This window comes from Heteronotia binoei, chromosome 11 (assembly GCF_032191835.1).
Source record: "Heteronotia binoei isolate CCM8104 ecotype False Entrance Well chromosome 11, APGP_CSIRO_Hbin_v1, whole genome shotgun sequence".
NCBI classification, from domain to species: domain Eukaryota; kingdom Metazoa; phylum Chordata; class Lepidosauria; order Squamata; family Gekkonidae; genus Heteronotia; species Heteronotia binoei.
Window position 1 is genome coordinate 78377205 of NC_083233.1, and position 60948 is coordinate 78438152.

Below are 60948 nucleotides of genomic sequence, written 5' to 3' on the forward strand. Positions count from 1 at the left end.
ATGAAGCTTATCTCTCCACTGCCCGGCATTACATTTTATGACACACTTGGCCAGGTCAAACAAGGTGTCATTTATGTCCGATCCGGCCCTGCCGTACGTAATCATACAATCACGTATGCCTTTTCAAAAACACTGCTGAGCTGGAGCGACGAGTTCCACAAATCAACAGAAAAAGGAATTCTTTTTTGCCTCCCTTTCTTATCAGTTATTCCTCAACAAGCCACATTACAGAATTCCGCTGTGCAGAGACTTGGCTCTGTTTCCAGCAGCAGTGCAAATAACTACATAGATTTGGAACAGAGGGAGGAAAAGAATATGATCGCTCTTTTAATGACTGCACAACTCACTTACTGGATTGACACAGCCCTTTTCAGAACATTCAAAGGATTTAATTCCTGCAACTGCTCTGCAGGATAAGGCGGTCTTGGCCTTATCTTGAAAATAAGAGGCTGACAGAGAAGTCTGCCCAAGATCACTTAACAAAGTTTGTGGCAGAGGGGAGATTTGAACCTGTGACCGACAGAATCAAAGCTCAGCGCCAAAGCCCCTAACCTGCACTAGCTCTTAAGACGGCGCAGTTTTTTCTTCCAGGTGCTGCTGCAGCAGCAGAAAAGCACATCTGTCAGAACTGCACACAAAGGACAATTCTTAAAGGTACAAGCCAGAGTCCAGATTAAAAATCACTGGTCTACCTTCTAGAACAACGCTGGAGTCCAATGGTCGTAAAGGTGCTACAGGACTCTAACTCTGCTCTACTGCTTCAGACCAACACGGCAACCCACTTTGCTGTACCTACTGAAGAGCATTCTATCCTGACACTTGGAGGTAAACTAATTTCCACTGCCTGTGCTAAAGAGAGCTCTCAATGATGATGGGCCCTCAGTTCCGGAGATTCACCAAAGCCAGAACTTGTGCATCTTCCAGACACAGCACAAGACGTTATTCAAGCCAGCTTTTGGCAGCTGGGGAGGGGACAGAGTGTCTTCCTGATCCCTTGAGACAAGGCAAGCTACTCCAATTTTTTTTTAAAAAAAATAGATAGAATGAGACGTTAAGAGCACTGCCTTACTTAATTCCCAGTCCATCCTTACTTCGGAAGACGAGGGGGACTCGGAGGGCTTCTCGCTGCACGTACTCAAAAGTGAAGTCTGGTTGAAAATGGAAAGGGAGAAAAAACAACATAGCGTCATTTCAAGCCCGGTTTTTACAAGCAACTCTGCCTGTCTTTCTACTGTCAGGTGCACCGTTGGGCCATGATCAAAACCCACCTCCTCAGCTACACTTTCACACATCTTTATTTCCAGATTTTTAAAAGTGTGCATCAACCAGACAATTAAAAATTGTGTCATTATAAAGAAAATCAGCTGCAGAATTTTAAAGTTGACTGTTCACCCTGCCTTTCAACCAATAAGTGAAAGAACAAAACTGAAGGGAATTAAATGCAATTTCTGCATTGCCAAAAATGAATTTTAAACAGTAAAGAGAGTATTTTTTTCTCTTTTTTTACTGTAATAAGGAAGAAACGGCAGGGGGAGAGACTAAAATGACATTTCCTTGTAACAAAAAATAGTAGCTTTTAAATTTTTTACACTACAAATGACCTTTATTTCCTTCCATCCTACATATTTTTAATTTCTTTCCGAAATACAATTTAATCTTGATCTTCCTGGTAGACATGATTCCCCTTCCCGTTTTATCTTCACAGCAACCTTGCACAGTAGGCTAGAAAGATGGGAACTGGACTGAGATCATCCAGACAGCTTCATGGCTGAGCAATTATTTCCACCCTGCCTTCTCCCCCACCACGGGAGGAAAAAAAGGCAACTTCATTGAGATGCTGGTATAACATAGACATGCATTTTATCTGAATGGGCTAATTGGTCGAAAGGCAGGCAATCCATTTAACTAAATTCCTTTAACCAGCCTTCATTACATCAAATTTAAAAATTTAATCCAAACTGCTCCAGGGACACTCGATAGGGCAAAAAAGGATCAGGCAGGAGGCAAACCCCCAGAAAGAGAAGAATTAAGCAAAGGGAAATTGCTTCTAGGAGATCAAATCCCTTGAGACTTTGAAAGATAAAGCCAGCCTTTTGGACCAAGCTATACTTTTCTCTCATCTCCACGGGCTGACCCCTTAACCCCATGATTCTATATAGCAGAATCGTCCACAAGCATCTGGGCAAAGGGTTACAAAACCCTCTCAACGGTACAAGGCCGGGAAAGGCCCAGCTAGGGTCACCCGGAGGAAGGGAGAAGGCGAACGGCTGAGAGAGACTCGAGATCCTAAGCCCAGCGCTCCTCCAGCTGCTGCGGCCTGGCAAACGAGATTTGCAAGAGGAACCGGGGAGAGCCTGCGCCGGGTTTGCAAAGCGCCCTTCCAGGCGCGAGAGGCGGCCGCAGGTCTGCGGAGGTTCCCAGGCCGGCGGAGCGCTCCGGGTGGGAATCCTCCCCCCCTTCCTTCCCGCCCAGCCTCCCTCCCCTCCTCCTGCACGGCCCCGGCGGCTTCGTCATCGGATCCCCTGGAACGGGGGACGCTGGCGGGAAATACAAACCTCGCCCGGCGTGGCGCACGTGGAAAGCCGTCGGGTTCCCACCCAGCGCCAGCGGAGCCCACCAGGCCCTCTGCCCCGCCCGCCCGCCCGTACCTTTCCCTTCCATGGGCCGGACGAAATCCCCGCGGTACATTTTGCTCCTTAGTTTCTCTTCCAGATTGAACCCCCTGATGCTGACAATCTCCTCCACGTCGGAAAGGTCTTCGTCCTCGTCGTACAGCCGTCGCCCAATCGATCGCTACAGGGGGTGGGCCGCAGGCACGCGTGCAAAGAGAAGAAGAGCTTCGTTGGGACGAGGGAGCAGGGCGCGGGCGAGCCACCCCGGGGGGGACCACCTCCCAATTTGCAAATAGTCGGGGCGGGGAGCGCGGGAAATCGCTACCGCAGGGTGCAGGAATTCGCCAACCCGCCCCCAGATCCAAAAAAATGCGGGGCCCGTCGGTTTTCTTTTTTACAAACTGGGGCTGCATCCAAAAGCAGCCGGGTTTCCCAAACTCGTTGGTTCCTGAAGTTCAGGCAACTCCGAGTCACCGCTCCGGCTTCCTTCGGAGGCGGCACGCGCGGAGGGGGTCGCGACTTCGGCGGCGCATCCAGGACTCGCGCGTGAGTCAACGTTGCGCAAAAACAAAAAAGGTCTGCGCTCTCTCTCGGGGAACAGCCGCAACGTGGCTCCCCAGCCGGCCCCGCTTGAACCGAGGCCCCGGCGCCGCTCTCCAGCACTCGGCTTGCAGCTTCCACCCTTCAGGGGGCCCGATCCGAGCCCCTCCGCGCCGCTGCCCGCCAAAAGGGGGACCTGCGGCGGCAACCCGCAGCCAACCCCGGCCGTATTTACATAAGCCAACTGTTTCCCCAGTCACACCGGAAGCCAGCCCTTTTAAAAACACACATCGCGTTATGTAACACGGGCCGGAGAGTTCCCTTCCTCGTCCCCCCCCCCAATGCAACCCGGGGACACCCCCCTCCCCGTCGCCCTCGGGGAAGCCCCGCGTGGTGCGCTGCGGCGCCTTCTCCAAAGTGGGCACCGCCGAGGGAGGGGGCCACAGCAGTGCAAGAGGGGGCAGCGAGCGGGGGATCCCGGGCTGGGGGGAGAGGAGGGGGCAGGGAGGCCTTTAACCCCCACCCACCCACCCACCCCCCATTGCAGAGGGTGTTAGGCGGAAGGGGGGGGGGGGCGCACGTAGCCACGGAAAGGCCGGCTCGCCTGGCGCAACAGAGCCCGCATGTGTGAACGCCAACTTGGGTTGCTCGGCTTTTCCCGCAGGCCGCCAGCTTGCAAGGACTCGGGGGGGAAGGGGGGGAGATTGCAGGACAGCAGCTGCCCCCTCCCCCCTCCCCGGCTGCAGGGGGCTCCCCCGCCACCCCACACTTCCCCCCCCAACAATCCCCAGCCAGGTCGCCAAGGCAGGCTTGCAGCAGCAGCCCCTCCACGCCCCCCCACCCCCGCGGCATCTCCCTGCTCCCCTCCGGCCAGACAAAACCAAGGTTGCAAGTTGCAAACCCCCCCCCCCTCCCACCCCATCCCCGGGCCCGCCGCCGCCGCGTCCTACCCACCAGCCGTCTTCCCGAGTCCTTCGCCGCCTCCATCTTTCGGAGAGTTTCATCTCTTCAGAATTGTCAAGAGTTCGCGGCGGGCCCCGGCCGGGCCGGCCTCCCACCCGGGCCGAGGAGGGGGGAGACCCGCCGTGCCCCCCCGCCCGCCCCCCCCGGGACACATGGAGCGCCCAGATCCCCCTCCAGCCAGGCCAGCCGGGGCTCGGCAAAGTTCTGCCCGGGGCGATGGGGCGAGCGGCACTTTCGGGGGCTTTTTCCCCCCTTGGGGGGGGGCGGAAGGGGGGGGCGGTGCGGTTCTTTTGCAAAGTCTGCAGCGGCAGCAGCAGCCGCGGGCGCCGCTCAGTGCCCAGCCCGGCTGGAGGCGGGGGGGCCGCGCAGGCGTCCTGGGAGTCCCCGGAACGTAAACATTGGGGCGGGCCTGGGGGGGGCGCGCCCGGCTCCTGGCACCCAGCGCCGCTCCTCCGCCTCGCCTCCGGGGGGGGCTCATCTTGCGGGGACGGAGGGGGGGGGGGCGGCTGGGTCACGAGTGGGCGGGCGGCGCTGGAGCACGCAGGCGCCGAGGAGGAGGAGGAGGAGAAGGAGAGTTTTTTGCAGGGGGGGAGGCTGTGCATCGGGCCCGGGGCGGGGGGGCGCCCCTCTTGGCTAATGCACTGCAACGGGACGGCGCGCCCGGCCTCCTGCGCCCTTGCAAAGAGGTGGGGGGGGGGGGCTGGCAGAGAGACCCTGAAACCTCCAGGCGGCTTGCGCCCCCCTCCTCCGAAGCTGGGGGGGGGGGTCTTGCCCCGGGCAGAAGGGGGGTGGTCTTGCCCCGGGCTCCGAAGGAGGGGGAGAGCCAAAATGGATATGGCGTCTGTTCTGTTCTATGGGACCATAAGATAGAATGGCCCGTAAGGGAGGCCTCGTTTTTTTCATTTTGCCCCCCCCCCAAAAAAAAACCATGTCGATCCCGTCCTGGCGCCCAGTGGCCCCCACAAGCCTGGCTTTGGGGCTGGCTGGCTTTTGGCAAGGCAGAGGCCAGTCCTTCCCCCCCCCCCCTTCGAAGCAGGGCCCTGGCCAAGATTTCAAGTTTGGTGGGGCTCCCAGCAGGGTTTTTTGTTTGGGGGGGGGGGGGCAGTGCAGGGCTCTGGGCACTGTAAGCTGCCTTGAGTTCCACAAACTAACCCCCGCCCCTTTCGCCTGGACAGTCACAGCAGGTGTGCTCCCCCCACCCCTTTCTTATGTGTCCCTCTCTTGACTCTTCCCCCCCCACCACCACCACCTTTGCTTTGCAAGGTGTGTTAGGGAAGAGGGGAAACGCCGCCAGACCGGCAGCAACGCTGCTACTTGTTCAGAGTGGCGGTGAGCAAAGGGGAAACGTTGGGGGCTCTCCGATGCAGGGAGCCATATAGTTGGAAGGACGGGCCTGGTCCCTCTCGGGCCCCACTGTAGCTACGGACCTACCTCAAAGGCTGCTTTGGGCTTCTCATACGAATCCCAGACGTCTCCTGGTGGGTTGGGACCCTCTTTCCTTCCTGGCCTGGTTCTCCCCTCTGCCTTTCTAGCCTCACAACGGTCCTGTGAGGTAGGACAGGCTGAGAAAGAAAGATGGGCCTGAGGCAGGCCTGTAGCCACAGGGGGGCCTGTGGGGGCACTGCCCCCTGACTTCCAGTCAGCCCCCCCCCAACTCCCAGGGGGCCCTCCCGGGTGCAGCCTGCTTTTTATTTTTATTTCTACTATGGCTGAGCCAGCAAAGTGCCCTCAGTGGCAGCCAGTACCGGGAGAGCTGAGCAAGGCACAGCGTACTGCAGCAGCAAAAACCAGCCAGGTGAAGAGGACGAAGGTTGAGGAGGCAGAGGAAGCCCTGTGGCATGGGCCAGGGCGGGAAGGGAACAGATGGAGCTGCTGGCTGCAAAGCGCTGGGGTGGGGGTTAGGGAGGTGGAAGGAAAAACCCCTGCTTGCATGCAAGATACACTCCCTTCTGCCGCCCAACGTTTTAGGGTTTTCTGCCAATTTCAGAACCTCCAGCTTTTGCCCCTACCCTAAAAACCATCTGAGAAGTGGCAAACCCTACAGTGGATGGGAAAGGGGCCCCCCTGACATTTTAAAAAGCCCCCCAACCTTTAAAATCCTAGCTATGGTCCTGGCCTGAGGTCATGGGAGTGGAGTTTGCGGGGAAGAGAGATTTGTACTTCGGTCTCCCCAAGGCTAGCGGGACACTCCACCCACCACTCCACATCCAGCTGTGTGTTCACCCGCTGTTAGCTTCTGGGGTCTGATGAGATGGGAGTAGCCTGGCCATCCAGGTGCTCCTGGATTCTGATCTAGCTGATCTCATGAACATTTACCTGCTCTGAGACCCGCCAGTTTGGTGTAGTGGTTAAGTGCGTAGACTCTTATCTGGCAGAACCGGGTTTGATTCCCCACTCCTCCACTTGCACCTGCTGGAATGGCCTTGGGTCAGCAAAAGCTCTCTTATCTGGGAGAACCGGGTTTGATTCCCCACTCCTCCACTTGCAGCTGCTGGAATGGCCTTGGGTCAGCCAGACCTCTTATCTGGGAGAACCGGGATTGATTCCCCACTCCACTTGCACCTGCTGGAATGGCCGTGGGTCAGCCAGAGCTCTCTTATCTGGGAGAACCGGGTTTCATTCCCCACTCCTCCACTTGCACCTGCTGGAATGGCCTTGGGTCAGCCAGAGCTCTCTTATCTGGGAAAACCAGGTTTGATTCCCCACTCCTCCACTTGCACCTGCTGGAATGGCCTTGGGTCAGCCAGAGCTCTCTTATCTGGGAGAACCGGGTTTGATTCCCCACTCCTCCACTTGCACCTGCTGGAATGGCCTTGGATCAGTCATGGCTCCCTTATCTGGGAGAACCGGGTTTGATTCTCCACTCCACTTGAACCTGCTGGAATGGCCTTGGATCAGTCATGGCTCTCTTATCTAGGAGAACCGGGTTTGATTCTCCACTCCACTTGCACCTGCTGGAATGGCCTTGGGTCAGTCATAGCTCTCTTATATGGGAAAACCGGGTTTGATTCTCCACTCCTCCACTTGCACCTGCTGGAATGGCCTTGGGTCAGCCATAGCGCTCCTATGTGGGAGAACCGGGTTTGATTCCCCATTCCTCCACTTGCAGCTGCTGGAATGGCCTTGGGTCAGCCATAGCTCTCTTATCTGGAAGAACCAGGTTTGATTCCCCGCTCCTCCACTTGCAGCTGCTGGAATGGCCTTGGGTCAGACATAGCTCTCTTATCTGGAAGAACCGGGTTTGATTCCCCACTCCTCCACGTGCTGCTGCTGGAATGGCCTTGGGTCAGCCATAGCTCTTTTATCTGGGAGAACCGGGTTGGATTCCCCACTCCTCCACTTGCACCTGCTGGAATGGCCTTGGGTCAGCCATAGCTCTCTTATCTGGAAGAACCGGGTTTGATTCCCCTCTCCTCCTCTTGCACCTGCTGGAATGGCCATGGGTCAGCCAAAGCTCTCTTATCTGGGAGAACCGGGTTTGATTCCCCACTTCTCCACTTGCACCTGCTGGAATGGCCTTGGATCAGCCATAGCTCTCTTATCTGGGAGAACCGGGTTTCATTCCCCACTCCTCCACTTGCACCTGCTGGAATCGTCTTAGGTCAGCCAGAGCTCTCTTATCTGGGAGAACCGGGTTTCATTCCCCTCTCCTCCACTTGCACCTGCTGGAATGGCCATGGGTCAGCCAAAGCTCTCTTATCTGGGAGAACCGGGTTTGATTCCCCACTTCTCCACTTGCACCTGCTGGAATGGCCTTGGATCAGCCATAGCTCTCTTATCTGGGAGAACCGGGTTTCATTCCCCACTCCTCCACTTGCACCTGCTGGAATGGTCTTAGGTCAGCCAGAGCTCTCTTATCTGGGAGAACTGGGTTTCATTCCCCACTCCTCCACTTGCACCTGCTGGAATGGCCTTGGATCAGTCATGGCTCTCTTATCTAGGAGAACTGGGTTTGATTCTCCACTCCACTTGCACCTGCTGGAATGGACTTCGGTCAGTCATAGCTCTCTTATCTGGGAGAACCGGGTTTGATTCTCCACTCCTCCACTTGCACCTGCTGGAATGGCCTTGGGTCAGCCATAGCGCTCTTATCTGGCAGAACCGGGTTTGATTCCCCACTCCTCCATTTGCAGCTGCTGGAATGGTCTTGGGTCAGCCATAGCTCTCTTACCTGGAAGAACCGGGTTTGATTCCCCACTCCTCCACGTGCAGCTGCTGGAATGGCCTTGGGTCAGCCATAGCTCTCTTATCTGGGAGAACCGGGTTGGATTCCCCACTCCTCCACTTGCAGCTGCTCGAATGGCCTTGGGTCAGCCATAGCTCTCTTATCTAGAAGAACCGGGTTTGATTCCCCACTCCTCCACGTGCAGCTGCTCGAATGGCCTTGGGTCAGCCATAGCTCTCTTATCTGGGAGAACCAGGTTTCATTCCCCACTCCTCCACTTGCACCTGCTGGAATGGGCTTGGGTCAGCCATAGCTCTCTTATCTGGGAGAACCGGGTTTGATTTCCCAATCCTCCACGTGCAGCTGCTGGAATGGCCTTGGTCAGCCATAGCTCTCTTATCTGGGAGAACCGGGTTTGATTCCCCACTCCTCCACTTGCACCTGCTGGAATGGCCTTGGGTCAGCCATAGCTCTCTTATCTGGAAGAACCGGGTTTGATTCCCCTCTCCTCCTCTTGCACCTGCTGGAATGGCCATGGGTCAGCCAAAGCTCTCTTATCTGGGAGAACCGGGTTTGATTCCCCACTTCTCCACTTGCACCTGCTGGAATGGCCTTGGATCAGCCATAGCTCTCTTATCTGGGAGAACCGGGTTTCATTCCCCACTCCTCCACTTGCACCTGCTGGAATCGTCTTAGGTCAGCCAGAGCTCTCTTATCTGGGAGAACCGGGTTTCATTCCCCTCTCCTCCACTTGCACCTGCTGGAATGGCCATGGGTCAGCCAAAGCTCTCTTATCTGGGAGAACCGGGTTTGATTCCCCACTTCTCCACTTGCACCTGCTGGAATGGCCTTGGATCAGCCATAGCTCTCTTATCTGGGAGAACCGGGTTTCATTCCCCACTCCTCCACTTGCACCTGCTGGAATGGTCTTAGGTCAGCCAGAGCTCTCTTATCTGGGAGAACTGGGTTTCATTCCCCACTCCTCCACTTGCACCTGCTGGAATGGCCTTGGATCAGTCATGGCTCTCTTATCTAGGAGAACTGGGTTTGATTCTCCACTCCACTTGCACCTGCTGGAATGGACTTGGGTCAGTCATAGCTCTCTTATCTGGGAGAACCGGGTTTGATTCTCCACTCCTCCACTTGCACCTGCTGGAATGGCCTTGGGTCAGCCATAGCGCTCTTATCTGGCAGAACCGGGTTTGATTCCCCACTCCTCCATTTGCAGCTGCTGGAATGGTCTTGGGTCAGCCATAGCTCTCTTACCTGGAAGAACCGGGTTTGATTCCCCACTCCTCCACGTGCAGCTGCTGGAATGGCCTTGGGTCAGCCATAGCTCTCTTATCTGGGAGAACCGGGTTGGATTCCCCACTCCTCCACTTGCAGCTGCTCGAATGGCCTTGGGTCAGCCATAGCTCTCTTATCTAGAAGAACCGGGTTTGATTCCCCACTCCTCCACGTGCAGCTGCTCGAATGGCCTTGGGTCAGCCATAGCTCTCTTATCTGGGAGAACCAGGTTTCATTCCCCACTCCTCCACTTGCACCTGCTGGAATGGGCTTGGGTCAGCCATAGCTCTCTTATCTGGGAGAACCGGGTTTGATTTCCCAATCCTCCACGTGCAGCTGCTGGAATGGCCTTGGGTCAGCCATAGCTCTCGCAGAGGTTGTCCTTGAAAGGGCAGCTGCTGTGAGAGCCCTCTCAGCCCCACCCACCTCACAGGGTATCTGTTGTGGGGGAAGGAGATAAAGGAGATTGTAAGCCACTCAGTCTCTGATTCAGTGAGAAGGGTGGGGTATAAATCTGCAATTCTTCTTCCTGTTCTGCAGACTCTGTGGGTGGCCTTAGCTGAGCCATTCTGCCGATCAGAGCGCCCCCGTTTGCCATGCAGAGATAATAAAACTGGCCTGCCTTAGAAGGATAATAAAACTGGCCTGCCTTGAGATAATGTGTAGAAGGCACAATGAGGGACTGAGGGCTTTAAATTGTAAGGAGCCCCGTGGTGCAGATTGGTAAACTGCAGTACTGCGGTCCGAGCTCTCTGCTCACGACTTGAGTTCGAGCCCAGCGGAAGCTGGGTTCAGGTAGCCGGCTCAAGGTTTACTCCACCTTCCATCCTTCCGAGGTCGGTAAAATGAGTCCCCAGTGTAGATGACTGGGGAAGGCAAGGGCAAACCATCCCGTCAAAAGTCTGCCGTGAAAACGTTGTGATGTGACATCACCCCAGAGTTGGAAATGACTGGTGCTTGCACAGGGGACTACCTTTACCTTTTTTCTTTGCCTCTGCAGAACTAGGCAAATCATACAAACAGTGTCTGGGCCACAAAACTGCCTTATACTGAATTGGACCCCTGGTCCATCCAAGTCAGTATTGTCTCCTCTGACTGGCAACAGCTCTCCAGGGTCTTTGGTTGAGGTCTTTCAGGTAGAGGATTGGATAAACCTATGGAGCAGAGGTCCATCAGTGGCTATTAGCCACAAGGTATCGATGCTTTTGAGCTGTGGTGCTGGAGAAGACTCTTGAGAGTTCCTTGGATTGCAAGAAGATCAAATCAGTCAGTCCTAAGGGAAACCAACCCTAACTGTTCCCTGGAAGGTCAGATGCTGAAGCTGAAGCTCAAATACTTTGGCCACCAAATGAGAAGGGAGCACTCCCTGGAGAAGATCCTGATGCTGGGAAAGACAGAAGGCAAACAAGATGAAGAAGATGATATTGGATTTATATCCCGCCCTCCACTCCGAAGAGTCTCAGAGCAGCACACAATCTCCTTTACCTTCCTCCCCCACAACAGACACCCTGTGAGGTGGGTGGGGCTGGAGAGGGCTCTTACAGCAGCTGCCCTTTCAAGGACAACCTCTGTCAGAGCTATGGCTGACCCAAGGCCATGCTAGCAGGTGCAAGTGGAGGAGTGGGGAATCAAACCCAGTTCTCCCAGATAAGAGTCCGCACACTTAACCACTACACTAAACTGGCTTAACCACTACACCAAACTACACCAAAAGAAGAAGGGGACGTCAAAGGAGGAGATGGCTGGACAGCGTTACTGATGTAACTAACACAAATTTGAGCAGACTTCGGAGGATGGTGGAAGACAGGAGGGCCTGGCATGACTCGGTCCATGGGGTCACAAAGAGTTGGATTCGACTGTGCGACTGAACAACAACAAATAATAATGAATGGCTGTGAGAGCTGGACCATAAGGAAAGCCAAGCGCAGAAGAATAGATGCTTTCGATCTGGTGCTGGAGAAGACTCTTGAGAGCTCATTGGACTGCAAGAAGATCCGGTAGTCAGTCCTAAGGGAAATCAACCCAGACTGTTCACTGGAAGGTCAGATGCTGAAGCTGAAACTCCAATACTTTGGCCACCAAAAATGAGAAGGGAGCACTCCCTGGAGAAGACCCTGATGCTGGGAAAGACAGAAGGCAAAAGAAGAAGGGGACGGCAAAAGATGAGATGGCTGGACAGCGTTACTGATGTAACAAACACGAATTTGAGCAGACTTCGGAGGATGGTGGAAGACAGGAGGGCCTGGCATGACTTGGTCCATGGGGTTGCAAAGCGTCAAACTTGACTGTGACTGAGCAACAAAAACCCTACCCTTACATTCAGCACTGATTTGTAGCATGGAGTGTGATATTAAGAGTGTGAACGGTCAGGGTACCTTTTGCTTTCAGACTGTTTCTTCTAAAGTGTCAATAGCCTCTTATCTCCTTCTATATCATAAGTGACAACGCCCCCCAAGTGAACAGACGGAATGTATTCAAGGGCTGGTTCTTGAGAGGGTTGTAAATGCATACCAATAATGTATGTGGGCTAGCAAATTTTTAAGAATGGCTACTCCATCTGTGTACCTACTCTCAAAGCCTTGTGATTCCTGAGCTGGGATCTTTCTGGATGAAAAAGGCAGTGTAGGAATCAAATAATAAATACACGTGCTGTACAAATGGCCACAGAAATCTGTAAGGGGTTGTTAAAAACATATATTATCTAACTTTCATTGTCATCAGTGTTCCCTCTAAACCAGGGGTAGGGAACAGCGGCTCTCCAGATGTTTTTTGCCTACAACTCCCATCAGCCCCAGCCATTGGCCATGCTGGCTGGGGCTGATGGGAGTTGTAGGCAAAAAACATCTGGAGAGCCACTGTTCCCTTCCCCTGCTCTAAACTGAGTTAGTGTGATCTAGCTCATAAGAACATAAGAGAAGCCATGTTGGATCAGGCCAATGGCCCATCAAGTCCAACACTCTGTGTCACATAAGAACAGAAGAGAAGCCATGTTGGATCAGGCCAGTGGCCCATCCAGTCCAACACTCTGTGTCACACAGTGGCAAAAAAATTTATATACACACATACACTGTGGCTAATAGCCACTGATGGACCTGTGCTCCATATTTTTATCTAAACCCCTCTTGAAGGTGGCTATACTTGTGGCCGCCACCACCTCCTGTAGCAGTGAATTCCACATGTTAATCACCCTTTGGGTGAAGAAGTACTTCCTTTTATCCGTTTTAACCTTTCTGCTCAGCAATTTCATCGAATGCCCACGAGTTCCTGTATTGTGAGAAAGGGAGAAAAGTACTTCTTTCTCTACTTTCTCCATCCCATGCATTTTCTTGTAAACCTCTATCATGTCACCCCGCAGTCGACGTTTCTCCAAGCTAAAGAGTCCCAAGCGTTTCAACCTTTCTTCATAGGGAAAGTGCTCCAGCCCTTTAATCATTCTAGTTGCCCTTCTCTGGACTTTCTCCAATGCTAGAATATCCTTTTTGAGGTGTGGCGACCAGAACTGCACACAGTTTTTTAGTCTCTGGCTTACACATTTTTGTCTTAACTCAGGAAAACCTGCCCCAGAACAAACTAACCTATACTGTAGCCAAGTCACTTGCTCACAACTTTAATGCCAGGAGCTCATGAAGAAGAATTTATGCTCACAAGGCTCCACAGCTTTGAGCAAGGGTGTCAAACATGTGGCCTGGGGGCCAAATCAGGCCCCCATCTTCTGCTTCCTTCTCCCTCTCTCGCTTCCTTCTGCGTAACTTCTATTTTCTCCATTGGCTGAGGCTCCTCCCTTGAGAAGGAAGGAGGGGAGGGATAGCTTGCTTTGCCAGGCTCTATCAATCGCACAGCAGAGCTACTGTGCCAAGCCTCTCTTCCTTCTATTGGCTGAAGCTCCTCCCCCTCCTGATCTCCTGGGGAAGGCAGGAAAGAGCCAGAGCTTCCTTTACCCAGTTCCCTGGATCCCACGGGAGAAATACAATGAAAGCACCTTTAAGACCAATGAGTGCTAATGTTTTAAACATGTTTCATTTTAAGTTTTTTTTTTAAATCTTAAATTGTGTTAACAAATGAGTTCGACCCCCCTGGCTTAGAGGGAGCATTGATTGTTTATCCTACACTTTCCTCCCTACGCAGCTTCCATCGTTCAGCTCTCCTCCAGTTTATCCTCACAACAACCCGGTGAGGTGGGTAAAAGGTCAGAGTCCAAGGTTATCCAGCAAGCCTCTATGGCAGAGCAGGGATTCGAACCAGGCTGCCCTGGATCCCAGTCTGACCTCCTAACCGCCATACCATGTTGGCGGTCATTGTATGTTGCTCCCCATATTTTATCTCCACAACAGCCCTGCGAGGGAATTTAGACTGAGGGGGAGTGGCTAGCCCGCATCTTACAGTGACCTTCGCAGTGGCATGAGGATTTTAATCCAGGTCTCTTCAGCCTGGCACTCTAAACACCGTGCCACGCTGGAATTGTGATTGGGAGGCACATGCTGGCGGCGGATGCAACCTGGCACAAACACCCCTTCTTTTGGGCACAGCGTCATACGAGAAAGACCCCTCCTTACTGTACCGCTGCATAAATTTTAGCAATTTTAATGCAGCTATTCTTCGCTCAGTCACTTCCTGGCCGAGGAAGCCTTTGCCCAGACGGAGGGCTTTCACATTTCTCCCTTTCCTACAGTAGCGGGATTGTATAGCAACCCTGCCTGCGAAAACCATGGCTACGGCACGCAGAAAGATTTTAATGAGCAACTACATTCCCCCCCCACACACACACACACACAAGTAGGAAGCGGGTGGCTGTCAGGTACAAGCTGCCCCTTCATGTTCACAGTTTCACAGACCCCGGAGGGGGTTCAACAGGAACCAGAGGCTTTGGGTTTGGAACACAGTTGATTGACAGATGCACATCTCTGAGCCTGAGCCAGGGTCACGGGTTGTTCTCGCACTGCAAAACGCGGTGGTTTCTATTGGGTTTGTACTGCAAACTCTGCCAACCTGAATTATTTCAGAGAGCTTTTCCGCTCAGCTAATAGTGTTACACTGTGCAAAATGGTTTTAGCAACTCGCTTAGGGACTGCAGTCTACCCTGCTTACTTATCGCTTACTGCAAGAAATTCCTATTCATGTAATTTCTGTAAGCCACTTAATATGCCCTGTGAACATGCCCTTAATATGCCCTGTTCAGCATCAGTTCTCTCTGTTGGTTCCCGACATCTAAAATCCAAATGCGCTGGTTATTGGAATGTCCCATTTTGTCGGAGAGCCAGTTTGGTGTAGTGGTGAAGTGTGCGGACTCTTATCTGGGAGAACCGGGTTTGATTTCCCACTCCTCCACCTGCTCTGCCTTGGGCCAGCCATAGCTCTGGCAGAGGTTATCTTTCTGTGCAAAGAACATATTAAGAGTTTTAATAATAAATGTGTGTGATACTAGTTCATTTCTTGTGGCTCTCAAACATCTTACATTGATTCTGCGTGGCTCTTATAGTAAGCAAGTTTGGCCACCCCAATCTAGAAACTAAGATGTTTCTGGTAATCCTATTCTTTTTCATTAGAAGAAGAAGAAGACTGCAGATTTATACCCTGCCCTTCTCTCTGAATCAGAGACTCAGAGCGGCTTACAATCGCTATATCTTCCCCCCCACAACAGACACCCGGTGAGGTGGGTGGGGCTGAGAGGGCTCTCCCAGCAGCTGCCTTTTTAAGGACAACTCCTACAAGAGCTATGGCTAACCCAAGGCCATTCCAGCAGCTGTAAGTGGAGGAGTGGGGAATCAAACCTAGTTTTCCCAGGTAAGAGTCCGCACACTTAACCACTACACCAAACTGGCTCTCTCTTTGATCTCACCCTAAATTTATCCTTCATTTTACATATCCGTGCAATCATGTTGTTGCAAGAGACACTGTCCTATTATACACATTTGGGAACTCCCTTTCCCTTTGGACAGGGTCCAACTGGAAGGCAGGTCACTTCTTTGGATAGGGTCCAACTGGAAGGCAAGTCATTGGTCAATAGGCCCAGTCTCTAGTTTTCTTAGAAAAGAGAGGGTAGAGCTGGGAAGCCGTTGCAGAGGTCTGAGGATTCTGTATGCTTGGTGCTGGAACTTGATAGTAACTGGTGGACATATGTAGGTTTGAAAATAAAGGAACTATTACAGAGACACGATAGAGCTGTGTTTTTTTCCTTCAAAAGAATATTCATAAGAAGATAACATAGGAAGAGCCCTGGGACTGGATCAGACCAGTGAGGGTCCATCTAGTCCAGCATCTTGTCTCACACAGTGGCCAACTAGTTATCTGGAGGGCCATCAACAGGGCACAGAGGCTGAGGCCTTCCCTTGATGTTGCCTCCTGGCTCTGGGATTCAGAGGATAAGAAGATCCCCACTGAATCAGACCAGTGGTCCATCTAGTCCAGGACCTATCTCACACAGTGGCCAGCCAGTGCCTTTGGAGGGCCAACAACAATAGAGGCTGAGGCCTTCCCGTGATAAGAACATCAGAAGAGCTCTGCTGGATCAGGGAAGTAGTCTATCTAGTCCACCATCCTGTCTCACAGTGGCCTACTAGTTCCTCTGGAGGGCCAACCACAGGGCATGGAAGCCAAGGCCTTCATAAGAACATCAGAAGAGCCCTGCTGGATCAGACTAATGGTCCATCTAGTCCAGCATCCTCTCTCACACAGTGGCCAGCCAGTTCCTTTGGAGGGCCAACAACAATAGAGGCTGAGGCCTTCCCCTGATAAGAACATCAGAAGAGCTCTGCTGGATCAAACCAGTGGTCCATAACCTAGTCCAGCATTCTGTCTCACACAGCAGCCAACCAGTTGCTCCTCTGGAGGGCCAACGACAGGGCATAGAGGCCAAGATCTTCCCCTGATAAAAACATCGAAGAGCCCTGCTGGATCAGAGAAGTAGTCTATCTAGTTCACCATCCTGTTTCACAGTGGCCTACTAGTTCTCTGGAGGGCCAACCACAGGGCATGGAAGCCAAGGCCTTCATAAGAACATCAGAAGAGCCCTGCTGGATCAGACTAATGGTCCATCTAGTCCAGCATCCTCTCTCACACAGTAGCCAACCAGTTCCTCTGGACAGCCTACAGGGCAGAGAGACGAGACCTTCATAAGAATATAAGAGCCCTACTGGATCAGACCAGTGGTCCATCTAATCCAGCATCCTGTCTCACACAGTGGTCAACAGCTCCTCTGGAGGGCCAACAACAGGGCATAGAAGCTGAGGCCTTTCCCTGATGCTGCCTCCTGTCACTGAGATTCAGAGGTTTACTGCCTCTGGACATGGAGGTTCCCTTTAGTCACCATGGCTAGTAGCCACTGATATACCTTCTCTCTGTGACGGATGTTCTGAATGTTATATAGATCCAGGTGGGCAGTCGCGTTGGTCTGAAACAGTAGAACAAAGAAGTCAAGTAGCACCTTTAAGACCTTTTATTCAGAATGGAAACTTTTGTATGCATGCACATTTCTTCAGACGAGGAATGAGGTACAGTAAGCAGAGCTACATATAGCTGGTGGGGTTTGGAATGCAAAGTGGTACAAAGTTAAAATCCAGTTAAAGTTAAAATTAACAAATTCAGAAAACCATTGATCTGGGTCGCATTAGCGTGGGAAACCAATAAAATAGCAACATGTCAGAATGTGAGGATGTCTGTTAATTAATCTATTGCTAATAAGCCTGGGTCAAAATGAAGGCATTTCTTTCCCAGAAGTTTTTCCTATCCAACTAATTTACCTTTTAACATGTAACATAAATATATACATCATACCATTAGGAAAAAAAATACATCAAAATATAGTGGAAGATGGGTTCAGTATATGTAATGAGATAAACAGCCAATATCCCTTATTTGAGTAGGTCAATACAAAAACATTGTTCTGATACTCTATCCTAAAAGAGAAATACGTTGGAATACTGTGGGTATATAGCCATACTTGGCGAAAGTGGGTTTAACATATGTAACGAGATTAAAAAACCAACATCGCTGTTCAGTCCTGGGGAGGTGTTTGTTCCAATTTTCATAATGATTTGTAATTCAGCAATTTACCTCTCCATTCTGTTCTTGAAGTCCCTTTGCAGTAAAACAGCAACCTCATCCTACTGAATGTTATATGTGAAGGAAGAAACAATATGTACCCAGTTACTAGGTAACTGGTCCACCAACAGTTAGCTTCTAAGGAGTCACAGTGTTCTTGTGTGTGTGGGGGGGGGGGGAGCCTTAATCCGGAGACTGATTACAGCAAGCACAGGAAATTCTGTCTTTATTTCTGTGTTAGTTTGGTTTCCCTCAGCAAAAGGCCTCTGTCCCTACAGGTTATCATCACCCCAGTGGGTATGCAACTGTCAGAAGGAAAATGCAGACTCCAAAGCGTTAAATGATACAAATTAAACAGTTTATTGGAAGGCGTTACTGCAGAATACACTACAAAAGCAAATGGCGAACTGAATCAGATGCACGATACGAGAACACATGAAAAAGCCGTGGCTATGAAACCATTAGTAAGACGTGGATGATTACAGAAAATAGTAATATAAACAGGCCCTGCTGAAGAACGAGTAAATAAAGTACCATTTTAAATCAGCTGTAAACCGATAGTGACACAGTAGAAGTTATAAGATGAACCACAAACCACTAAGCCTGGTAAATTCTGCAGACAACAGTACTTGGGAATTGGAAGCTGTGTCTTTTGGCTGACAGTCCACTTAAGGGGACCAAATTAACGCTGCTGCTTAGTAGCACCAAAAGGTCAGAGGATGTACCACAGGTCACATGGTGGGCATCAGGTGACCTGAGGAGCCGGCTGTATATTATATAACTCCTCACTTTAGTCTAGCTCAGGGCTGTCAAACTCATTTGTTACGAGGGCCTGATCAGATATAAATGAGACCTTGTTGGGCCAGGCCGTTCTGCACCGGGCCATATATGTACCTATTTAAGGTTTGGTAGCAGAGATATAAACTTTAAAAAGGACACAAACACTATTAAAGATTTTTTAAAACTTAAAACATGCTTAAACCATTAGCATTGATCTTATAGGTGCTTTCTTTGTATTTCTCCCATGGGATCCAGGGAACTGGGCAAAGGAAGCTCTGGCTCTTCCTTCCCCAGGGGACCAGGAGGGGGAGGAGCCTCAGCCAATAGAAGGAAGAGAGGCTTAGCTCAGTAGGTCTGCTGTGTGATTGAGAGAGCCTAGCAAAGTAAGCTCTGCCTCCCCCCCCCCTTTCCTCTGTAGCTCCTGTGCGATTGAGCAAGCCTGGCAAAACAAGCTGTGATGGAGATGGAAGCAAGAGAAAGAGAGAAGGAAGCAGACTATAGCAAGTTGCTCGGGGACCTGATAGGAGCCCTCTGTGGGCCTGATTCGGACCCTGGGCAGCATGTTAGACGCCCCTCGTCTAACTCATGAATCTCAGTAACAGGCCCAGATAATCAGGAAGAGATGCTGTGGGCCAGGAGAATAGTTTTATTGCTTCAGTCAGTTGCATAGTTAAGTCTTGGGTCAGCATTCTAACTACTATGTTACACTGTCCCACAGACCCCTTGCTGTCTGAACCAGAAAGCAGGGCCTTCCTTTCATTGGCACCCTGATTGCAGCACACCACCACCTTTCTTTGTGGAGGTAATTTTGACTTGGGAAGTCTTGAGTGTGCTCTAGTTTCATGAAAACCTTTCTGACATGGCTGCTACTATTGTTAGTAGCTTAAGTTGTTTGCAAAGTATTGTACTAAAGCAAGATCTTTCCAGCCTCACTGGAGAAATAGAATGCATATTGCACTTTTAAATGTGAACAAATAACGAGAACGCTTACTATATTGATTTGCAGAATTGTATTTTCATTCCTAATGTTTATTGTGTTTACTTTTGTTGACTGTAATCAATCAAGCTTTATTTTGCAACCCTAAGCACACTGAACATAAGAACATAAGAGAAGCCATGCTGGATCAGGCCAATGGCCCATTCAGTCCAACACTCTGTGTCACATAATAACAAAAGAGAAGCCATGTTGGATCAGGCCAGTGGCCCATCCAGTCCAACACTCTGTGTCACATAATAACAAAAGAGAAGCCATGTTGGATCAGGCCAATGGCCCATCCAGTCCAACACTCTGTGTCACATACGAACATAAGAGAAGCCATGTTGGATCAGGCCAACGGCCCATCCAGTCCAACACTCTGTATCACATAAGAACAGAAGAGAAGCCATGTTGGATCAGGCCAATGGCCCATCCAGTCCAACACTCTGTGTCACATACGAACAGAAGAGAAGCCATGTTGGATCAAGCCAATGGCCCATCCAGTCCAACACTCTGTATCACATACGAACAGAAGAGAAGCCATGTTGGATCAGGCCAGTGGCCCATCCAGTCCAACACTGTATCACATAAGAACATAAGAGAAGCCATGTTGGATCAGGCCAATGGCCCATCACACACACACACACACACACACTGTGGCTAATAGCCACTGATGGACCTCTGCTCCATATTTTTATCCAATCCCCTCTTGAAGCTGGCTATGCTTATAGCCGCCACCTCCTGTGAGTGAATTCTACGTTAATCACCCTTTGGGTGAAGAAGTACTTCATGAATGCCCATGAGTTCTTGTATTGTGAGAAAGGAAGAAAAGGACTTCTTTCTCTACTTTCTCCATCCCATGCATAATCATGTCACCCCGCAGTCGAAAGCCAGTTTGGTGTAGTGGTGAAGTGCGCGGACACTTATCTGGGATTTCCCCACTCCTCCACTTGCACCTGCTGGAATGGCCTTGGGTCAGCCATATCTATCGCAGAGCTGTCCTTGTAAGGGCAGTTTCTAGGATTCAGAGGGGAAGGCAGGATATATATCCAATACCTTCTTCTTCACTTACTTGGGAGTAACTCCCGCTGAACAAAGTGAGACTTAGTTCAGAGTAGATGGGCCTAGAATTGTGCTACAACTCATTCACTGCTTTATCAATAGCCGCTTTTTATATAGTTCTAACTGGTATTGCAGTATTTTAAAAATCTCTACCTGAGATAGAACAAAGCTAGAGTGCAGTAGCACCTTTAAGATATCTGAAGAAGAAGAAGAAGATATTGGATTTATATCCCGCCCTCCACTCCGAAGAGTCTCAGAGCGGCTCACAATCTCCTTTACCTTCCTCCCCCACAACAGACACCCTGTGAGGTGGGTGGGGCTGGAGAGGGCTCTCACAGCAGCTGCCCTTTCAAGGACAACCTCTGCCAGAGCTATGGCTGACCCAAGGCCATGCCAGCAGCTGCGAGTGGAGGAGTGGGGAATCAAACCTGGTTCTCCCAGATAAGAGTCCGCACACTTAACCACTACACCAAACTGAAGAAGTGTGTATGCACACCCTTGAATAAAACTTTGTCGGTCTTCAAGGTGCCGCTGCTGGACTTGAACTTTGTTCTACTACTTCAGACCAGTGTTCCCTCTAAGCTGAGTTAGCGTGAGCTAGCTCGCAGATTTTTAGCCTCCAGCACACACATTTTTGTCTTAGCTCAGGAAGGATGACCGCAGAGCACAACAAGTGATGCAGTAGCTCACAGCTTCAATGCCAGTCACTCACAAAGTAGAATTTTTGCTCCCAGGACTCTGCAGCTTAAAGGAAACATTGCTTCAGACCAAAACAGTTACCCACTTGGATCTAGCTACCCGAGATGTTCCTAAATCGATGTGTTTGAGCTGGCTTCTTAGCTTCCTTCGCCCCAGGCAGGTCAGCATGCCTTGCAGCTCCCCGTTACAGGCAGAAATTGAACAGGTGAAGTCCCGCTGCCCCCCAGGACTGGCAACAGAAGTTGCATTTGTCAAATCCTTCTCGTTCAGTGCCACTTTTACAGACACGGGACCCCAGCCAGAAATTCATCACAGATGCACGCTGTTTTCCCTGGCTTCGGCACACCACTATAGGGAAAGATGCATCTGTTGGCTTTCTGCCTTACGCGCACCCAGAAGAGCTTGCAAAGGGGGCAGCCTTACAGCTAAGGCGTTGCCCGTCAATGAAAGACACTCGGAGGCGATCTCCCTGCAGCTCCTGTCACCCGGAGCTTCAGTGGCCAGGGGCAGTCTACCCCCGCCCTGCGCACCTTTCTTGGGGGCCAAACCGTTGAAAACCCCCGGGGTGGGGGGCAGGGCTGGATTAACAGGCCAAGTAGGCCTATGGGCCCCCACGCCTTCAGGGGCCCCGGGGCCGGCTTTCCCCGTTTGCAGCTCTTCCAGCCTGCATAGGCAGCCAGCAACTGAGCTGCTCTTTGCCGGACTTTGTTGCGGCAGCTGCCGGCTTGGTGGCCAAGTTTGCCTCTCTCTGCCTCTCCCCCAGGGCTGTAGCCAGGATTTGAAAAGTCAGGGGGCTTTTTAAAAAGTCAGGGGGCACCCTTTCTCATTCCCTGTGGGGCTTGCCACTTCTCCGAAGCTTTCTAGGGTATAGGCAAAAGCTGGAGGCTCTGAAAGTGGCCAAGTCAAGGCAGCCAACCCCAAAACTTTGGAGTCAAGAAGGGACTGCGCCTCGCATGCAAGCAGAGGGGTTCCTTCCGTTTCCCCCAGCCCATTCCACATGGCTTCCTCTGCCTCCCTCCTCTCTCCCTGCTGCTTCAGTGCACTGTGCCCTGCTCAGCTCGCCCTGCTTCAGCTGCCACTCATGCAAAAAAAAAATAAAAAGTAAGTAAAGGGGCCCAGCCTGGAAGTCAGGGGGCAGTGCCCCCACAGGCCCCGCTATGGCTACAGGCCTGCTCTCCCCCGCAGCTTTGTCAAAGGGGCTTTCGGGAAGGCGCCTGCAAGCTGCAGGGGGCGCTGCTACTGCGAGATTTCGACTGCCACAGGGTTCAATCCGGCACTGGGGCAGAGAGAGTGCCGGGCTCGGGGGCTCCCCGCCAGAGCCAGCAGCGCCACCGCGTAGCGCCTCCCTCAAGGCGCTCCTGTGCGTAAAAGCGCACAAGCGAGGCGCGCCGGGGCCTGCCAGCTCCTCCCTCAAGGCGCTCCTGTGCGTAAAAGCGCACAAGCGAGGCGCGCCGGGGCCTGCCAGCTGACTTCCTCCGGACGGCCTCGGGGGCGGACCCCAGGGGCCGGCGGGAGTGGCCGGGGAGGGGAGCTTCCGAGCGGGCCGCATCCGGTCTTGGCCCGGCCCCGCCGGGGGGAGGTGCTCCGCTGGAGAGGCTGCCGGAGGAGCGCCGCGAGCTGGAGTGTGCCGCGCCGAGCGACCCAGCAGCCGGGCGCCATGGGGGGGTGTTGAGGAGGAGGAAGAGGCGGCGGCGCAGCGGGCAGCCAGCCGGCGGGACCGCGGAGAAGGCAGGAGCTGCAGCAAGCGCCGGCCCGCCGGGTCGCGTCTCTCGCCTCCCCGCGCCGTCGCTGCTGCCCGAGCCCATGAGCCTCAACGAGCACTCCATGCAGGCGCTGTCCTGGCGGAAGCTCTACCTCAGCCGGGCCAAGCTGAAAGCCTCCAGCCGCACCTCGGCGCTGCTCTCCGGCTTCGCCATGGTGAGCGCCCCCCCCGCCCCCTCGCCGGCTGCCTCCCACCCCACGCCAAGCCGCTGGCAACCCCCGGGGGCCGGAGAATGTAGGCCGCCCCCCCCCGAGCTCTCTGCCCCCGCCTGCCTACCTTGCAGGATTGTTGTAAAGAGGCGGCGGTGCAGAGAGACCAGCCTGCAGGCCAGCTGGCAAGTTTGGTTTGCGCGGCAGGAAATGGGGTGGGAAGCCCGTGCAACGCCATTTTCAGCGTTGGGTCGGAGCTGACCCGGAGCAGATGCGGGTGGGCTGGGTTCCTAAGGCTGCCGCTCGGAGCAGATTGAAGCCACGGGCCTAGTAAGGACACCCCACCCCCACCCCCCCTCCTCCATTCACCAGCTTCATTCAGATAAGTAAACTTCTGCCGTTCACGGTGTGGTTACATCCTTCTTCCCTCTTCTGTTTTATTCTTACAGCGACCCTTGGAGGTCGGTTAGATATACGGTTTATAGTTTAATATAATATACTTTAAGGCGAGGCGTGGAGCTCCCCACCAAATCAAAGGAGTTTCCGGCTGCACATTAGGAAGAACTTCCTGACAGAGCGGTTCCTCAGTGGAACAGGCTTCCTCGGGAGGTGGTGGGCTCTCCTTACTTGGAAGTTTTCCAAGAGGCTAGATGGCCATCTGACAGCAATGAAGATCCTGTAAATTTAGGGGGAGGTGTTTGTGAGTTTCCTGCATTGTGCAGGGGGTTGGACTAGATGAATCTGGGGGGTTCCTTCCAACTCAGGAGGTGGCGGGCTCTCCTTCCTTGGAGGTTTTCCAACAGAGACTAGATGGCCATCTGACAGCAATGAGGATCCTGTGAATTTAGGGGGAGGTGTTGGTGAGTTTCCTGGCTTGTGCAGGGGGTTGGACTAGATGACCCTGGAGATCCCTTCCAACTCAGGAGGTGGCGGGCTCTCCTTCCTTGGAGGTTTTTAAACAGAGGCTAGATGGCCATCTGACAGCAATGAAGATCCTGTGAATTTAGGGGGAGGTGTTGGTGAGTTTCCTGGCTTGTGCAGGGGGTTGGACTAGATGACCCTGGAGGTCCCTTCCAACTCAGGAGGTGGTGGGCTCTCCTTCCTTGGAGGTTTTTAAACAGAGGCTAGATGGCCATCTGACAGCAATGAGGATCCTGTGAATTTAAGGGGAGGTATTGGTGAGTTTCCTGCCTTGTGCAGGGGGTTGGACTAGATGACCCTGGAGGTCCCTTCCAACGCAGGAGGTGGTGGGCTCTCCTTCCTTGGAAGTTTTTAAACAGAGGCTAGTTGGCCATCTGACAGCAATGAGGATCCTGTGAATTTAGGGGGAAGTGTTGGTGAGTTTCCTGCCTTGTGCAGGGGGTTGGACTAGATGACCCTGGAGGTCCCTTCCAACTCTGTGATTCTATGAACTGCCTGACCTTTAGAGCAGTTCCTCAGTGGAACAGGCTTCCTCGGGAGGAAGGTGGTGGGCTCTCCTTCCTTGGAGGGTTTTAAACAGAGGCTAGATGGCCATCTGACAGCAATGCTCATCCTGTGAATTTAGGGGAAGGTGTTTGGGAGTTTCCTGCATTGTGCAGAGGATTGGACTAGAAGACTCTGGAGGTCCCTTCCAACTCTATGATTCCTTCAGAATCAGAACTGAGATGATGGAGATCAGTTGCCCCAGAGGAAAGGGACCTTGATGGAGCACCCATCCCTGAATTCCGCTTTGCCCAGGTGTGGCCCCAAAATCTCTAGAAATTTCCCGTGCCTCAGATGCCAAGCCCGGTGAGGTGAGAGGGAGCGCTTGGCTGGAGCTCGTTCATTGGCGGTGCTGCGCTGACTTGTTCTCGGCCTGCCCTCTGCATGCGCCCCACCCATCCTAACAACGGGCATTTAGTTCAAAATAAGAATAAAGCGCTCAGCGGCACTGTGCCTAATTGCTCTCTGTACTTGGCTGGCACAGTGCATTGCTTTGTGTTGTGTGTGTAGTGCAGTACATGGCCAGAGGAACTCTATAAATGTCAAATGGGCTAGTTGGGGATGTGGGATTTATTAACTTTGTACCCCCACCCTTCTCTCCAGAGAAGAATTGCAGATTTATACCCCATCCTTCTCTCTGAATCAGAGACTCCCAGCGGCTTACAATCTCCTATATCTTCTCCCCCCACAACAAACACCCTGTGAGGTGGGTGGGGCCGAGAGGGCTTTCACAGCAGCTACCCTTTCAAGGACAACCTCTGTCAGAGCTATGACTAACCCAAGGCCATTTCAGCAGGTGCAAGTGGAGGAGTGGGGAATCAAACTTGATTCTCCCAGATAAGAGTCTGCACACTTAACCACTACACCAAACTGGCTCTCAGATCCACCTTGTGAGGTGGGTGGGGTTGAGAGAGCTCTCACGGAAGCTGCCCTTTCAAGGACAACTCTTGCAAGAGCGATGGCTGACCCAAGGCCATTCCAGCAGGTGCAAGTGGAGTAGTGGGGAATCAAACCCGGTTCTCCCAGATAAGACTCTGCACACTTCACCACTACACCAAACTAGCTCTCTAAGGGAACCTAAAGCAGCCCGTGTTAGTCTTTTCTCCATTAAATTCTCCATTTAAAGATATAGCATTGGGGAAAGTCTCTCTCTCTCGGCTTGGCTTCGCGCACGAAGATTTAAGAAGGGTGCAATAGTGGTTAAGGAGACGGACATCTTCCCTAAGAAGAAAGGTTAAAGAGGTTAGGGCTTTTTAGCTTGGATAAATGATGAATGATTGAGAGGTAACATGACAGAGGTTTACAAAATTATCCATGGAACAGAGAAGGTAGAGAAAGTAGTACTTTTCTCCCTTTCTCACAATACAAGACTTCGCAGGCACACAATGAAATTAATTAGCAGTAGGCTTATAACAGAGGAAAGGAAATAATAAGCATGTGGAATTCACTGCCACAGGAAGCGGTGGCAGCTGCAAGAACAGACGGCTTCAAGAGGGGATTGGATAAACCTGTGGAGCAGAGGTCCATTTTGGCTTTTAGCCACAAGGCATAGAGGGAATACTCTGTCTGCGGCAGTGATGCTCTGTTGGGGGGCAAAGTGGGAGGGCTTCTGGAGTTCTGACCCTGCTGGTGGACCTCTTCATGGCACCTGGGTTTTGGCATAGTGTGCTGGACAGGAGGGGCCATTGGCCTGATCAAACATAGCTTCTTTTACACTCTTATGTCTGGGGCAGTGATGCTCTGTCTTCTTAGTGCTTGGGGGTAAAACAGTGGGAGGGCTTCTGGAGTTCTGGCTCCACTGATGGACCTCCTGATGCCATCTGGGCTTTGGCCACCGTGTGACATAGAACATTGGACTGGATGGACTATTAGTCTGATCTGACATAGCTTCTCTTATGTTCTAATCCTCACCACAACCTTGTGAGGTTGACTGTGAGCTTCCATAGCAGAGTTGGGATTTGAATCTGGGTCTCCAAATCCCAGTTTGACACCTTTAACTACTACCTCATACTGGTTTTAGATTAAGGCATCCATGCATGATTCATGCCACAATGGCAGCAGGGTTTATTTGGGATCTTGCACTCTCATATTCTGTAATATAGATGATCCTGTAAATACCTGATTCAACCTGGGAATACCTGTTTGAACCTCTCACCTGCCCCCCATTTGCCAGGGGACCCAGCATGGCATGTTCTTATGAGGACTGATCAGACAGATTTATGGTGGCTGCTAGCCATGGGGACTAAAGGAATCCTCCATGTTCGGAGACAGTAAACTTCTGAGGCAGTATCAGAGGAAGTCTTCATCCTCTCTGACATGTTGTTGTCCCTCCAGCGGGGCTCTTCTAATACTCTTCTCAGGGGAAGGCCTCAGCCTCCCTGCCCTGTTGTTGGCCCTCCAGAGGAACTGGTTGGCCACTGTGTGAGACAGGAGGCTGGACTAGCTGGACCCTCACTGGTCTGACCCAGCAGGGCTCTTCTGAGGTTCTTCTTAGACGAAGGCCTCGGCCACTCTGCCCTGTTGCTGGCCCTCCAGAGGAACCGGTTGGCCACTGTGTGAGACAGGAGGCTGGACTAGATGGACCCTCACTGGTCTGATCCAGCAAGGCTCTTTTGATGTTCTTCTCAGGGGAAGGCCTCGGCCTCTCTGCCCTATTGTTGTCCCTCCAGAAGAACCGGTTGGCCACTGGGTGAGACAGGAGGCTGGACTAAGAACATAAGAGAAGCCATGTTGGATCAGGCCAACGGCCCATCAAGTCCAACACTCTGTGTCACACAGTGGCAAAAAATTTTATATACACACATACACTGTGGCTAATAGCCACTGATGGACCTGTGCTCCATATATTTATCTAAACCCTTCTTGAAGGTGGCTATACTTGTGGCCGCCACCACCTCCTGTGACTAGATGGACCCTCACTGGTCTCATCCAGCAAGGCTCTTTTGATGTTCTTCTCAGGGGAAGGCCTCGGCCTCTCTGCCCTGTTGTTGGCCCTCCAGAAGAACCGGTTGGCCACTGGGTGAGACAGGAGGCTGGACTAAATGGACCATTATTGGTCTCATCCAGCAGGGCTCTTCTGAGGTTCTTCTCAGGAGAAGGCCTCGGCCTCTCTGCCCTGTTGTTGGCCCTCCAGAGGAACTGGGTGGCCACTGTGTGAGATAGGAGGCTGGACTAGATGGACCCTCACTGGTCTCATCCAGCAGGGCTCTTCTAATGTTCTTATACAAATCACACAACCTCTTAGCCTTGCCATCTGCTGCATGCTGTTTCCCCGTTTTAGTTGGACTACACTGGCATTTATATCTCGGGCTGCAGTTCGGAACCCAAGACCCGACCTTCAGTTCTGCAGTGTTGCTCCCATTGGTACAGGTGAAAGGTGTAAATGGTCAAAGTGACCACCTAGTTAGACCCCTCTCTTGTCCCTGCAAAACTCACTTCTGTGCCACCCACAGGAGAATGAGGCGGCTGAATGGACTGAATTGCTTGACTCTGCGGCTGGAGGGTCACAGTTTGGAATGCTCCCCCGCGCTCTGAAGCCCCTTCCCCTCCCCTGTCCACTGTGAAAGCCAGAATTAACAAGCGATGAGAGCGAGTAAGTTTTCTCCTCGGTGTGCTAGATTTCTGCTTGCAGGGAGATTTGGGCAAAAGGGACATTCAGAGCAGGAACCTCCCCTTGCAGTTTGCACTGGTGCCATCTGTTCTGCCACTTCATTCACCTGTGTGTGTGCATCAGACTTTACCTAGTTCAGGGGTGGCCAAACTGCAGCTCGGGAGCCGCATGTGGCTCTTTCACACATATTGTGTGGCTCTCGAAGCCCCCACCATCCTGTCAGCCAGCTTGGAGAAGGCATTTGTCTTCCCCAAGCCAGCAAGCCGGTGGCTTGGCGTACACATTTAAAGTTGATTTCTTTCTGCCTCTCCCTCCCCGTCTATTTTCCTGCCTGCCTTCTTTCTTTCCTTCCTTCCGTCTTGCAACTCTCAAACATTTGGCGTTTATGTCTTGCGGCTCTCAGACATCTGGTGTTTATTCTGTGTGGCTCTTATATTAAGTAAATTTGGCCACCCCTGCACTAGTTTGTGCCAAGCTGCTGGTCATGGGTCAACTGAGAATACACGTGCGCATGAAGCTGCCTTTTACAGAATCAGGCCATTGGCCCATCAAGGTCTGCTCAGACTGGCAGCAGTTCTGAGGTCTCGGGCAGAGGTCTTTCAGATCACCAAGCTGTCTGGTCCTTTCAACAGAAGACACCGGGGATTGAACCTCTGGGTACCAAGCAGATGCTCACCCACTAAGCCACAGCCCCTCCCTGCACACGACCAGGCAGAGAAGTGTGTTGTCAGAAGACTAGGCCATTGACATGCTGCAGAATGCGTAGCAGTGGTGTAAGTGGGCCAGCAAGCCAGTTGCAATTGTTCAGAGATAAGTTAATGCCAGAGTGACGTCACAGCCAGGCCTGAATGCGATCACCGCTCAGAATGTGGGGTGGAGCCGTCGGCTTTCTCTGAAGAACATCTGTTCTCTCCCGTCGTGTCATGCCCTCTGGCATCGGTGACCATGGAAGTGCTCCAAGGGTGTGTCTTGCTAGGCTGTTTCTGGATTATCCCAGGCTGATCAAGGTGCCCAGGGCTTTTTTTGTAGCAGGAACTCCTTTGCATATTCGGCCACATACCCCTGATGTAGCTAATCCTCCAAGTCAGCTTCTCCAAGCCAGCAAGCTGGTGGCTTGGAGTGTGCACTTAAAGTTAAAGTTGCTTTCTTTCTACCTCTCCCTCCCCATCTATTTTCCTGCTTGCCTGCTTTCCTTCCTTCCTTCCGTCTTGCACTTACAGGGCTCTTCTTACAGGGCCTACTGTAAGCTCCAGGAGGATTGGCTACATCAGGGGTGTGTGGCCTAATATGCAAAGGAGGTCCTGCTAGAATTCCTTACAGGGCTCTTGGTACAGGGCCTACTGTAAACTCCAGGAGGATTGGCTACATCAGGGGGGTGTGGCCTAATAGGCAAAGGAGGTCCTGCTAGAATTCCTTACAGGGCTCTTCGTACAGGGCCTACTGTAAGCTCCAGGAGGATTGGCTGCATCAGGGGTGTGTGGCCTAATAGGCAAAGGAGGTCCTGTCACAAAAAAAGCCCTGACGGTGCCACAGTTTTCGTGACAATTGTCCCCAGCTTGCCATCTTTTAGGATGTGAAAACTTATTCCCTGAGCCTGCTTCGGCAGGGAGGGCGGGATATAAATAAAATGTTGATTGATTGATTGATTCCCAGAATAAAACTTTGTTGGTTTTCAAGGTGTCCCTGAACTCAAACTCTGTTCTGCCGCTTCAACATGGCTACCCAGTCGGAATCCACCATCTTTTAGGAGTCATAGAGTTGGAAGGGAAGAGTCATTGTTGTTCTGGTCAGTATTTGGGTAGGGTAGGATCAGCTTAGTAGTGCCAGCTTAAACCCAGAATTAAAGCTTAAACCCAGAATTAAACTTTGTTGGTCTTTAAAGGTGCCACTGGCCTCAAAACTTTGTTCTAGCACCTGCTGGGGTCAGTCGTGTTTCAGTGGGAGCTTTGCATTGAAGGGCCTTTAGAGTGTGATGATTTCTTCGTGCAGAATTGCCATGAGAGCCAGTTTGGTGTAGTGGTTAAGTGTGCAGACTCTTATTTGGGAGAACCAGGTTTGATTTCCCACTCCTCCACTTGCAGCTGCAGGAATGGCCTTGGGTCAGCCATAGCTCCCGCAGGAGTTGTCCTTGAAAGGGCAGCTGCTGTCAGAGCTCTCTCAGCCCCACCTACCTCACAGAGTGTCTGTTGTGGGGGTGGGGGGAGGTAAAGGAGATTGTAAGCCACTATGAGACTATGAGATTCAGGGTATAGGGCGGGGTATAAATCCAATATCAACTTCATCATCTTCAGCCAGGGCAGTTGCAATCCACTGGCAGGTTGTGGCGTTGCACAGTCACCCTTTCTGGCTGAGATATATGAAGGAGAGACTGGTAAAAAGGAAGGGAACAAGACATTAGAGATCCAGGCCCTGGAGAGTTTGCTGCAATTCCTCAGGGCCTGTAAAACAGAGCTGTTCCACCAGGTCTTTGGTTGAGATGGCAGACATCATTAAACATCAACATGGACCCCCTGCCATATGCAGGCCCTGTTGTGAGCCTAAGTTGAGTAGGTATTGTCTTTGATCGCTGCTACTTGTCTGTGCCAGCCAAGATTTAGGCCAGGGGTGCCAAACTTGCAGGTCAGGGGCCAAATCAGGCCCCCAGAGGACTCCTATCAGGCCCCTGGGCAACTGGCTGTCATCTGCTTCCTTCTCCCTATATCTTGCTTCCTTCTGCATAACAGAATCAACATAACAGCTGCAATCAAACAGCAGCTACAGAGCAAAACCTCTATTTTCTCCATTGGCTGAGGCTCCTCCCTTGGGGAGGAAGGGGGGGAGGAATAACTTGCTTCGCCAGACTCTCTCAATTGCACAGCAGAGCTACTGAGCCAAGCCTCTCTCCCTTCTATTGGCTGAGGCTCCTCCCTTGGGGAGGAAGGGGGGGGAGGAATAACTTGCTTTGCCAGACTCTCTCAATTGCACAGCAGAGCTACTGAGCCAAGCCTCTCTCCCTTCTATTGGCTGAGGCTCCCTCCCCCACTCCCCTGGGGAAGGAAGGAAAGAGCCGGAGCTTCCTTTGCCCAGTTCCCTGGATCCCATGGGAGAAATACAAAGAAAGCATCTTTAAAACCAATGAGTGCTAACATTTTAAGCATGTTTTAAGTTTTTTAAAATATATATATTTGGGTTTGTGTTCTTTATTAAACTTATGTCTTTGCTACCTAATCTGTAAGAGGTGCACACATGGCCTGGTCCGGCCCAACAAGGTCTCATCTATGTCTTATCTGGCCCTCCTAACAAATGAGTTTGACACCCCTGATTTGGGCTTTTGACCCAGCTGTAGTCAGAATTTTGCTTCTGTAAATTTTAGATTTTGGTTTTGGCTCTTTTCGTCGTTTTATATTTCTGTAAGTTTTATCGAGGTGACCCTCCCTGAGCCCGTTTTGAGGAAGGGCGGGATAGAAATCTAAAATAATAAATAACCTGCAGTTAGCTGTAGCGGGTTTAATGCAGTGAGCTCATTCAAACTGGCCAGGGGCTCATGATTAGATCAGGGCAACGGGGATTTGTATCCTGCTGCTCATTGTTCCTGAGTCCCCGAGCTCGGTCCTTATGGCTCCAATGAACCCGGCAGCTCCCGTATTGCAGACGGCAGGCGGATCTGGAAAGATACTTCTGATAGTACGCAAAGTGCTTCAAATGCATAATCTCTGGAGATCTTTGCAAGGCCGGGGTGGTCAGAGTTATTCGGCTTCCTCTCGCTGTCATGATTTGGAAGGGGGAGCGCTTGGCTGAGGGCCCCCCAGTGAACTCATAGCTGATGCCTTTCACATGCTACGTTTTCTGCAGAGCGCATTCTTGTTCTTGTTGTTTCGCGTTTGGGTCGGTGTCCTTGCTGGAGGTTAACGCTCCCTGGGAAGGATTCCAGAAGGGGTAACCATGTGGCAGCTTTCCCCCGCTTGTCCGAGGAGGCCAGGATTCGAATCCCCCCCACCCCCACATCCGACATGTGGTTAGGAAGCAAAACAGAGAAAACCAGGACGAATTGCTTCTTCAAGGAATTCTGGTTAGATCAGAAACAGTGCCCCGCTGTGCTCCATCCAAATTGGCCATGTGATCAGAGTTCTGGGCAAAGTTAAAATTTGGGGCTATGCTTTTGGGGGGGAGGGCTGGTATTGTGGGAACACTGAAGCACTGGAATTATAGGCTACTGCATTAGAAGTGAAGCCAAAGCATTTGTGAATGATTATTAGTGCAGTGTCTATAATATAGCGAGTTGAATGCAATGAAGGGGCGAGGTGCTAGGCATTGGTGGACTGGCCAGGGTGTCAGCTTGCCCAGTGGCAAGTAGGCCCCTGATGAAGTGAGCCCCCTTAAACATTAGACAATAAGTTAAAAGTTTTAATGACCTTTTAGTAGCTTGAAAATATATTAGAGGCTCCAGTATTATTACTGTAATGCAGCCAGGGCTTTTTTGGGTAGAAAAGGCCCAGCAGGAACTCATTTGCTTATTAGGCCACGCCCCCTGATGGAACCATTGTTTCACATAGGGCTTTTCTGTAGAAAAAGCCCAGAAGATATTAATTTGCATATTAGGCCACACCCTCTGACACCAAGCCAGCTGGAACTGCATTCCTGTACGTTGCTGCTCAAAAAAAGGCCCTGAATGCAACTAAGATTTATGTTGTATTTAGGGTTGCCAAACTCCAGGTGTGGCCTGGGGATCTCTCAATTTAAAACTGATCTCCAGTTGGCAGAGATCAGCTCCCCTGGAGAAAATGCAATCTGTATTTACATTTAATATCTACTGTAATATGTACAATATATGTACACTGTAATCACTAAATATATATATTTATTTCACAAAAGTTTAAATTGTACCCTTTTCCACTTATGTATTGTTTAATTTTTTTTTATTAAAAAAGCCTTATAGTTGTGAAAGAGCCCCGTGGCGCAGAGTGTTAAAGCTGCAGTACTTCACTCCTAAGCTCTACTCACGAACTGAGTTTAATCCCCGGTGGAAGCTGGGTTTTCAGGTAGCCGGCCCGAGGTTGATTCAGCCTTCCATCCTTCCGAGGTGGGTAAAATGAGTACCCAGCTTGCTGGGGGGAAAGTGTAGATGACTGGGGAAGGCAATGGCAAACCACCCATAAAAAGTCTGCCATGAAAAACCATTGTGAAAGCAACATCACCCCATAGTCGGAAACGACTGGTGCTTGCACAGGGGACCTTTCCTTTCCTTTCCTTTCCTTTCCTTTCCTTTCCTTTCCTTTCCTTTCCTTTCCTTTCCTTTCCTTTCCTTTCCTTTCCTTTCCTTTCCTTTCCTTTCCTTTCCTTATAGTTGTGGGTGGGCCCCCTATGTCTCCTGGCAACCAATATTTTTAGACCCAGTCTGCCACGGAATCGCATACAGCCGAATCCAAGTGGGGCCCATTATGCGGGAGCTGAGTATGGCTCCCCGTATACTTCTGTATAGATATTCGGAAGTATACAGAAATCCATGGAAAAGGCAGGAAAGGGGCTTCTGCAGCCTCAGGGGAGCTGCTTGCCTCCTTTCCCGCCTCTGGTAGCCTTTTCCCGCCTCTCCCATAGCCTCCCTGGGATCAGGGAGGGGGAAGAGGAGCCCCAGCAGCCAATCCAAAGCATGCATTTGCAAAATGCATTGCAGATGCATGCTTTGCAGGGCTGTTGTGTAGCTGATCCCCCAGCCATCAGCAACGTTGTTGTTCTTTTGATCTTTTGCTTACTTGGGTATCCCAAGTAAGCACTTTTGTCTGGCCAATCACAGAGCAGTGCTATTTTTTGAAACTGCTCTCTGTAGGGCCAGAGAACCTTTTTAAGGAGTCTGCCTGGCTGGACTCCTCCATTGCTGCTGTGTTGGTGTGAGAGAGAGATTGTGCTGTGCTGGCCCTTGGCCTCAGCTGCTGCTGCTGCTCTCTCTCAGCCTTACCAGACTTGCCTGGAGTAGAGAAGACATCTAAGGTAAGACAGTCTTGGGGTTCTTGTTTTTATTTTAGTTGGTAAAAGGACTTTTTAAAACTCAGAGTCCCTTTACTTATCCAGATTTGGGTGGTGGGTAGCTTATTTGGGGTTAGGGTTAGGGGGTTCTGCTGGGGGAGGGGGCCTGGGGTGGGGGGCGTTTTGACAATTTGCCCATATCTTACTTTAGTGAGAGGACTTTTAAAAGTGCAGTGTCCTTTTACTTTTCCTGATTTGGGTGGCTTGGATTTCTTGGGGTTAGGGTGAAGGGTTTTTTTGGGGGGGGGGAAGAGGTTGGGAAAGTTCCTGTATTGTCAAAAGTTAAGTTTTTTATTGTTTTAAAAGGATTCTGTGTTTGATTTGATGCTGCTGTGTTGTGCTGTTGTTGTTACTTTTCTCTTCTGGTTCTTGGGGGGGGTGCTGTCTGGCCTAATTTTCATTGTTTAAAAGGCCACTTTTTAACAGTTGAGTTTCTTGGCCTTCTCCTGTTGTCCCTTTTCCTGGTTCTGTTTTTTTTTTGTGGGGGGAAGGAGCTGGCACCTGGGTGAGAGACCCAGAACCAGCAGGCTTGCTGCGCTTGGCCAGCTCTCCCTGCGTTCTTTGGGGCAGGGCTGGAGAGCTGGCATCTGGGTTTGCTGCAGCCAGGTCTGCAGAGGAGACCTTGAGCAGATTGTGTTTTGTGTGGCAGGGTTCATAGAGTAGATAGATGTATATAGTGCATTTGGGTCCTATAGAGATTCTCTGGTGTGAAGTTAGGTTTGGCTTTGGGTGCCCCAGGAATTGGACCCCCTGGCCCAATCTTTTTGGGACTTGGGGGGTTTGTAGGGGAGAGTCCCCTGCAGGTCCCCTGCAAATTTGGGGGCTCTCCCTCAAACTCCCTCCCCTCTAGGCGGCTTCAAATATACCCTATTTGCCATTGATTTCAATGGCCCATAGGGTATAATGGGGCCGTATATTCAGAAATAGCCGCGCATCTACCGTTTATGCGGCTATTCCGACTACGGAATTCAGAAATATACGGGATTCCGTATCCCCCCCCCCCCCGTACATTTCCGAATCCGTGTACTACCGAATTTTCTTTTTTCACATCCCTAGTAGTGATCATAACTCTGAGCCCGCCTTGGTAGGGTATAAATCGAATTAAACAAACAAACATATTAGGTACAGCACAGTATAGGGCTGCGCTCAAAAGACTGGAGAACTGGGCCAACGAGGCCAGCTACATACAACTCAGGGTTCCCGCACAAGCACGTTATTGGATCATTCAAACTGGCCAGGGGGCTCATGATTGGGTCAGGGCAACAGGGGTTTGTATCCTGCTGCCCGTTGTTCCTGAGTTCCCGAGCTGGGTCCTTATGGCTCCAATGAGCCCGGCAGAAACGCACACACAAGAGTCTTCACTTAGGCCCGCATACACAACAGTATCCACAATGTGTTGATGCAGCCCGTGTCAATTTCTCTAATCCAGGTCGGTCTCCAACTGGTAGAGCCGGGGTGGCCAAACTTGCTTAACGTTAAAGCCACATAGAATAAACCTTAAGTGTTGGAGAGCCACGAGACGTGGACATCAGATGTTTGAAACACAGAAGGAAGGGAGGAGGGAGGGTGGAAAGAAAGCAACTTTAACTTTAAACGAAGCCACTGGCAGGCTTGGAAAAGCAATTTAAAGAGAGAAATGCCTTCTCCAAGCCAGCTGATTGGGGGGGGGGAACCTTCAAGAGCCACACAATATGTGTGAAAGAGCCACATGAGGCTTCTGTGGTAGACCCTCCTGTAAAAGAGCTTTCCCTTTGGTCCCCCCTAATAGCTTTGGCACAATATGTTAAAGTCCTATAGCTGGGGTCCCCAACATGACGCTCCTGGGTGCCTTAGGTTCTTATGTCTGACATCCACCATGTGTTTTTTAGAAAGTAGGTGGGGCCAAATGGGTCTTTTTTCCATCTAGGCTTCTGATTGGCCAGTGGAGATTTGATTGACTTGATATTAAAAAAATGCTGCTTGGGCAGCAACTGCCCCTGCAGCACAAAGACTTGTGACTGATGATAAGCTTGGGCAGCCATTTTGTGTTTGGCTCCACCTCTTGCGGGTACCATTTTGCATGCATTGTAATGTTTTTATTTGAAGGGTGTACTTAATATGTATGTTGCAAAAGCCTTGCTCCCCTGTGAATGGACTCCACTACCCTTTCATTCAAACTGTTCTTGACTGACCTTTGCTCCTACCCCTGTCTGCTGTTTGGGGGTGATAATCCTCATCTGCTTTGCAGGGCGGTCACAAAGCTGATTGAGATCCTGAGTTTTAATTCAGTCTGCTCAGAAGAGTGTAGCAAACTGATTGCTCTGATGGGTTTAAGATAGGGTTTCCAGTCCCCAGTTGGGGGCAGGGGATCCCCCAGTTTGGAGGCCCTCCCCCCGCTTCAGGGTCATCAGAAAGAGGAGGTGGGGGAGGAAATGTCTGCTGGGCACTCCATTATTCCCTATGGAAAGGTATAATGGAGAATTGATCTATGGGTATCTGGGGCTCTGGCGGGGGTGGGGCTGTATTTTGAGGTAGAGGCACCAAATTTTCAGTATAGCATCTGGTACCTCTCCTCAAAACACCCTCCAAGTTTCAAAAGGACTGGACCAGGGGGTCCAATTCTATGAGCCCCCAAAGAAGGTGCCCCTATCCTTCATTATTTCCAAAGGAGAGAAGGCCTTTAAAAGGAGTGTGGTCCCTTTTAAATGTGATGGCCAGAACTCTCTTTGGAGTTGTGTTTGTCACACCCTTCCTCCTGGCTCCACCCCCAAAGCCCCCGAATATTTATTGAATTGGACTTGGCAACCCTAGTTTAAGGCTGAGATGCTGGAATTCTTACTGATAGCTGCTCATCTGCTTCCTCTTTGTATTCTGTCTCCCAAAAAGAGTCTTGCTGGTTCTCCTTGGCTGTATTCCTCACTCTCGAGCTGCAAGAGATCCAAGAGGGCAGCCGTGTTGGTCTGGAGCAGTTGAACAAAGCAGGAGTCAAGTTGCATCTTTAAGACCAACCGAGTTTTATTGAGAATGTAACCTTTCTCCAGCTACGAGGCTGTTTTGCTGTATTTAAAAAAGGCACCCCTTGGGTACAGATCCTGCCAGTTCTTGGCAATCCTAAAGACAGGCCTTTTGACTTCTAAAAACAGGTTGTGAGTTCGGGGAGGAAGCGGGGTCTGTCTGATTGATGGGGGTGTCTGCTGGAATGGATGGTGGAGCACGTGACGCCCCTGGAGTAAAGAACTCTTTGAGTGGCACAGCTGTGCAGCCCCAGGGGAGCTGAGCAGGAGGACAATTTCCGGGCTGCGAATTTTTTTTTTAAGGCAGGAGAATTCTCAGCAAGAGTTGGTTTTTGCCCGCTGACTTTCTTCTCTCCCGAAGTAGTAGTATTCAAGTGGATCAGATAGGTTTTCTCCAGAAACATTTGTACCCAGACTGAGGGGTGACACGATAGAGGTTTACAAGATTATGCCTGGGATAGAGAAGGTAGAGAAAGAAGGACTTTTCTCCCTTTCTCACAATACGAGAACTCGTGGACATTCGATGAAATTGCTGAGCAGTCGGGTTAGGAAGGATAAAAGGAAGTATTTCTTCACCCAAAGGGTGAAGAGCATATGGAGTTCACTGCCACAGGAAGTGGCGGCGGCTGCAAGCATAGCCAGCTTCAAAAGGGGATTGGATAAACATGGAGCAGAGGTCCATCAGTGGCTATTAGCCACAGCATATCGTTGGAACTCTCTGTCTGGGGCAGTGATACTCTGTACTGTTAGTGCTTGGGGGGGCACAATGGGAGGGCTGCTAGTGTCCTGGCCTCTCTGGTGGACCTCCTGATGGTGCCTGGTTTTTTTGGCCACTGTGTGACACAGAGTGTTGGACTGGATGGGCCATTGGCCTGATCCAACATGGCTTCTCTTATGTTCTTATCGAGAGGCAAGTCATATATCTCTGGAAATACTGCAGACAGGGAAGATTCTTCCAGGGGTCCCTGACATGGTTCAAGTTAGTTTGGTGCAGTGGTTAAGTGCACAGACTCTTATCTGGGAGAACCGGGTTTGATTCCCCACTCCTCCTCTTGCAGCTGCTGGAATGGCCTTGGGTCAGCCAGAGCTCTCGCAGTTGTCCTTGAAAGGGCAGCTGCTGCAAGAGCCCTCTCAGGCCCACCTACCTCACAGGGTGTCTGTTGTGGGGGGAGAAGATATAGGAGATTGTGAGCCGCTCTGAGACTCTGATTCAGAGAGAAGGGCGGGGTATAAATCTGCAGTCTTCTTCAGTCGTCTTCTTCTTTCCTTTCTCTGGCTGCCCCCCCTGGATGGGTGTGGAACTGCAAGAGCTCATCCTTTCTGAAATCCAGAACTAGAAAAGCCTCAGAAGCTGCGTTGTCATAACCGGAGGAGTCCTGCTGGCTCAGACCAGCCTCCTGCTTCCCACACTGACCAGCCAGATGCGGGACATAAAGACCGAGCCCTGCCCCCTGTGGTTGTCCCTCTGGAGCTGCTGTTTGCAAGGTCACTGCCTCTGAACATGGAGGCTCGCTTTAGTCACCCACAGCTCTAATCACCACTGCTGTTTTTCTCCTCCTTGGGTTTTTAAAAATCTGCTTAGAAGTCACCAAAGATACACTCTCGCTGCTTCCTATGGTGGTGAGTTTCACAGGTTTATGTGTGTGTAAAGAAGGGATTTCTTCTGTCTAGTCCAAGGGTGTCAAACATGCAGTTTGGGGGCTGAGTCAGGCCCCCGGAGGGCTCCTATCAGACCCCCAAGCAACTGGCTGCCATCTGCTTCCTTTTCTCTTTCTCTCGCTTCCTTCTGCATAACAGCTTGCTTTGCAAGGCTTGCTTAATTGTACTGGAGCTACAGAGCAAAACCTCTATTTTCTCCATTGGCTGAGGTGCCTTCCTTAGGGAGGAAGAGGGGGGAAGGAATAACTTGCTTTGCCAGACTCTCTCAATTGCACAGCAGAGCTACTGAGCGAAGCCTGTCTTCCTTCTATTGGCTGAGGCTCCTCCCCCTCCTGGGGAAGGAAGGAAAGAGCCAGAGCTTCCTTTGCCCGGTTCCTTGGATCCCATGGGAGAAATACAAGGAAAGCATCTTTAAGACCAATGAGTGTTAACACACACACACACACACACATATATATATATATAATTTTTTTTGGCCACTGTGTGACACAGAGTGTTGGACTGGATGGCCATTGGCCTGATCCAACATGGCTTCTCTTACGTTCTTAACATTTTAAGAACGTTTTAAGTTTTTAAAAATATTGTATTTGTGTTCTTTTATTTATTTACCTATTTATTTATTTTTCGCATTTATATCCCGCCCTCCCCGCCGAAGCAGGCTCAGGGCGGCTAACAACATCATTAAATATCCACAATAAAACCATAAAGCAATAAAACAATTACAGTAAGATCAATTCAAATTAACAATTACACTTTAAATATTGAACAGATTTTAAAAACAGTTTTGGTGCTAAGTTCCATACCATGATGTTAAGCAGCTCTGTGCTTTAGTTGAAGGCCATTCGAAAAAGTGTTGTTTGACAAGCCCTGCGGAATTGGGCAAGGTCCCGCAAGGCTCTAACATCATCAGGGAGATGGTTCCACCAGTGGGGGGCAGCAACAGAGAAGGCTCATTCTCCGGTAGCCTTCAATCTCGCCTCCCTCAGCCCGAGGATTTCTAATAGATTTTGTGATCCAGATCTCAGTACCCTCTGGGGAATATGTGGGGAGAGACGGTCCCTAAGGTAGACAGGACCTTGGCCATATAGGGCTTTAAAGGTAATAACCAGCACCTTGTAGCGAATCCGGAACACTACTGGCAACCAATGCAGTCTCCGCAGCCCTGGCTGCACATGATCCCGAATAGAGAGACCCAATAACAGCCTGGCTGCCGCATTCTGCACCAGCTGCAGCTTCCGGATTTGGGACATGGGCAGCCCCATGCAGAGGGCATTACAGTAGTCTAGTCTGGAGGTGACCGGAGCATGAATCACTGTTGCTAAGTCGCTGTGCTCTAGGAAGGGTGCCAGCTGTCGTGCTTGCCTAAGATGGAAAAAGGCGGATCTCACAGTGGCTGCTATCTGGGCCTCCATAGCCAATGTGGGCTCCAGTAGCACCCCCAAGCTCTTGACTTTAGGCGCCGATATCAGTGGCACCCCATCAAAGGCTGGTAAAGGGATTTCCCTTCCCAGGCCACCACGACTCAGACAAAGGACTTCTGTTTTCGTTGGGTTCAGCTTCAGACGACTCAGCCTGAGCCACCCCGCCACGGCTTGTAACATCGGGGCCAGTTTTTCTGGGGCGGAGGCAGGCCCGCCATCCGTCAGCAGATAAAGCTGAGTGTCATCTGCATACTGATGGCAACCCAGCCCATATCTCCTGACAATCTGGGCAAGGGGGTGCATGTAGATATTAAACAACATCGGGGAAAGCACCGCCCCCTGAGGCACCCCACAATTAAGTGGATGCCTCTGGGATGATCGTCCCTCAATCGCCACCCTTTGTCCCCGATCACAGAGAAAGAAGGAAAGCCATTGTAAGGCTAACCTCTGAATCCCCGCATCGGCGAGGCGGTGAACCAGCAACTGATGGTCAACCATGTCGAACGCAGCCGACAGGTCCAACAACAACAGCACTGCTGACCTGCCTCGATCCAGTTGTCGCTGGAGATCATCCACTAAGGCGACCAGCACCGTCTCCGTCCCATGGCCCGGGCGAAAGCCGGACTGGTGTGGGTCTAGGACGGAAGCATCCTCCAGGAAGCTCTGCAACTGTAACGCTACTGCCCTCTCGATAATTTTACCCAAAAAGGGTAAATTTGAGACCGGCCAATAATGCGCCAATTCGGCCGGGTCTAATGTAGGTTTTTTTGAAGAGGGGATGGACTGTCGCCTCTTTAAGAGGTGTTGGAAAAAGCCCACCCAAGAGGGACCTATTTACGATATCCCGTACAGGATATTGAAGCTCCATCCGGCAAGCTTTAATCAGCCAGAATGGGCAAGGGTCCAAATCGCATGTTGTTGGGCGTACAGTTGCGAGGATTCTGTCAACTTCCTCCAAGCTGAGTGTCGCAAAACTGTCTAAAACTGACCCTGAAAACAGGCACGGAGCCTCGAGTTCACTTACTGTTTCAATTGTGGCAGGGAGGTCACAGCGGAGCAACGAGACTTTATCCGCGAAAAATGTTGCAAAAGTCTCACAGCCTGTTTCCAATTCCCTATAGTTTGGTATGCCTTGTGGCAGAGTTGTAAGAGTCCGAATGATACTAAATAATTGTGCTGGGCGTGAATTCGCGGATGCAATCTTGGCCGCAAAGTAAGTTTTCTTTGTGGCCTTGACTGCCATCTCATAGGCTCTCATATACTCTATAAGATGCTCTGGTTGCTTCGTCATGAGTCCGCCGCCGTTGCCTCTCTAGTCGTCTGAGCCTCCGTTTCATCGATTGCAAATCCGCATTATACCCCGGCGCCATCTTTTCACGGGGGCGCAGAGGACGCCGAGGAGCGATCTCATCAATGGCCATGGTGAGCCGATTTTGCCATAGCTCAACCATGTCATCGAGCGAGTCGCCAGGGGGCCAGGGATCCCTCAGTTCCCTCTGGAACCGTAGTGGGTCCATTAGGTTTGTAAAATTTATATCTCTGCTATCTAATGTTAAGTAGGTACACACATGGCCTGCCCCAGCATGGCTTGGCTCAACCTGATATGGTCCAGCCCAAGGTCTCATTTATGTCAGATCCATCCCTCATAACAAATGGGTTCGACACCCCTGGTCTAGTCGAAATCTATAAGCCCATCAACCTTGTTGAGCTCCCCTAAAATCTAGTCTTGCTGTAGAGTTGCCAACTTCCAGGTGGCTCCTAGATATCTCTAGCTATTACAGTTGCCGTCCAGATAACCAAGGTTAGTTGCCCTGGAGAAAATGGCTGCTTTGGAAAGTGGACTCTGGGGCATTGTGCCCCTGTGTGATCCCTCCCCAAACGCCACCCTCTCTAAGCTTTACCCAGTGTTCCCGCTAAGCTGAGTTAGCGTGAGCCGGCTCACAGATTTTTAGCCTCCAGCTCACACATTTTTGTCTTAGCTCGGGAAGGGTGACCCCAGAGCACAATAATTGATGCAGTAACTCACAACTTTCATGCCAGGAGCTCACAAACTCGAATTTTTGCTCACTAGACTCTGCAGCTTAGAGGGAACATTGGTTTTACCTTCAAAATCTTCAGGTGTTTCCCAACCCAGAGCTGGAAACCCAACCTTGAGGGGAGAGAGAAAACTGTCTTTCTACCCACTTTCTCCATGCCTTGAAGCGTGATAGCTGCAACAATGAAGATGATGCACATGTGTTAGGCCCAGTTGATTGTCACGTTCTCTGGGTGCAGGCAGGCAGGAGTCCAAAGCCAGTCCAAGGTCAAAGTCCAAGAAGTCAAATAGGAGCCAAGTCACCAATGCAGAATCACAAACCGGAATCAGAAGTCAGTGTCCAAAAGCTAAAAGGTCAGGGTGCCAAGGAAATCAAGCAGGTCAGGATCAGGAATCAGGAAGGAGCGTGGATGCAAGCCAGAGAATAGACTTGTTGCTTCCACAGGGTTACCAGGTCCTGGGTGGGAGCTATATGGGAGCCTGCTCCCTGGGTGGCAGTGACTCTGCTAGAACTCAGGGCTGAGAGATCTGAAGCCTCGGCGTGCTTCATGTCTTCGCTCTGAAAGTTCTTTCCAGAGCCTGCTTCGAACTCCTGAGATGGGAGGAGGAGAGTTTGGAGGAGATTGATCGTCAACAGCTGACACTGGTGCCTGGAGAGTGATTGATGGGCCAGCTGCTGTTTGTTCAGCTGAGGTACTGGCTGGCAACTCTTCCAGGTCTGTTAACCCTTCCAGGCCCTCCTCGTCAGGGCTCATGACATTGGTAGGGTTACCAGATATCCTTTTTTTAGATGTCTTCCTTTGGGCTCTTTTTTTAAAAAAACTGATGGAGATGGCCTCTTTTGGGGGTGGAAGGTTAGGGATATTAGCAGCGGTGACTGCAGCTTAAATATCAGTGGTATTTCGATTGCGTTTTGTCATAGTGATCATTTGTTTGAAGCAGTCAATTCTCCTTTTTTGCTTTTCAAAATATGGTGACCTTACCTGGAGGGCAGTCATTTGCGTAACAGAGGATGAAAAGCCCCTGAATACATCCTCGCCTATGGAAGCTGGGTCATCTGGCTGTTGAATGACTTGATCTCTCTGTCCAAGGCGATACTTAATGTCTAGTAATAGGATTGTTTTAGTTAGTTATCTGAACCAGTTAGTTGTCTGAACCAGTTAGCTGGTTCAGGTAGACAGTCCAAGGTTGACTCAGCCTTCCATCCTTCCGAGGTCGGTAAAATGAGTACCCAGCTTGCTGGGGGGAAGTGTAGATGACTGGGGAAGGCAATGGCAAACCACCCCGTAAAAAGTCTGCCGTGAAAACGTCGTGAAAGCAACGTCACCCCAGAGTCAGAAACGACTGGTGCTTGCATAGACTACCTTTACTTTTCTAACAGCCCCGTGGTGCAGAGTGGTAAAGCTGCAGCACTGCAGACAAAGCTCTCTGCTTATGACCTGAGTTCGATCCCAGCGGAAGCTGGGTTCATATAGCAGGCTCCAGGTTGACTCAGCCTTCCATCCTTCCGAGGTCGGTCAAATGAGTACCCAGCTTGTTGGGGGGGAAGTGTAGATGACTGGGGAAGGCAAGGGCAAACCACTCCGTAAAAAGTCTGCCGTGAAAACATTGTGAAAGCAACGTCACCCCAGAGTCGGAAGCAACTGGTACTTGTACAGGGGACCTTTCCTTCCCTGCCTTATAACCTCTGGGTGGTGAAATTCCACCTTGTGGCCTGGCCTGGCTGAGGAGGTCAAGAAAATTCCCCCTCTCCTGGCTTCCCGCAAACTGGAAAACTGAAGGAACAAAGTTTGAGCCCAGGGGCACCTTTAAAACCTGTGTGCAGGTATTTGAGGAAGTCTGCGTGAACTCGAAAGCTTATACCCAGTGTTAAACTTGGTTGGTCTTAAAGAGGGATGGCCAAATTTACTTAATGTAAGAGCGACACAGAATAAATGTCAGGTGTTTGAGATCCACAAGACATGAACGTCAGATGGTTTGAGGGCAGGAAGGAAGGAAAATAGATGGGGACAGAGAGGGAGGGGAAGGTAGAAAGAAAGCAGTTTTAAATGCATTCTCCAAGCCATTGGCTGGCTTGCCTAGGAGAAGTGATTTAAAGAGACAATGTCTTCTACGAGCTGGCCAATGGGGCAGGGGGGGGTCTTTGAGAAACACACAATATAAGAACATAAGAGAAGCCATGTTGGATCAGGCCAATGGCCCCTCCAGTCCAACACTCTGTGTCACATAAGAACAGAAGAGAAGCCATGTTGGATCAGGCCAGTGGCCCCTCCAGTCCAACACTCTGTGTCACATAAGAACAGAAGAGAAGCCATGTTGGATCAGGCCAGTGGCCCCTCCAGTCCAACACTCTGTGTCACATAAGAACATAAGAGAAGCCATGTTGGATCAGGCCAGTGGCCCCTCCAGTCCAACACTCTGTGTCACATAAGAACAGAAGAGAAGCCATGTTGGATCAGGCCAGTGGCCCATCCAGTCCAACACTCTGTGTCACATAAGAACAGAAGAGAAGCCATGTTGGATCAGGCCAGTGGCCCCTCCAGTCCAACACTCTGTGTCACATAAGAACATAAGAGAAGCCATGTTGGATCAGGCCAGTGGCCCCTCCAGTCCAACACTCTGTGTCACATAAGAACAGAAGAGAAGCCATGTTGGATCAGGCCAGTGGCCCCTCCAGTCCAACACTCTGTGTCACATAAGAACAGAAGAGAAGCCATGTTGGATCAGGCCAGTGGCCCCTCCAGTCCAACACTCTGTGTCACATAAGAACAGAAGAGAAGCCATGTTGGATCAGGCCAGTGGCCCCTCCAGTCCAACACTCTGTGTCACATAAGAACAGAAGAGAAGCCATGTTGGATCAGGCCAGTGGCCCATCCAGTCCAACACTCTGTGTCACATAAGAACAGAAGAGAAGCCATGTTGGATCAGGCCAGTGGCCCCTCCAGTCCAACACTCTGTGTCACATAAGAACAGAAGAGAAGCCATGTTGGATCAGGCCAGTGGCCCCTCCAGTCCAACACTCTGTGTCACATAAGAACATAAGAGAAGCCATGTTGGATCAGGCCAGTGGCCCCTCCAGTCCAACACTCTGTGTCACATAAGAACAGAAGAGAAGCCATGTTGGATCAGGCCAGTGGCCCATCCAGTCCAACACTCTGTGTCACATAAGAACAGAAGAGAAGCCATGTTGGATCAGGCCAGTGGCCCCTCCAGTCCAACACTCTGTGTCACATAAGAACAGAAGAGAAGCCATGTTGGATCAGGCCAATGGGCCATCCAGTCCAACACTCTGTGTCTCATAAGAACATAAGAGAAGCCATGTTGGATCAGGCCAGTGGCCCATCCAGTCCAACACTCTGTGTCACATAAGAACATAAGAGAAGCCATGTTGGATCAGGCCAGTGGCCCCTCCAGTCCAACACTATGTACACACACTGTGGCTAATAGCCACTGATGGACCTCTGCTCCAGATGTTCATCTAGTCCCCTCTTGAAGATTTCTATGCTTGTAGCCGCCACCACCTCCTGTGGCAGTGAATTCCACACGTTAATCACCCTTTGGGTGGAGAAGGACTTCCTTTTATCCTTTTTGTGGCTCCTGAGTCACAATTTGGCCACCCCTGGTCTTAAACGTGCTCCTGGACTCAAAACTGAATTATTCAAGAGGGCTTTTCTATGCAGGCAATAAGGTAGCCCTGTACAAAATGCCTCACAGAATTACTTGGATAAATTACCAGGGGTTGTGGTCTATACTACCGTGTGTTGTTTGGGTCCCAGTATGTAATTTTGCATCATTTAATGTGTCAGGTGAACAATCCACGCTTTGCTTCAGCTTTTTAGACTTCTGGTTGGTTCTGTAAACCCAGTCCTTTTGCATTGTTTGTTGAAGGTCCCATGCCATCTATTGCATTGACACTCTCTCTGTATCGTCTGCCTTGAGTGCCAAGGAGAACAGCGGGCTAGAAGCAATCTAAATAAATAAAATAAATCCCTGGGGGTTTGGGGGCAGATCCTGGGGAAGGCAAAGAATGGGGGAGAGTGGGGGAGATGTGATTCCACGCAGCTTCACCCCCTGCAGTTGCTATTTCCTCCAAGGGGAGGGCCTCTGTAATCGGGAAGTCAATAGTTCTGGAGAGTGGCAGCGCGTCTTTAAGAACATAAGAGAAGCCGTGTTGGATCAGGTCAATGGCCCATCCAGTCCAACACTGTGTCACACAATAGCCAAAAAAAACAGGTGCCATCAGGAGGTCCATCAGTGGAGCCAGGACACCAGAGGCCCTCCCACTGTTGCCTTTCCCAAACAGCAAGAATACAGAGCATCACTTGCCCCAGACAGAGAGTTCCAACAATATGCTGTGGCAAATAGCCGCTGATGGACCTCTGCTCCAGATGCTTATCCATTCCCCTCTTGAAGCTGGCTATGCTTGCAGCCGCTGCCACTTCCTGTAGTGGTGAATTCCATGTGTTAATCACCCTTTGGGTGAAGAAGTACTTCCTTTTATCAGTTCTTTTATCTGACAAGACCCATCAGCAGCTCCAATAAATTTGCATATGAAACCCTCTGCATCCCTGCGTCCTTCAGATGTTGAAAGGGGGTGTGAAGGAAGTGGCTGATACAAGAACATTTCCCGCCATTTCCTGTTTATAACAACACAACGGGCGCTAAGCAGGCTCACTCTCTCCCCCTCTGGCTCCCCAGTTAAAAACTGCCTTTGCTAATGAAATTGGCTGCAGCTTTCCCAGATCAGTCTGCTAATTAAATCTGGTGGAGCTCACAGCTCGGCTCCGTTCCAGCCAAATCTGCCACCACCACCCCCTTCCAGTTTCCTCTGCTGGGCCGGCTTTCCTTGGCCTAAGCAGTTTGGCGGCTACTGAGACCGTCAAGTGACCCAACCTTTGGGAACTAATCTGCTCCTGTTTTACTGAAACAAGCTAGCCGTTCCAGTCCAAGCTGACCGAAGACATAAGAAATGCCGGAAACTTTCACTTGAAGGGATCCTGATTTCTTCTGTTCCTTTTGAGATACAGATCCAGCACATTCTGATATTTTCTTTCACTACTTAGTGATCAACTATGACAATCTGATGCCAGTATCGTGATTCTGGCTGGGAGAGACTTTCCTTGGATCTCCTTGGGCCGGAGTTCAGCCTCAGCATCATCCAGCTCAGTGACCCTGGCTTTGTTCGGAGGCCCAAGTGAGTGGCCTCTTTGCAAGAGTTTTTGGAACGCGCTGCGATCTCATAAGAACATAAGAACATAAGAGAAGCCATGTTGGATCAGGCCAACGGCCCATCAAGTCCAACACTCTGTGTCACACAGTGGCAAAAAATGTTATATACACACATACACTGTGGCTAATAGCCACTGATGGACCTGTGCTCCATACACTGTGGCTAATAGCCACTGATGGACCTGTGCTCCATATTTTTATCTAAACCCCTCTTGAAGGTGGCTATACTTGTGGCCGCCACCACCTCCTGTGGCAGTGAATTCCACATGTTAATCACCCTTTGGGTGAAGAAGTACTTCCTTTTATCCGTCTTAACCTGTCTGCTCAGCAATTTCATCGAATGCCCACGAGTTCTTGTATTGTGAGAAAGGGAGAAAAGTACTTCTTTCTCTACTTTCTCCATTCCATGCATTATCTTGTAAACCTCTATCATGTCACCCCGCAGTCGACGTTTCTCCAAGCTAAAGAGTCCCAAGCGTTTCAACCTTTCTTCATAGGGAAAGTGCTCCAGCCCTTTAATCATTCTAGTTGCCCTTCTCTGCACCTTCTCTAAAGCTATAATATCCTTTTTGAGGTGCGGCGACCAGAACTGCACACAGTACTCCAAATGAGACCGCACCATCGATTTATACAGGGGCATTATGATACTGGCTGATTTGTTTTCAATTCCCTTCCTAATAATTCCCAGCATGGCATTGGCCTTTTTTATTGCAAACGCACACTGTCTTGACACTTTCAGTGAGTTATCTATCATGACCCCAAGATCTCTCTCTTGATCAGTCTCTGCCAGTTCACACCCCATCAACTTGTATTTGTAGCTGGGATTCTTAGCCCCAATGTGCATTACTTTGCACTTGGCCACATTGAACCGCATCTGCCACGTTGACGCCCACTCACCCAGCCTCAACAGATCCCTTTTGCTTATCTCCTCTCCCTTGCCCCCCTTAGTTGGAGCTGCCGGTTGGGAGACCGCAAGGTGCCAGTCGATTGTAGAATCCTGCATTGTTTTGCAGGAAGTGCGCTAGATTTCTTGCCAACCGTTGGCTGGAGTTCCTTTCTCCCTTCCAATGAAAAGTTGTTTGCTGTTATGTAACCTTGCCAGATTGTTAGTTGGGTTTGGAGCAGAGAGGGGAGGGCTCCTTAGCACGAAGGGTGAGAGCACAATTGCTTACACCCACTCCTCCTTAGCAAGCTGTCAGAGGTCCAAGCAAATGGACTAGAGCAGGCAGGGGCTGGCTGGTTCAGCCCAAGATTCTCTGGTTGGCATTGGGCGGGTTACTCAATGCCTCAAGTGCAAATCAGATTTCTACCCCAAGAAAAGCAGAATTGTCCTGGGGATCCTGGAGGGTTTTTGCCTCCCTCTGGACATAGATTAGGGGTCGCTGGAGAAGATGGTGTGTAGTTGTGAACTGCCTGCATTGTGCAGGGCAGGGGTGGCCAAACTTGCTTAACATAAGAGCCACATGGAATAAACATCAGATGTTTGAGAGCCACAAGACATGGATGTCAGATGTTTGAGAGCCCCAAGATGGAAGGAAGGAAGTCAACTTTAACTTTAAATGCATTCCCCAAGCTGCCAGCTGGCTTGGCTTGGCAAAGTGATTTAAAGAGACAAATGCTTTCTCCAAGCTGGCTGGCAGGGCAGTAGGGGCTTCAAGAGCCACACAATATGTGTGAAAGAGCCACATGGGGCTCCCGAGGTAACCTCTGGTGCAAGGGGTGGGTGGGGGTGGAATATATGAAGAAAAAGAAGATATTGGATTTATATCCCATCCTCCACTCAGAATCTCAGTCTCAGAGCGGCTCACAATCTCCTTTATCATCTTCCCCCACAACAGACACCCTGTGAGGTGGGTGGGGCTGAGAGAGCTCTGACAGAAGCTGCCCTTTCAAGGACAACTCCTGCGATAGCTATGGCTGACCCAAGGCCATTCCAGCAGGTGCAGTGGAGGAGTGGGGAATCAAACCCGGTTCTCCCGGATAAGAGTCCGCACACTTAACCACTACACCAAACTGGCTCACAAAATGGCCCTTGAGGTTCCTTCCAGCTCTATGGTTTCTGTGTTTCTAAGAATTCTGAAACTGTAATTGAGGCTTGTACTCATGATTTTTCCCCCTGCTAATTAATGGGAATGCCCACAGAGGTGACAAGAGTCGTGATGTTCCATTTTCCTCTGGAAATCTTGTTTAGTCCTTCTCCCGTTTCAGCTTCTGAGCGGTTCACAGATTTCCATCCAAGGAGCCCTTGTGAATGGGAGAGCGAGGGGTTTTTTTTCCTTTCCTTTTAAAATTGAAAGCTGAGATTCCTGCCATAGTGTCCTTCCATTCCTGAGATAATTTCACGGCTGGCCTCATGGGGCTTGTGGAATGTCTCCTGCCCGGCTGGGGGGCCCAAACAGGTTAGCTTACTGGACGGGAAACAGCAGTTCACCAAAGGTAATAACCTTCTTAAATTTCTGAACCTTGAGATAATTCTTGTTTAGTGTGTGCACGCACGCACATAACAGCCGCATTACCAGAGGAGATAGAAATAGCCCGATGCAGAATTTTTAGTTTTCCTGCAGTCTCGTACAAATTGCCTATTCCTTCCCCACTCTAATGAGAAAGCTGAAATCCCCCAACCCGCAGCATCCCCCAACCCGTAGAGCACAACTGTGCTGCAGGAGAGCGGCTAATGTGCCAGGAGGAAAGGCAAATGTCTCTGATTAAGGCACTGAATTAATTCCAGTCCCCTCTCACTGTGTGGGCTGCTTTCGGCATCTCTGCACAGACTCTGGCCCTCCCCTCGTTTCTCTCCTTTTAAGCAAGTTGTTTGGGGGGGGGGGTGCAGGGTTGCTGCTTTAGCTGCGTGACCGCTTCTCCTATGATAAGAAAGATTTAGTGATTCCTCATGCAGAGTTGCAACAGAAGAATTCCACCCTTAGAGGAGGGGAGGGGTGTGGGCTAGTAGTAGAACATCTGCTCAGCATGCAGAAGGCCCCAGGTTCAATCCCCGGCGTCTCCAGTTAAAAGGACCAAAGTAGTCAGTGACGTGAAAGATCTCTGCCTGAGACCCTGGAGAGCTGCTGCTGGTCTGAGTAGACAATACAGACTTCGATGGACCAAAGGTCTGATCCAGAATCAGGCAGCTTTATGTGTGCAATGGCTGGGCTTTAGCTGTTAGCCCCCTCAAGTTAGGTCTCTGGAAAGGTAGTTTATATTTGGGAGGGGGGGGCTCAGTGGTAGGGCATCTGCTTGGCATGCAGAAGGTCCCAGGTTCAGTCCCTGGCATCTCCAGCTAAAAGGATCAGGTAGGAGGGGATGGGAAAGACCTCAGCTTGAGACCCTGGAGAGCCACTGCCAGTCTGAGTAGACAAGACTGACTTTGATGGACCAAGGGGGTCTGATTCAGTAGAAAGCAGCTTCACATGTGCCCATCATAGCAGCAGACAATCCCAGGGCTCACAGAAGAATGAAGCCGTGAGACAACAAAATAGCAGTGCTTAAGGCATAACAATTTTTTTTTTTTTACAAAGGCAGCCAAGAACTTATTCCTTAGCTGCTCTGGCCAAATAAGACAATGTGCAAAAATGTCATCCAGAAACAGGATGAGCCTGACAGTATAAGCTCAAAAACCTCAGTGCCCGGGAAAGGTTAAATGAGAGCACCGCCTCTTGGGGAGATAATCCACTCCGAATTTATGTCACTCTTTAAAATCCACAATAGAATTGTAAACGTGGCCCAGAAACTGATTTGCAGCCTGCGCGTTTTTCTTGGAAGTGGCCTCCTTTCAAATCAGAGGCAAGCACTTGGCAAACTTGGCAATAGAAGCTTCCGGTCTTTGGCCCCCAGTTTTTGATTTAAAAATGCCTCAGGGAGTAAAGGCACAAAAAACTGTTGGTTCAGCTAGACCCCCTCACCCTGCCCTGTAAGAGTCCGGACAATTCCTAGAGGAGAAGAATGTGCCTCCTAAGAACACCAGTAGCTCCTTTTGGAATTCCAAGTATTCTGTCTTTGCTCTCAGATGAGAAAGAGAGACAGAGACAGTGTGAGAGAGAGTGTGTGAGTGTGTGAGAGTGTATGAGAGAGTGTGTGAGGGAGTGTGTGTGTGTGTGAGAGAGAGTGTGAGAGTGAGAGTTTGTGAGAGTGTGTGTGAGAGTGAGAGTTTGTGTGAGAGAGAGTATGTGTGAGAGTGTGTGAGAGGGAGAGAGGGAGTGAGTGAGAGAGAGTGTGTGTTTGTGAGAGAGAGAGTTTGTGAGAGAGAGAGAGCGGTTATGTGTGTGAGAGAAAGAGAGTGTGTGAGAGACTGTGTGAGAGGGAGAGAGTAAGACTGAGAGGGAGAGTTTGTGATAGAGTGTGTGTGTAAGAGTGTGTGAGAGTGAATGTGTGTGGGAGAGTAAGTGTGAGAGTGAATGTGTGTGAGAGAGAGAGTGTGAGAGTGAGTGTGTGTGTGAGAGAGAGTGTGAGGGAGAGAGTGTGTGTGTGTGAGAAGTACTGTCAAGTCACAGCCAATGTTCCCTCTAAGCTGCAGAGTCTTGTGAACAAAAATTCTACTTTGTGAACTCCTGGCATTAAATTTGTGAGCTACTACATAACTTAGTGTGCTCTGGGGCCATCTTTCCTGAGTGAAGACAGAAATGTGTGAGCTGGAGGCTAAAAATCTGTAAACTAGCTCATGCTAACTCAGCTTAGAGGGAACACCGTTCACAGCCTAACTTTTGGCAACCACATAGGGCTGTCGCAGCAAGGGAGAAGCAGAGGTGCTTTCCTCTGCAGAGTCTTTTTTGGCAGTCTCCCGTCTAGGCCTCCATTTGGGCAGGAGCTCACAGGAGCAGAGCTCCGAAACCTTTACTGTGCTCTTTCTTTCTTACCCCCCCCCCCCCAAAAAAATACTTGCTTCTGGGCTTCCATTGTTCAGACCCCCTGTGAGAATTTTGCTGAACTCTTAAGATTTGACAAACTTTCTAATATTTTTCCCCACCAAAAAAAAGGGGAGGGGGGATAACAAAGGCATATCAAGCAGACAGATGGAAATCTTCCTCATGCTACTGTGGCCACATAGGTGAAAGTAATCTAAAAAGTGTGATAAGGGTAAGGTTTTATTATGACTGTGATAAGGGTAAGGTTTTATTTATGACTGCGGGGTGACATGATAGAGGTTTACAAGATTATGCATGGGATGGAGAAAGTAGAGAAAGAAGCCCTTTTCTCCCTTTCTCACAATACAAGAACTCGTGGGCATCCGATGAAATTGCTGAGCAGTCAGGTTAAAACGAATAAAAGGAAGTATTTCTTCCCCAAAGGGTGATTAACAGGTGGAATTCACTGCCACAGGAGGTGGTGGCGGCCACAAGCATAGCCAGCTTCAAGAGGGGGTTAGATAAAAATATGGAGCAGAGGTCCATCAGTGGCTATTAGCTGCAGTGTATATATATATATATGTGTGTGTGTGTGTGTGTGTGTATACACACACACACATATTGGCCACTGTGTGACACAGAGTGTTGGACTGGATGGGTCATTGGCCTGATCCAACATGGCTTCTCTTATGTTCTTATGACAAAGTTGTGAGCGACTGCCTAAATTATTGTGCTCTGGGGCCATTTTTCCTGAGCTAAGACAAAAAGGTGTGAGCCGGAGGCTAAAAAACTGTGAGCTAGCTCACACTAACTCAGCTTAAAGGGAACACTGGTCTGGAAATCACCTGGAGGCACAACTGATTTCCAGAGGACAGAATCAGTTCCCCTGGAGGAAATTGCTGCTTTGGAGGGTGGACTTTACAGCATTGTGCCCGCTGGGGGTCATCTGCTTCCCAAACCCCACCTTCTCCAGGTTCATCCCCCAAATCTCCAGGAATTTTTCCAGCTTTGAGGTGGCCCCCCTACCTAGCATCCTGTTTCCACTGGTGGTCAGCCTGCACAGCGAGGCATATAGTCCTGGTCAGGAGTCATTTTGTAGAAAAATAGGTGGTGGAGCTCATTAGCATATGCTGCCCCCCCCCAGCCCAAAGCAACCCAATGCAAGAAAGGAGAGCCCCAGGCGAGCAAGACCTGCTTGGGCTGTCTAGAGATCCAAGCAGGCCTCACTTGCCTGAGGCTCTCCTGGGCCGGCCGCCCCCCCAGTCAAAAGGCCAGCAAGCCACCCGCTGTCCAAAACACAAGTGGAGAAAGGGTGGTATGGGCTTCTCCAGGGGTTAATGAGGGCTGCTGGGGCCATGGCAAAGCTCCTGGTGGCTGGCTGGCTGCCCACTCTCCTAATCCAGGGATTGTTATGCAGCTGAACCTACTATTCAATGGACAAGGTAGGTGGAGAGGAAAAGGGGGAACCCTCAGAACGGTTCAGGAGCTGTGCTCCTGTGAGCTCCTGCTGAATCTGAGGCCTGGACCTGTTTCCTTGTTTGCCCAGCCCCCATCAGCTGCTTCCAGGCGTAGAAGTTCTGCTTCTCTTTCATTGCTCCTATCCTCCGTAACTTTCCCCCTCCCTTCTTTCCCCGTTCCAGGTGGCTATGGTGGAAGTCCAGTTGGACGCCGAGCACGACTACCCGCAAGGGCTCCTGATCGCGTTCAGCGCCTGCACGACGGTGCTGGTGGCCGTCCACCTCTTCGCCCTCATGATCAGCACCTGCATCCTGCCCAACATTGAGGCCGTCAGCAACGTGCACAACCTGAACTCGGTCAAGGAGTCGCCCCACGAGCGCATGCACCGGCACATCGAGCTGGCCTGGGCCTTCTCCACGGTCATCGGGACTCTGCTCTTCTTGGCCGAGGTGGTCCTCCTCTGCTGGGTCAAGTTCCTCCCGCTGAAGAAGAAGTCCACCGGTGAGGTCTCCGCGGCCAGCAATTCCAGCATTACCCCCGGGGAGGCAGCCGCCATCGCCTCGACCTCCATCATGGTGCCCTTCGGGTTGGTCTTCATTGTCTTCGCCGTCCACTTCTACAGGTCCCTGGTGAGCCACAAGACGGACCGGCAGTTCCAGGAACTGAACGAACTGGCCGAATTCGCCCGGCTTCAAGATCAGCTGGACCACAGAGGCGATGCTCTCCCGCCTCCTGGGAGCCATTTTGCATAAATAGTTGTGCATTATTATTATTTTTTAAAGCAATTATTTGTATCTTATTCTCTTGACTTGCCCGTGCATGAACTTGTCTAGACTCGGATGAGTTGTTTGGAAAGAGAGTGTAGAAGTACTGTGTCTTTTAACCTTTTTTAGTGCTTTCTTTTTTGGGTGGGGCGGCGATACAATGTTCTGTCCTTCTAACATCGAGAGGGCTGACCTCTGGGGGCACAGATGTTGGGAGGGGCATCTGACCAAAATGATCGGGGGGCCTGGAACAGCTGCCCTCTGAGGATTGGTTAAAACCAGGGGTGGAATTCTAGCAGGAGCTCCTTTGCATATTAGGCCACACACCCCTGATGTAGCCAATCCTCCAAGAACTTACAAGGCTCTTTTGTGTAAGCTCGTGGAGGATTGGCTACATCAGGGGTGTGTGGCCTAATATGCAAAGGAGCTCCTGCTAGAATTCCACCCCTGGTTAAAAGACTTAGGGCTGCTTAATTTAGAAGAAAGGATTGTAAGGGGAGGCATGATAGGGGTGTCAAACATTTGTTATGAGGACCGGATCTGATATAAATGAGAGACCTTGTTGGGCCGGGCCATGTTGGGTCAGGCCATGTGTGCACCTATTTAAGATTAGGTAGCAGAGATATAAACTTTATAAAGTACCCAAACACAATTAAATATTTTTTAAAAAGTTTAAAACATTAGCAGTCATAGGTCCTATAGGTGCTTCCTTTGTAATTCTCCCATGGGATCCAGGGAACTGGGCAAAGGGAGCTCTGGCTCTTTCCTTCCTTCCCCAGGGGACCAAGAGGGGGAGGAGCCTCAGCCAATAGAAGGAAGAGAGGCTTGGTTCAGTAGCTCTGCTGTGCGACTGAAAGAACCTGACAAAACAAGCTCAGACTCCCCCCCTTCCTCTGTAACTCCTGTGCGATTGAGGAAGCGTGTGGTGGCAAAGCAAGCTGTGGCGGAGAAGGAAGCAAGAGAAAGGGAGAAGGAAGCAGACGACAGCAAGTTGCTCAGGGGCCTGATTTGGCCCTCGGGCTGCATGTTTGACACCCCTGTGATTGAGGCCTGTGAAATTCTGCACGATGCGGGGAGAGAGAGGACAGGGAATGTTTCTCCCTTTCCCATAATACAATGACTACTACTAGCTACTTTGGTTGGGGCTTGGAAACTTGGCTTCCGTTTTTTGAACCATCCTTGAACCAACCCTTTCTCGGTGCCCACCATGTGTTTGTAGAAGGCGGGCATGGTCAAGTGGAGCTTTTGCCCTCAGGGTTTCTGACTGGACACTGGAGATCTAATTGGCTCTGCAGATTAAAATAATATTGTTTTAGCAGCAGATACTGCCACAAGTGTTGGTTTTATTCTGTCTCACTCCTCTTTGGAAAGGTCCCCTGTGCAAGCACCGGTCGTTTCCGACTCCGGGGTGACGTTGCTTTCACAACGTTTTCACAGCAGACTTTTTACAGGGTGGTTTGCCATTGCTTTCCCGGGTCATTACACTTTCCCCTCAGCAAGCTGGGTACTCATTTGACCGACCTCGGAAGGATGGAAGACTCAGTCAACCTGGAGCCAGCTACCTGAACCAGCTTCCGGTGGAATCGAACTCAGGTCATGAGCAGAGGGCTCTGACTGCAGTACTGCAGCGTTACCACTCTGCGCCACGGGGCTCCTCTTCACCTGTGTATTTTTAAAATCGCCCTCCTGGTCCCCTGCAGTTGGGCTTTCTCTGAACGTGTGGCTCTGCCTCTTGTGGCAGCCATTTTGCGGTAGGCCTAGCCTCCTGCGGCAGCCATTTTGTGGGGTCAGAATGATCCTAGAGGTGCCCATGGGCTCAAAAAGGTTGGAAATCTCTTCCCTTGGGTGCGCCCAACAACCCTCAGCTCTGTAGAACTGAGGCTCTGTTTTCAAAGAATTCTCATAGAGTGTGGGAGGGGCTGGGACTAAGCTTAAGTAAGAGCCCCTCCTTTGCATGCAGAAGGTTCCAGGTTCTATTCCCGGCCTCTCCAGTTTAAGGTTCTTGGATACCAGCCCCAGAGATGTCCCATCTGGCCTGGATGAGGGCCAGGACCTTTTCAGCCCTGGCCCCTGCCTGGTGGAATGAGCTCCCCCTGGAGATCCGGGCCCTGTGGTATCTGCTTCAATTCCGCAGAGCCTGTAAAATAGAGCTCTTTTGCCAGACTTTCAGCTGAGGCAGTGGACATCACCTCTTACTGGCCTCCCCCCCTTCATTCCATCCCAGTGCTAAAACACCTGCTGGACAACAGGCCATGTCTGTGAGGCAGAATTTGCCATTTCAGTATCTGCTGCTACTCTGTAATTTTAGATTTTGTAGATTTTAAACTGGTGTCTTTAATGTTGATTGTTTTTATGATGTAACCTGCCCTGAGCCTGTTTTACGGGAAGGAAGGGCTAAAAATCAAAATTAATAAATAAATAGTATGTGTCAGGAAAGATCCTCTGCCAGAGGAGAGCCAGTTTGGTGTAGTGGTTAAGTGTGCGGAGTCTTATCTGGGAGAAACGGGTTTAATTCCCCTCTCCTCCACTTGCACCTGCTGGAATGGCCTTGGGTCAGCCATAGCTCCGGCAGAGGTTGTCCTTGAAAGGGCAGCTGCTGTGAGAGCCCTCTCAGCCCCACCCACCTCACAGAGTGTCTTTTGTGGGGGAAGGAGATAAAGGAGATTGTAAGCCGCTTTGAGTCTCTGATTCAGAGAGAAGGGCGAGGTATAAACCTGCAGTAATGGAGAATTGATCCACGGGTATCTGGAGCTCTGGGGGGGCCTGTTTTTTGAGGTAGAGGAACCAAATTTTCGTCATAGCATCCAGTATCTCTCCTCGAAACATACCCCCAAGTTTCAAAAAGCTTGGACCACGAGGTCCAATTCTATGCGCCCCAAAAGAAGGTGCCCCTATCTACTTCATTATTTCCAGTGGAGGGAAGGCATTTAAAAGGTGTGCCGTCCCTTTAAATGTGATGGCCAGAACTCCCTTTGGAGTTCAATTATGCTTGTCACAACCTTTCTCCTAGCTCCACCCCCAAAGTCTCCTGACTCCACCCCCAAAGTCCCCAGATATTTCTTGAATTGGACTTGGCAACCCTAGTGTGTGGCCTAATATGCAAAGGAGTTCCTGCTTCAAAAAAAGCCCTGAGATGCCAGGGGCTGAACCCGGGACCTTCTGTGTGCCAAGTCAATGCTTAACCACTGAGCCACGGTCCTTCTCCAAAGTCCAGTTTCGGACTCTGGGCAGCAGGAATGGAAGAAACCCTGGAGAGCTAGATTGGTGCAGGGTGGCCTTCTGTGGTCTGAATTCAGAGCTGTGTGCTCTTGGCGTGCTGTGCTTATTTGTTGAGAGACAGACATGTTGGTGTGTTTGCCGTAGGAGTTGCCCCTAATTTTATTGCTGGAATTAACTGCTGTCTGTTGCCCCCATCAGGTCTGACTTGTTTGCACTTTGAAACAGTAGTTTGGTATTAAATTATTTCTGGAGTAGTTTTACTGCTGTTCTGTTTGGAATACTTGAACCAAACGGTGTAGGTGGCACGGAATCATTATTTATGTCTTCCAGTTCATGGCATTTGTTCAAATGGTGGTAATGCTGTCTGCTCTTGGGGTCTGAAAAGATTGTGGCTTGGCTTTGTTTTGTGTAGTGGTTAAGTGTGCAGACTCTTATCTGGGAGAACCGGGTTTGATTCCCCACTCCTCCACTTGCAGCCGCTGGAATGGCCTTGGGTCAGCCATAGCTCTTGCAAGAGTTGTCCTTGAAAGGGCAGCTTCTGGGAGAGCTCTCTCAGCCCCACCCACCTCCCAGGGTGTCTGTTGTGAGGGGAGAAGATATAGGAGACTGTAAACCGCTCTGAGTCTCTGATTCAGAGAGAAGGGCGGGGTATAAATCTGCAGTCTTCTTTTTCTTCTCGTCCCCCCCCCCCCCCCCCCGCCGCTCAAAGGCAGGAATGGAATGGGTTGTTTTTTTTAAAAAAGCTAAAAATGATTAGTTTTTGTCCCTTTTTAATACGGAATCACCAATCATCTCCTTTTCTAGTTTCTGATCAGTTTTACCTTTGCAGAGTTTCGGCAAGACTATTTAATTGAGTGCTGCTAAGTTAACGTTTCCCCCCCAAGAAATAACAACAAAACAATGTGAGAGAACACCATTCTGATGCAGAATGAGTAATTTTAAAAGGGGAGGGGGGGCTCAAATAAAGACGGAGATCCTAGTATATTATTTTGGAAAGCCTTGAAGATTTAGTACTCGCTGTTAATCTCTGACTGTTTTTTAACTGTTTTTACAATGCATTTTTGTTTTATTCTGTTTATATTTATATTTTATTTGTAAGCTTGCCGTGAGGCCTTTTTGAAAGTGGATGGGCTCTGTAGAAATTCCCTAAATATGAATAGCCAATAACATACAAATAGAGTAACTTTTAGGAAAAAAGATCCCCTTGAAATTCTGTACCAGCATCTTACATCTTGCTTGAAAACGCTGTATGTTAGGAAAAAAAACTCTTGGGTGAGAAGAACTAACATAGTCCTTTCAGCCTAAGCAACCATTATTTAATAGACTCTTTTAATAGCGCTCAACCTCTTGTGTGGGTTGTGTGTGTATATATATATATATTTATATATATTATGAATAAACCAGATGAGACCCCAACCAGTTGGGTCTGGGTTCGAGTCCTCCTGAAACCAGCTGTGCGCCCTTGTTTCAGACAAGTTCTCTTCTCTGCTTGCTCAGAAGTTATAGTCAGAATTTTTTTAAAAAAAATTTACTCTGGGGACATTAGAAGAGTTTGAAGACTTTTGTGCAGAAATATTTATTCAAAAAAGATAAAATGTGTGAGGGGTGGGGGAATGCTGCCGCTTCGTATTAGTAAAAAAAAGAAAGAAAGCCAACATTGCTTCATTGCAGAGGTAGTGCAAACACTGTTTTGCGTTCAGAGATCTTTTTGTAGACGCCGCTATTAGAAGCTGGCTGGCGCAGGATTCTGGGATGCAGGGGTGGAATTCTAGCAGGAGCGCCTTTGCATATTAGGCCCTTGATGTAGCCAATCTTCCAAGAGTTTACAAGGCTCTTTTTTGTAAGCTCCAGGAGGACTGGCTACATCAGGGGGATGTGGCCTAACATGCAAAGGAGCTCCTGCTAGAATTCCACTCCTGCTGGGATGTAATTGAGGTTGAGGGTTTTTCACTCTGTGTGTGTTTGTGTGTGTGTGTTAGGATTGCCAGGTCTGGGTTGAGAAATACGTGGAGATTTGAGGGGTGGAGTCTGCAGAGGGCGGGGTTTAGGGAGGGGAGGGACTTAATTCATCAGGGTATAATACCCCGCAGTTCACTTTCCAAAGTGGCAACGGATGGAGATCAGTTGTAAATAATGGGAGATGGCAGCCACCACTTCGAGGTTGGCAACTGTAATGTGTGTTGTAACGAGGAATTGTGCTTTGGGGGACATACAGGGTTTCTCCCCCCCGAATAGAAATAGATGGCTTACATCTCCTCATCCTTAAACTACTGTGCATTTGTTAGAATCCTCAAAATCCCTGAAAGTGTTTTGGAGTTCTGTCATCGTGTGCATCTGTACAGCGTATCCAGTATTCAAAGCGCTTCGTGTTCCACAACCTTCATTAGTTCCTTCCAACAGTCCTATAAAGTAGGCCAGTATTACGAATTGGGGCAAGGGGGGGGGGGTGAGGCAAAGAGAGGCTTTCTTAACATTGCCTGGTAGAGTTCGTGGCAGAGATGAGAACTGAACTGAGAATGGTCTGGGGTCACAGGTCATTCTCTTAGCCGCTGCTGCATCTCGGCTGCTCTCGCCCTCATCACGATAACGCACATTTTCCCATCAGTCCCCGGCTTTCATTGTCGCATGCGTGCCTTTGAAAATGCACCGACTGCATTTTAAAATGCGTTGATGCAAGCGATGGAAAAGAGGCCTAAATGATGTATGTTGTTGATGATGCATGTTGCTGCTTCCAGGGCTGACAAGAAAAACACCTTGAAATTCCTCAGTATTGGCACCAAAAGGCCTGTTCGTTTTGTTTTATTTTTGCATATTCTGGACAGCTGTTTTCTGAAGAAGAATAGTGTTGAATAAAAGGGGCTGGAATTTCAGCATCTGTTCTGCTGATTTCTTCCCCCAGATCCGGAATCAAGGGCATTGCAGTCACAGCTAGAGTGATGCTGAATTCATTTTGAGAAATGCCATCCGTGCATCCTTTGCAGGATAACATAAATAAACTTTTAAAAGGCGGGCCTGACCTCGAGGAACATGCAGTATAAACTTCAGTGCGGGCAGCAAAAGGGTGGGTAATAATGAGAGCAGTGTTCCCTCTAAGCTGAGTTAGTGTGAGCTAGTTCACATATTTTTAGCCTCCAGCTCACACGTTTTTGTCCTAGCTCAGGAAAAATTGCCCCAAAGCACAGTGATTTATTCAGCAGCTCACAAAGCAGAATTTTTGCTCACAGCT

General features: G+C 50.3%; 2 protein-coding genes across 5 annotated transcripts in view; one reads left to right on the plus strand and one right to left on the minus strand.

The window, feature by feature from the left end:
* Window positions 1-4193, minus strand: part of KDM2B (lysine demethylase 2B) — a 147783-nt gene extending 143590 nt beyond the window's left edge. For 3 of the 4 annotated variants that reach the window (XM_060250138.1, XM_060250139.1, XM_060250136.1), the window contains exons 1-3: window positions 4107-4193; window positions 2649-2793; window positions 1070-1148 (exon numbers count right to left, since the gene is read on the minus strand). In XM_060250138.1, the coding sequence (XP_060106121.1) occupies window positions 1070-1148; window positions 2649-2793; window positions 4107-4139 (257 nt within the window). In that variant the 5' untranslated portion in view covers window positions 4140-4193. Of the gene's footprint in view, window positions 1-1069; window positions 1149-2648; window positions 2794-4106 lie in introns of those variants that run through there. The other variant, XM_060250140.1, reaches the window with a different exon arrangement.
* Window positions 4194-22725: 18532 nt separating this feature from the next.
* On the plus strand, window positions 22726-54620 carry ORAI1 (ORAI calcium release-activated calcium modulator 1). Its single transcript, XM_060250078.1, has 2 exons — window positions 22726-23038; window positions 53922-54620. The coding sequence occupies exons 1-2, from the start codon at window positions 22925-22927 to the stop codon at window positions 54489-54491; spliced, it is 684 nt and encodes a 227-aa protein (XP_060106061.1). The 5' UTR covers window positions 22726-22924; the 3' UTR covers window positions 54492-54620.
* The last annotated feature ends 6328 nt before the right edge of the window (window positions 54621-60948 follow it).

Coding starts and splice junctions, on each gene's coding strand:
- ORAI1 (XM_060250078.1), top strand. CDS start 22,925: ATGAGCCTCAACGAGCACTCCATGCAGGCGCTGTCCTGGCGGAAGCTC. Junction 23,039..53,921: donor TGCTCTCCGGCTTCGCCATG/GTGAGCGCCCCC, acceptor TCCCCGTTCCAG/GTGGCTATGGTGGAAGTCCA.